At 41.8% G+C, this 72,089-nt stretch overlaps 3 protein-coding genes across 3 annotated transcripts; all 3 read right to left on the bottom strand.

Moving 5' to 3' along the window:
- Positions 1 to 10,262: 10,262 nt before the first annotated feature.
- LOC141762352 (scavenger receptor cysteine-rich type 1 protein M160-like) lies at positions 10,263 to 20,882 on the bottom strand. The gene is made up of 7 exons (XM_074626434.1): positions 20,855 to 20,882; positions 20,446 to 20,760; positions 20,071 to 20,352; positions 13,818 to 14,147; positions 12,829 to 12,911; positions 11,688 to 12,705; positions 10,263 to 11,035 (listed from the first exon to the last, which is right to left on the bottom strand). Exons 1-6 carry the CDS (start codon positions 20,880 to 20,882, stop codon positions 12,601 to 12,603), a joined length of 1,143 nt encoding a protein of 380 aa, XP_074482535.1. The 3' UTR covers positions 10,263 to 11,035; positions 11,688 to 12,600.
- Positions 20,883 to 22,654: 1,772 nt separating this feature from the next.
- LOC141762351 (antigen WC1.1-like) lies at positions 22,655 to 28,169 on the bottom strand. The gene is made up of 4 exons (XM_074626433.1): positions 28,124 to 28,169; positions 27,835 to 27,945; positions 25,567 to 25,884; positions 22,655 to 23,034 (listed from the first exon to the last, which is right to left on the bottom strand). Exons 1-4 carry the CDS (start codon positions 28,167 to 28,169, stop codon positions 22,673 to 22,675), a joined length of 837 nt encoding a protein of 278 aa, XP_074482534.1. The 3' UTR covers positions 22,655 to 22,672.
- A 29,929-nt stretch (positions 28,170 to 58,098) lies between these two features.
- Positions 58,099 to 59,052, bottom strand: LOC141762333 (CD5 antigen-like). Its single transcript, XM_074626419.1, has 3 exons — positions 59,025 to 59,052; positions 58,616 to 58,930; positions 58,099 to 58,522 (listed from the first exon to the last, which is right to left on the bottom strand). The coding sequence occupies exons 1-3, from the start codon at positions 59,050 to 59,052 to the stop codon at positions 58,158 to 58,160; spliced, it is 708 nt and encodes a 235-aa protein (XP_074482520.1). The 3' UTR covers positions 58,099 to 58,157.
- Between the last annotated feature and the right edge of the window lie 13,037 nt (positions 59,053 to 72,089).

Below are 72,089 nucleotides of genomic sequence, written 5' to 3'. Positions count from 1 at the left end.
TAAAAGGAAACGACGTCTCATGTCTCTAAAAGCATATTTCCTCGTTTCCTCTCTCCTCGAGTCTTTTCCTCGCCTCCTCTGCTCGCATCTCCCGTGGGCGGGACTAAGACGCGAGGAGAGGAGTCGAGGAGAGGAGTCAAGCCGTATAAAAGAACAAATGGGAAAGACCCAGAGACTTCTCATCATCAGCCTCCTACACTGAACCTGCAGGGACAAGATAACGGCTCCTCCTGCTGGAGGAACGCAGACATTATATAAAGCTGTTCTGCTGTGTGGATAGTTCAGGACAGTCAATCTTGCTTTTGCAATATTCACATGGACACTAAACCACTTACATTTTTCAATTTCATGACTAAATGATTTAAACAATCTTGGATGGAGATGTTTGATTTTTCACAACCCTTACAACACCACCACTACACAGCCTCAGACAGACAAACACACTGAACAATACAGTAGAGTGAAGCCCTCTCTGCAGGGCCTTCTGCAGAGAGCTACTGCTTGAACTGCATTAGTTTGCCCTTTATCCTTTACTGTAAGAACACATTAAATCATTATAGGGGGTCACGAACCAAAAGGGTTGTGAGGAATAAACTCACAGTCCTGTGAGCTGTGGGTAGTTTAGTTTCACCTTCCTGTAATGTAGGAGAAGACCCACATTAATACAGGAGAACAAGCAAACTACACACTGAAAGTTAACCACTGCTGTAGGGAGTTTTATTGAGCAGTATTTTTTTTCAGACCTGGAAATATTTTTAGCATGTAAACATAGCTAAAAGCCAAATAAAAATAAAATAAAATAAATATATATATGTATATATATATATGTATGTTGTATCTTGCTAGAATTTCAATTATTTTATTCTTATTTTATTCTAACCTTTTAATTATTCTATTGTTATTTTTTACCACCTATTTGCACAGACGGACCAAAGCATATTCCGAGAAAAATAACCTGATACACCTGGCAATAAACAATATTCTGATAAAATAAAATAAAATAAATAAAATAGGCTAAATTTCTTAATTACCTAAATAAATAATAATAATAATAATAATAATAAAAATGTGATGATAATAATAATAATAATATTAATAATAATAATGATAACGTGATTATAATAATAATAATAATGTGATAATAATAATAATAATAATAATAATAATGTGATTATAATAATAATAATAATAATAATAATAGTAATAATAATAATAATGTGATTATAATAATAATAATAATAATAATAATAGTAATAATAATAATAATGTGATAATAATAATAATAATAATAATAATAATAATGTGATTATAATAATAATAATAATAATAATAATAATAATGTGATTATAATAATAATAATAATAATAATAATAGTAATAATAATAATAATGTGATTATAATAATAATAATAATAATGTGATGATGATAATAATAATAATAATAATAATAATAATAATAATAATAATAATAATAATAATAATAATAAAAATACAAAATACAAAATCTTCTGTATTTTAAGAAAAACAAACTTTAAGTTAATTTAACTTTATTCTAAAGTGTCAGAGTGTTATCCTGTGTGACCTCTCCCTACCTGAACTCCCGGACCCCCTGGTCCTGGTCCTGGTCCTCCGGCTGGAGGCTGCTCGGTCCCGGAGGAAGGTGAGCTGACAGCAGGTAGAGGAAGACGCTGGCGGCCGCCACCAGAGCAGCCAGGCCGGCTAAGGAGCGCATGTCGCTCCGCGGCTGAAACCTCCTCTGGAAGTCAACGTGTTGCTGCAGGTCAGCTGGAAGACACCGAGAGAGGAGGGGTGTTACCGGGCAGCAGGAGGGCTGAGGATGACGGAGGACAATCTGCAGACGGATCACATGGCAGCAGAGACAGAGACACCAACAAGTGTCTTCATGTCCAGAGAGAAGACAAGAGACTCTGTTGACTTAAAGTGTAACCAGAACACCCTGCAGGTTTCTCTTTTTATCTTCTGTCACTTCTCACATCATGTCTTCAACAGTCATACAGATATTAAACTATTTACCAGATAATTAAACTGAACTTTGAGAGGACAGCTGCAGGACTCTGAATGTGCACCAACAAGAAGGAGCCACTAGAGGGAGACATTGTGTTCACTTATATTTATAGATCAGGATCCTTATTATGCACCACTAAGATACTGGCACATGTTCAAATAAAACAAATGTAAATAAAATCCCTGCACGTTTTTGAAAAAATTTAATTCCTCTTGACTCTCAATAGTTTAATTTTTTTTTTTTAAATATTTCTGTTTTTAGTTTTTATTATACATTTCTTTCTTTTTTAAATTTTCATCACAAACAAAAAAAGTAACATCTACAGACAGACTCACAGACATACCAACCCCCACATACAGAAAACAAGCATAAGATAAAATAAAATAAAAAATAATAAAATAAAATAAATAATAATAATAATAATAATAATAATAATAATAATAATAATAATATAAAGCTGTTATTATATTTTTATATATTTATTATACATTTCTATATATTTCATGTATTAATAAGTTTACTGTGGAGGGGCAATGAAGTGAAACAAAGTGAAATTAATCTCCAAAAACAGTAGTAACTCGACCACCCTGCAGGTTTCTCTTTTTATCTTCTGTCACTTCTCACATCATGTCTTCAACAGTTTACTCCATCATACAGATATTAAACTATTTACTAGATAATTAAACTGAACTTTGAGAGGACAGCTGCAGGACTCTGAATGTGCACCAACAAGAAGGAGCCACTGAACCTGCAGGGACAAGATAACGGCTCCTCCTGCTGGAGGAACGCAGACATTATATAAAGCTGTTCTGCTGTGTGGATAGTTCAGGACAGTCAATCTTGCTTTTGCGATATTCACATGGACACTAAACCACTTACATTTTTCAATTTCATGACTAAATGATTAAAACAGTCTTGGATGGGGATGTTTGATTTTTCACAACCCTTACAACACCACCACTACACAGCCTCAGACAGACAAACACACTGAACAATACAGTAGAGTGAAGCCCTCTCTGCAGGGCCTTCTGCAGAGAGCTACTGCTTGAACTGCATTAGTTTGCCCTTTATCAATCGCCCTTTATGAATCGCCTTTTTGAGGACCTCAACATGCTCAAAACGTTGTTTCACTTGGCACACTTATCGGTGAAACATGTAGTATTTTAAGGGTCTCGGGTGCTCGCTAGCGCCCCCTAGAAAGTTGGAAAAATTGAGCTCCCCGCTCCAAATTCACCTACATGTATGAAATTTGGCAGACAGATGTAACATGTGGAGACACACGAATATGCCATTGTGCCGAAGTCAGACATTTTTAATTTAATGTGCGATTTTCGCCCATTTTTAGCGTTTTATAGGCCGTGTTTATAGGTGTGAGGGCCCGTTCATTGCTGCTCGCAGCTTTAATTATGATTATTATTATGATTATTATTATCCACACAGTAATATTACAGATCATTAGACGTTGTATTTGGAAGGGAATAACTAAATATTTTTTATTTTTTTTGTTATTGAAGATAATTCATTTACAAACATTAAGGCATTATAATCTAAACTCAATACTTCTAACATACAAGGCACAATTGGATAGGAAAGATAACTTAAATCATACAAAAATAATATAATAACAAAAATAAAAGATGGTAGAAAATAATTAAAGGAACAAAAAAAAAAGCATAAATAAATAAATAATAAGACTGCACTCTTCCATAGTAGCTCTAGGGGTCAGCATCATATAGTTCAGTTCTTCATCAGCTCTGATGAGACACTTTGCATGTTTTCCAACAAAACTAGAGACCTAGAGCATTCAGAGGATGGATGGCTTTAGATAGGTAGATTGACAATAAGCCAATAGGAACGCTCTCTCTCTCTGAAGTGGCCTGTGATTTCACAAAATCTTCCGTCACGGGGCTAGAAGAACACTTGAATTACAATATGCTGAAAGGTTATTATGGAATTTGTGCACAATGATGACAAAAAAATTGTTGCCTTCTGAAGCTTTAATTATCGGGGACTTCAGATTACTGCATACCATTTCAGTTTTTTAATGAATATTTTTTTATATTTACACATTTTTAATTAATAAAAATAAAATATTTTTCAGTTCCATGATCTGTCATCTATTATTCCATTACTTTTTGTTAGATTTTTGCCGTGGTATCCTTTCAGTATTTGGTATGGAGATATTTCGGCAGGGTATTTTGGTATCGTGACAACACTAATAGGAACAACTGTAAATATGATTTTGTACATTTTATAATAAAAGTGCTTTTGGAGCCAGAAGAGATGCTGTGATGACCTCCAGTCAGCTGACCTCTCATTGTTCATGTTTAGGTGTAACTCTGTGGATCACCTTGTTTTCTTTGTTTGACCTTTGTTTGCATGAACTTCAGCACATTCTTACATCAGTCTAGGCGGTAAAGAGATGTTATTAAATATAAGGCAATGAATAAATAAAGCCTTTGTACACATACCCTGCTACATCCAGATGTGTGGATTCTTCTAACACGTTAGCGAGCTGAAATAACCCCCTAATAGTCATAATTAAATACCATGTTGTCTGGTTCACTGTGGTCTGATTAGTCTAACTTCTTTAACACATTAACACAACTTGTGATTTTGAGGTTGTAGCGAGCTCAGCTTTAAAGCTCGAGTGAAGATACTGGTATCATATGAAACTAGAACACCTAATGAATCCATTGGTAATATACTACTTTGTCTGTTCTGTAGATTTATCCTCAATTCACCTCTGAAGGTTTCCACCGAGGGGTTTGCTCATGTATCATTCACAGCCTGATTTACATATTTTATTCCTAAAAACATGGTGAAAATGAATCTTTTTATGACTGTTGACAGTATTTTCTGATTTATGGAATGGAGATGGAGATAAAAAGAGATTCCCTCTGTAAAAACCTTTGACTCTAATATGTCAATGTTCAACAAATTAGCACATAAATGATAAGATAATGCATCATATACATAATTAAACAAAGGATTTCAGAAAACTTGTAATATAAAAACATGATTAATCAACTGAGGAAGTTTGATGGTGGTATTTATTTGTTAAAAATGTCCTCCGTTCAGCTCGGGTGTCTCCCCGTAACTGAACATTAAAGGAGCATTCTTGATCTTTTTGCAAAAACAAACATTTATAGTTGTTTAGAAAAGCAAGGGTACAAGATATTTTAGCTTCTTTAGCCACGCCATGGATGCAGCTCGATGGGTGGAGCTCAGTGGATGCAGCTCGATGGATGCAGCTCGGTGGATGCAGCTCGATGGATGCAGCTCGGTGGATGCAGCTCGGTGGATGGAGCTCGGTGGATGCAGCTCGATGGATGCAGCTCGATGGATGTCGGTGTCGGCCTCAGTTGGTCGAGTACTTTAGTTCAGACTGAAATATCTCAGCAGCTGTTGGATGGATCTGCTGCCCAGAGGATGAATCCTGCAGACTTTGGTGCCCTGTATCTCTCTCTCGAGGGCCACCAGCGGGTCAAACCTTTTAGTTTTTCAGTGCAACTTTTCAACATCTATTTGATCAATTGGAGTGAGAGTGACTTTATAACAATAAATTCATAGTATTGGAGCAAACTGGGAGCTCCAGAAGGTTGATTGGTTCTGTAACAAATGAAATTAAATGAGTGTTGTAAACACGTTATCTGAACAGCCCTAACCCTAACGAATCTACTCACTGTTCTGGGTTGTCACTAGAACTTTAAGGCTGATGCAAGTCGTTTTAATGAGATAAAATACTGTTGCAAAACAACACACTTTTAATTGTTTAATTTTATCAGCAGAACTTCAGTCTGAGTTGAGAAATGAGCAGAATGAGCAGAATAAATAATTATTTTTATTTATTTATTATTCATGAATACATGTTAATATATATACATTTTTTATTTTGTATTTTATTTAATGAGTTATTAGATGTTTCTTATGCACTGAATGTGAGAGAACTGGATCACCCAGTTCAAACCAGTGCGTACCACAACAATAGACAACACTGACTACTGAGGTGGACATAGACATATATACATATACAGTATATGTATATATGTCTATGTCCACCTACATCCATTATGTCCACAACCACATCCGGAAATGCTTCTTCTTCTTTGGTGAGATAAAATACTGTAACAAAACAACACACTTTTAATTGTTTAATTTGTATTTATTAATAAATAAAATGTATATATTAATACATATTAATATGCAGATTTTTTTATTATTTTTTTATTTAATTAGATGTTTCTTATGCACTGAATGTGGGAGAACTGGACCACCCAGATCCCTCGCAGTCATTTAGAAGGAAAAAGTAAATTTTTTCTTCAAGATGAATGACACATTCAACGGATTTTTTTATCTATAATAAATCAGATTGTTCATTATATGTGGGATAAACCGTAACCCCCGGAGAAAACCCATAAAGCACATCTATACCACAATAATAGACGACACTGACTACTGAGGTGGCGCTGAGAGCTCAAGAATTCACATTCATTTAGAAGGAAAAAGTCAATTTTTCCTTCTAAATGAATGACAAATTCAAGAGATTTTTTTTATCTATAATGAATCAGATTATTCACTATATGTGGGATAAACCGGAGCTCCCGGAGAAAACCCAATAAAGCACCTTAACGCCTCGTGACGGCGTTGAACATAGAGGTGAAGAACCTGCACATGCAGCAACACTCTCTCTGCGGTGTCTTAAGGTGACCTTTGACAGCGCGGGCAATATAGTCTCCAAGTCCTGGATCATCCGTTTTCAAGGACATCATTACACATGATATATTGCACCACTTCTTACAAAGGTCCCGGCAAATGGTCTTTTCGAGGTTTTCGAACGTTGTCAGGTCGCAATCAAAATCGATACCCTCGAGTTCGGCCCACGTTCTCTCAAGAAGACCCTCGATGAGGTCCTTGACGTTTGAAAGGGACCAGCTGACTTTGGCCTTCTTGAAGATCCTCGACACGAGCCTCTCCATGAGGACCTCGACGCACAATTTGTTTTGTTTGTCCCGCGCTTGCCGTGCGAAGTCTTCACGACTTATCGTCATGGTTACTTGGCGAGGCGGTGCAGCGATGGCGACAGGTTTGTTGGCCCTGAACTCAGCGGCCATTATGGCGTCTTTCACCTTGTCGGCGAGGTCGCCCGCCTGAAAGATCTGCCACCATCTGGCCAGAGACAGGAAGTTGAGCACCTTCCGCCTCAAGTCAGCGAGAATGTTTGCACGTATCACCGGCTCGGGGATGATCTCTGGCCCGTCTGCGATGTGCGTGTAGAGGAGTTCACTCAAGAGGTTTGTGAAAACCAATACTCGATCGGCGGGAATGTTTAAGCCCGGAGAAGCAAGTCCCAGAAGTTTGCATGTCTCTTGCTTTTTAAGCAGAGAGTTAAACTTCTTTATGAGAGCATTCACCGACTCCTGGCTGGGAACTTTCTTGCCGCGGTGGAAACTCTTCGTTATTTGTGCAACGATTCGATGGAACCACGCTTTGGCAAAACACTTTCCCAAAAGCTTCTTGATTTTGCTCCAGATGCTTTTCTTAGAGCGTTTGCTCCTCTGTTCCGACGGAGTCGGGTCTGCAGCATCTTCAGCGATGGTCCGAGTGATGTCCTCTGCAACGTCTTCAATCTCCCGAGAGTTTTGAGACTGCAGCAGCGTGTACTCAGAGTCTGGTACGTCAACCAAGAGACGTTGTGTGATATCATTCAACTCATGTCTGATGATATCTTCGATCGAATTAGTTTTTTTCAACTCAGTCACAACGTCTGATGAAATGTCTTCTTCGTACGACTCGATATCTTCCGGGACCAGTTCTTTGACAGCGGACAGACTTGCCCTGTGCTTGCGTGGTCGAGCTGAAAACACAGTGGGCATCTTGCTGATGAGTGCCTGGAAGACTTTGCAAGCATTCAGGATCATGCTATTGAGTTTGCTGGGAGGAGTGAAGCGCTGGATGACGCCCTCGGGACTGGAGAGGGCACTTTGGACGCTGTCTGAAACCTCTTGAGAGATCAAGCTCGTCAAGCTTCGTGAGCTGGGACACGACACCGAGGCGTCCACGCCCAGAGCTTCGGCAAAACATTCCCCGATTGTGTCGCCCAGATGGGTTTTCACGTCTTCCTCAGACACCGCGGTTGTACTCCCGAGAGACTTCATGAAGTTCTTTAGCACCGTTGCTACGATGTCTAACATCAACTCTCCCATCATGGTCATGGCGGTATCATCGGGTCGGCAGGTTTTCAGTGATACCCACTGTTCTTCTGTCATCCCTTCAAAAAAGGAGCGGAGCAGCTGGGTAATGGCAGGACGTACATTGAAGTCAGACATTTTGATGATTCAATGATACTGATTTATCCTCAGTTATATTCGCTGCCTCGTGGAGTTGGAGATGACTTCCCTGCTTCTCTCTGTGGATGTCTTCCTGTCTGGTTTGGTCCTAAAGGTTCAAATCAGCTTCTATTCACAAGCTCTCATTTCACACATCAAAGCCATTTTTATGACGTCACCTATGATGTCATAAAGCCATTAAAGCCATTCGAATTGCGTCATCACTTCACAGCGTTCCATGAGGGCCCCGCCCATTCCAGCAGCTACCGCAGCGCAGCAACCGTTGCTAGGCAACAGCTGCACCCTGCAAACATCCTCAGAGGGAGTTTTTCAAACAACCTTTTTAATTATAATAATTATGATTATTATTATGATTATTATTATCCACACAGTAATATTACAGAACATTAGACGTTGTATTTGGAAGGGAATAACTACATTTTTTAATTTTTTTTTTGTATTGAAGATAATTCATTTACAAACATTAAGGCATTATAATCTAAACTCAATACTTCTAACATACAAGGCACAATTGGATAGGAAAGATAACTTAAATTATGAAAAAAATTATATAATAACAAAAATAAAAGAGGTCAGAAAATAATTAAAGGAACAAAAAAAAGAAATGCATAAATGCATAAATAGATAAATAATAAGACTATAATATATATAATAATTAGGGCCCAAGCACGAAAGTGCCAGGACCCAACGGCGTCCTGGCACTTTCGTGCAGGAATAAATGTAGCCATTAATCAATTGATAAAATGCGACATAAATTGATATTTCTGTCATATTTATTTATATTTGTATTTATTCCCTTATTTATTTACTCCTTTTATTTATTCATTAATCTATTTTCATTAATTTTTACATTTATTTATTTATTTTGCAATATTATTTATTTATTTATTCCTGCACGATTTTCCTTTTGCATTTCACTCCTTATTTATTTCCCCAAACTTACTTACTGTAATGACTGTATGAGCCGTTCACCTATTTATTTCTGTATTTTCTTTATACATATACTTCAAACTAAAATACTTATGTAATAAGAAAATACCTTAATTACAAAATTAAGTAAGATTCTTAAAAAATAAGTAAATTACTTAATTATAAAAATCGTCAAATCCTTTATTACAGCATTAAGTAAAATTCTTATGAAATGAGCAAAATCCTTCATTAGAAATAAAGTAGTAAAAGTAAAATCCTCAATTATAAATTTGTGTAAATTTGTTAAGTACAACATCAAGACAATTCCTAGAGTACAAAATTCAATAAATTCCTTAAATGCAAAAGTAAAATTCATAGAAATTAAGCACATTCTTTAAGTGCGAAATTAAGTAAACTCCTTATGTACAAAAATTAGCCAAATTCTACTGAAATAAAATAAAGTAAAATTCTTATATAATAAAAAAAAATCCTTAATTAAAGAAATTAAGTAAAATTCTTAAAAAATAAGTAAATTACTTAATTATAAAAAGATCAAATCCTATATTACAGCATTAAGTGAAATTCTTATGAAATTATCAAAATCCTTCATTAGAAAAAAGTAGTAACAGTAAAATCCTCAATTATAAATTTGTGTAAATTTGTTTCAACATCAAGAAAATTCCCAAAGTAAAAAAATTAAATAAATTCCTTGAATGCAAAAGTAAGTAAAATTCATAGAAATTAAGCACATTCTCTAAGTGCAAAATTAAGTAAACTCCTTATGTACAAAAATTTGCCAAATTCTACTGAAATAAAATTAAGTAAAATTCGTATGTAATAAGAAAATCCCTTAATTAAAACAATTAAGTAAAATTCTTAAAAAAATAAGTAAATTACTTAATAATAAAAATCATCAAATCCTTTATTACAGCATTAAGTAAAATTCTTAAAAAATAAGTACTTAATCATGAAAATTTGCAAAATCCTTTATTACAGCATTAAGTGAAATTCTTATGAAATGAGCAAAATCCTTCATTAGAAATAAAGTAGTAAAAGTAAAATCGTCAATTATAAATTTGTGTAAATTTGTTAAGTACAACATCAAGACAATTCCTAGAGTACAAAATTCAATAAATTCCTTCAATGCAAAAGTAAAATTCATAGAAATTAAGCACATTCTTTAAGTGCGAAATTAAGTAAACTCCTTATGTACAAAAATTAGCCAAATTCTACTGAAATAAAATAAAGTAAAATTCTTATATAATAAAAAAAATCCTTAATTAAAGAAATTAAGTAAAATTCTTAAAAAATAAGTAAATTACTTAATTATAAAAAAGATCAAATCCTGTATTACAGCATTAAGTGAAATTCTTATGAAATAAGCAAAATTCTTCATTAGAAAAAAAGTAATAAAAGTAAAATCCTCAATTATAAATTTGTGTAAATTTGTTAAGTACAACATCAACAAAATTCCCAAAGTAAAAAATTTGGTAAATTCCTTAAATACAAAAGTAAAATTCATAGAAATTAAGCACATTCTTTAAGTGCAAAATTAAGTAAACACCTTATTTACAGAAATTAGCCAAATTCTACTGAAATAAAATTTAGTAAAATACTTATGTAATAAGAAAATTCCTTAATTAAAACAATTAAGTAAAATTCTTAAAAAAATAAGTAAATTACTTAATAATAAAAATCATCAAATCCTTTATTACAGCATTAAGTGAAATTCTTATGAAATGAGCAAAATCCTTCATTAGAAATAAAGTAGTAAAAGTAAAATCCTCAATTATAAATTTGTGTAAATTTGTTAAGTACAACATCAAGACAATTCCTAGAGTACAAAATTCAATAAATTCCTTAAATGCAAAAGTAAAATTCATAGAAATTAAGCACATTCTTTAAGTGCGAAATTAAGTAAACTCCTTATGTACAAAAATTAGCCAAATTCTACTGAAATAAAATAAAGTAAAATCTTTATATAATAAAAAAATCCTTAATTAAAGAAATTAAGTCAAATTCTTAAAAAATAAGTAAATTACTTAATTATAAAAAAGATCAAATCCTATATTACAGCATTAAGTGAAATTCTTATGAAATGAGCAAAATCCTTCATTAGAAAAAAAGTAATAAAAGTAAAATCCTCAATTATAAATTTGTGTAAATTTGTTAAGTACAACATCAACAAAATTCCCAAAGTACAAAATTTGGTAAATTCCTTAAATACAAAAGTAAAATTCATAGAAATTAAGCACATTCTTTAAGTGCAAAATTAAGTAAACACCTTATTTACAGAATTTAGCCAAATTCTACTGAAATAAAATTAAGTAAAATACTTATGTAATAAGAAAATTCCTTAATTAAAACAATTAAGTAAAATTCTTAAAAAAATAAGTAAATTACTTAATAATAAAAATCATCAAATCCTTTATTACAACATTAAGTGAAATTCTTATGAAATAAGCAAAAAGTAAAATCTTCAATTACAAATGTTCCTTATGTACAAAATTAAGCTAAATTCTAATGAAATACTAAAATTCCTTCATCACACTATAAGCTGTTAATACTCTTATATTTTTGCTCCCAATGGTATTATTATGGTTATTTTATAAGCTAAATGTGGTCCTGCTCACAACAATAAATGAGCCATGTGAACCACAAGGGAGCGCTAAAGTGAGCTCATAAAGTTCATGTGTCACTAACCAGATGAAACTGGTGTGAAAACAGCCTCTGGTTTTTAATCCTCTACTTTGTTTGCTGGCTACATGACTTTGATTCATTCATTCATTATAGATATTTTTGAATCACAAACACCAACAGATTGTCAACGTGGCAGCAGATGTGCTTCACCAACCCTGGATGTGCTCCAGATCTACAGATCCAACAGTCGGTGGCTCTGTGACATGTTTTTACTCTGATCTCAGGATTTCATTCTTCAATTGTCTTCAGATTTGACAGGTAATACAGACTTTAGAGGATATATATCAATGTTCTACATTTATCTTAATTTAATATAAAGCATTGTTCCCGATCGGCCTGGGTCGGACTCCGGTATTCCTGCTTTCAAGTCTAGTTTTCAATGACACTTTATGTTTGTGAGGTGTTTTTAGAGATTTACATCTTCAGGAGGAACCAATGGGCTACAAGAGACTAACACATTGTTGGTTTTCATGTTGAGAGTGAAACAAATGATAGTATATGATGTAATAGAATAGAAGCAGCCTTCTTGTTTAAAGGGAACATGCGTCTAAAATGAGCTGCTGCTGGGTTGTGTGTTATAAATCCATCTGGATGTGAGATGAGCTCCTTGGAGGTGCTACTCTGCTCCCTGAGCTCCTTCCTCTTCAGCTGCAGGAACACCCAGGTTATAATAATCCGGCTCAGCCTTCTCCCGTCTGCTCGGCCTCTGCCCCCTCTTGCCCTGGAGACACATGACAGCACACAGATGTGACTTCCTGCATCACTCCTCTCTCTTCACTTCAATAAACACAGACTGAGTGCTTCATGTCAGTCAGCGGTCTGAACAACAGACGTGTGTCAGTACCTTATAGTAGAAGTAAAGGCCAATGTTCGCCAACAGCAGAATCAGCGGCAGGACGATCGCTCTGATGATGAAAGGCCTTAGATCTGATCAAACACATGGACAGTCATCACATCACATCACATGACATCATGAGTCCAACAGCTCCCATTAAACACAAACTGTAGTGACCTGAAATCTAAAAGCACTTCTTCAATCCTCTTTATGTGAATCCAGGCTCTGAGGACGGAGACTGTTCTTTGTTGGACAGATTAGAAAGTCCTCTGAGATTAATCTGTAGAAATACAACTGACGTGACTTTAGTGAGACTTTTATATGTTTACAACCAAACATGCTCCGTCCTCCAGCAGACTGTTTGCTGTTGACATTCATCCACTTTGTACAAGTGTGGTTACTATATGACATGTGGAACACAATGACAGTAGTCACAGTGTCATTCCACAAACAACAACATGCACAGACTTATTATGACTGAACATGTCATAACCCTTAAAGTACTTTGATGAAGTACTACTAGTACTACTTAAATGAACTACTAGTACTACATCTCTCTCTGTAATCGGTTGTGAGCAGACGTCCTAAAGTGACGTCATCTCCACGTAGAATAAACCTCTAACTTTTATTCATGTTTTAATCCCTATGATCTCTGAAGGCTCCGACAAAATTCATCAAACTTCTTAAATACAAAGATAGGAAAATTATAATGAAATAAAAAAAATTCCTTCATTACAAATTAAGTAAAATCCTTAATTATAAAAAATAAGCAAAATTCATAATGACAAAATTATGTAAATTCCTTAATTACAAAATTAAGTTAAATTCTTATGAAAAAAGAAAATATTAAAATACAAAATTAAGTAAACTTCTTATGAAATAATCAAAGTCCTTAATTATTAAAATAAGCCCAATCCTTGATTACAGAATGAAAGCTTCTCTGTTGTCAGCTGATCATTTCCACATTTTCCAAACCTGCATGTAAACAGTCAGCTTACCTGCGACGGTGAGAGAGATCAGACGGCTCTCAGAGAAGAAGTCGTGAGAAAAAACATAGACGTGATAAACACATCTGTAGCTTCCTTGGTGGGCGGGCTCTGCAGCAGGAAACAGGAAGTGGGCGGAGTGATTGACAGCTGGCTGGGTGTAGTTGAGTGCTGAGGTGGAGGAGGTGAAGGTGAGATGGAAGGAACCTCCTGGGTACTGTGGCTGGACGGAGCAGCTGATGGTGAAGGTGGAGTCCCTGAGCACGTGAAACCCCTGCTGCTGGGCCTCGGAGACCCGGTCCACGGAGGAGGACCCAGAGATGTTGGGCTGAAGCAGCAGGTCTGTAAACACAAAGAGATGATTGGCTGAGAGCCGGAGCACGTTCAGTCTGAAAACAGCGTGCACTGGTTTGCTACGGTTTCTGGGTTGAACGGCGTGTTTCCTGGAAATGGTGCACAACAGGCTTTGAGGTGCGTTTCCTCTCATTTGGTGGGTGTGTCAGAGGTGTTACCCAATCAGCCGCGACGTGCACGAACCCCGCCGTATTATAAAGGCAGTGCATTCGCGTAGCACAACAGAGTGTTCAATGCACCGCCGTTTCCCTTTAAACGTTTATCTGTAACTGTTATTTAGGATAGTCAGAACTGAATTACAGATATCTCTAACTATCATTTGAACTCATTTGGAGGTTATAGATTACTGGAATAAGAACTGACTAGTCAGAATGTAGTTATAGACATCTGCAACGCTGTTTAGACTAGTCATAACTCTAATTCTATACATCTGTAATTACATTTAGACTAGTCATAACTCTAATTCTATACATCTGTAATTACATTTAGACTAGTACGATCAAAACTACTTTTACCATTCATGTGTATGGGGTTTCTCATTACAGATATCCACAACTGAATTATGACTAGTCGTAACTCCAGTTTCAGATATCTACAATTTAATTCTGACTGGTCATAATGAGGTTTGAGATATCTGTAACTGTTATTTAGGATAGTCAGAACTGAATTACAGATATCTCTAAATGTAGTTTTGACTAGTCACAATGAGGTTATAGATATCTGGAATAAGAACTCTGACTAGTCACAATGTGATTACGACTAGTCAGAATGTAGTTGTAGATATCTCTAATGTTAATTCTTGATAGTCAAGCTGAGCTATTAAATGTTAAAACAGCTCTCCATACACTTCTCTACACTTTAGGATGTCATTGTCCTGGATAACTTTACAGTTCAGTCCAATGGAAACCACCGACTGTCACTGTGACGGAGGAAGGAACATACTGGAAACATTACTGTCATAGATGATGTCATAGATGATGTCACTGATGGGCTTACCTGAGCAGGTGAGATTCAGGATGGACTTAGAGGAACCTGATGTTGCACACTCCCTCAGAGCAGATCCAGACTGAACACAGTCAGACCTGATCCACCACACAGATCTGTCTGAGGACTCCTTTCTCTCTTCTACAGAAACAGCAGAGCCACAGTCCAAGTCTCTGCAGACAGCTGCTGCTTCCTTCAGGGTCCAGCCAGAGTAATAGCCACTCACTGGTCTCCAGTCTCCCTGTTTCAGCTCCAGTGTTCCTGCACAGCGACTGTCTCCTCCCACCAACCTGACATCATCAGGCTCTGAACAGAAACAAGAGAGTCGTCAGTAAAAGAATAAAGTGAGTTTCATTAGAACAGAAATGAACCAGATCAGAGCTGCAGCTCCTCTTCTACCTGAGCAGGTGAGTCCAACAGCTTTGCCAGGTGAGCAGGTGTTTCTCTCTGAGCCTGAGCTTCTACAGTCCAGGAGAGCAGACTCAGTTCCTCCACACTGGAACTCTTTGGTCCACATTGAAGCCTCCACGTCTCCATAGAGCGCCCCCTGGAGGACTGAAGGAGCCCCACAGCCAAGCTCCCTACAGACCACCTCTGCATCCTGCTGGTCAAAGTCAGCTTCACACACTGAGGACCACCACTGGTTAGAGGGGTTAGTCTTCACCTCCAGTCTGCCTGAGCACAGTCTAGTCCCATTCACCAGCCTGACAGAGTCTGGAGAGATGATAGAAGATGAAATAGAGAGAGATAAAAGACACCAGACACTCAATAAAAAGATGTCATGAAACAACAATTCAGTGATTCCAACTGGAGGAGTTCAGAGCGGTCCCTGCCATCGATTATCTAGCAGCACACAGCCTCTTCTCAAGCCTCAGGGCCCTATTTTAACCTTTACATGATATTTGAGCAGATAATTAATAAATAATGTTTATAATAAAGTAGTCTTAGATAGATTTTGAGGTAAATATTGGGGTAATTTGGCAGTAATTCCAAAGAAATATCAAATAGGTTACTTGCTTATTATCACCTAATCACCATGAAAGTTGAGGAGCTGTAAAATGAAGTGTTAGCCAACGTAGTGCTATGATGTTGGATGTTACAGGGACTGTGATAAATGTTAATTGCATTAAAAGTAACTTTTTTTACTCAGATTTTATGCATATGATGTTGTGTTCTTTATACTAAGACAGTTTTCCTAAAATTAAATTAAAAGAATTACAATATATGGTGATATACTGAATGGTAACCCCTGTATCATGATACGCATCGTATCACCAGATTCTTTCCAATACACAGCCCTGATGTAATAGAATAAATCCAGCCTTCTGGTTTAAAGGGAACATTCATATAAAATGAGCTGCTGGTGGGTGAATATAGAATTTAGTTAAAATAACACACAAATTGATGAAATAGAAATGTGAACAGAGACACCTGTGACGTATCAAAGAGGCCACATGTCATATTTAATTGATGTGGCTTTAAAATGACGGCTCTGAGGAGAGGAGGGCTCATTTTGTTAAAAGCCTGTTGCCTCAACTCCTCTCTCCTCGCGTCTCTTCCTCGCCTCCTCAGCTCACATCTCTGGTGGGCGGGACTAAGACGCGAGGAGAGGAGGCGAGGAAAGGAATGGAGGATGTAGGAACTGTGAAATGGAAAAGGCCTCCAGACAGACAGGTGTGTCCTGTCAGGTGAAGCTCAGCAGTCTGTGGAGAGTTTGAAGCTTTCAGAAACAAGCCCACTTCTATGGCAAACTGTTTCAACATTTAATAGCTGGACAAGAGATTCATCAGAGATATCTGCAACGCTGTTTAGACTAGTCATAACTCTAATTCTATATGTCTGTAATTACATTTAGACTAGTCATAACTCTAATTCTAGATATCTGTATTTACATTTAGACTAGTATGATCAAAACTACTTTTACCATTCATGTGTATGGGGTTTCTCATTACAGATATCCACAACTGAATTATGACTAGTCGTAACTCCAGTTTCAGATATCTACAATTTAATTCTGACTGGTCATAATGAGGTTTGAGATATCTGTAACTGTTATTTAGGATAGTCAGAACTGAATTACAGATATCTCTAAATGTAGTTTTGACTAGTCACAATGAGGTTATAGATATCTGGAATAAGAACTCTGACTAGTCACAATGTGATTACGACTAGTCAGAATGTAGTTGTAGATATCTCTAATGTTAATTCTTGATAGTCAAGCTGAGCTATTAAATGTTAAAACAGCTCTCCATACACTTCTCTACACTTTAGGATGTCATTGTCCTGGATAACTTTACAGTTCAGTCCAATGGAAACCACCGACTGTCACTGTGACGGAGGAAGGAACATACTGGAAACATTACTGTCATAGATGATGTCATAGATGATGTCACTGATGGGCTTACCTGAGCAGGTGAGATTCAGGATGGACTTAGAGGAACCTGATGTTGCACACTCCCTCAGAGCAGATCCAGACTGAACACAGTCAGACCTGATCCACCACACAGATCTGTCTGAGGACTCCTTTCTCTCTTCTACAGAAACAGCAGAGCCACAGTCCAAGTCTCTGCAGACAGCTGCTGCTTTCTTCAGGGTCCAGCTAGAGTAACGGCCACTCACTGGTCTCCAGTCTCCCTGTTTCAGCTCCAGTGTTCCTGCACAGCGACTGTCTCCTCCCACCAACCTGACATCATCAGGCTCTGAACAGAAACAAGAGAGTCGTCAGTAAAAGAATAAAGTGAGTTTCATTAGAACAGAAATGAACCAGATCAGAGCTGCAGCTCCTCTTCTACCTGAGCAGGTGAGTCCAACAGCTTTGCCAGGTGAGCAGGTGTTTCTCTCTGAGCCTGAGCTTCTACAGTCCAGGAGAGCAGACTCAGTTCCTCCACACTGGAACTCTTTGGTCCACATTGAAGCCTCCACGTCTCCATAGAGCGCCCCCTGGAGGACTGAAGGAGCCCCACAGCCAAGCTCCCTACAGACCACCTCTGCATCCTGCTGGTCAAAGTCAGCTTCACACACTGAGGACCACCACTGGTTAGAGGGGTTAGTCTTCACCTCCAGTCTGCCTGAGCACAGACTAGTCCCATTCACCAGCCTGACAGAGTCTGGAGAGATGATAGAAGATGAAATAGAGAGAGATAAAAGACACCAGACACTCAATAAAAAGATGTCATTAACAACAATTCAGTGATTCCAACTGGAGGAGTTCAGAGCGGTCCCTGCCATCGATTATCTAGCAGCACACAGCCTCTTCTCAAGCCTCAGGGCCCTATTTTAACCTTTACATGATATTTGAGCAGATAATTAATAAATAATGTTTATAATAAAGTAGTCTTAGATAGATTTTGAGGTAAATATTGGGGTAATTTGGCAGTAATTCCAAAGAAATATCAAATAGGTTACTTGCTTATTATCACCTAATCACCATGAAAGTTGAGGAGCTGTAAAATGAAGTGTTAGCCAACGTAGTGCTATGATGTTGGATGTTACAGGGACTGTGATAAATGTTAATTGCATTAAAAGTAACTTTTTTTACTCAGATTTTATGCATATGATGTTGTGTTCTTTATACTATGACAGTTTTCCTAAAATTAAATTAAAAGAATTACAATATATGGTGATATACTGAATGGTAACCCCTGTATCATGATACGCATCGTATCACCAGATTCTTTCCAATACACAGCCCTGATGTAATAGAATAAATCCAGCCTTCTGGTTTAAAGGGAACATTCATATAAAATGAGCTGCTGGTGGGTGAATATAGAATTTAGTTAAAATAACACACAAATTGATGAAATAGAAATGTGAACAGAGACACCTGTGACGTATCAAAGAGGCCACATGTCATATTTAATTGATGTGGCTTTAAAATGACGGCTCTGAGGAGAGGAGGGCTCATTTTGTTAAAAGCCTGTTGCCTCAACTCCTCTCTCCTCGCGTCTCTTCCTCGCCTCCTCAGCTCACATCTCTGGTGGGCGGGACTAAGACGTGAGGAGAGGAGGCGAGGAAAGGAATGGAGGATGTAGGAACTGTGAAATGGGAAAGGCCTCCAGACAGACAGGTGTGTCCTGTCAGGTGAAGCTCAGCAGTCTGTGGAGAGTTTGAAGCTTTCAGAAACAAGCCCACTTCTATGGCAAACTGTTTCAACATTTAATAGCTGGACAGGAGATTCATCAGAGATATCTGCAACGCTGTTTAGACTAGTCATAACTCTAATTCTATACATCTGTAATTACATTTAGACTAGTCATAACTCTAATTCTAGATATCTGCAACGCTGTTTAGACTAGTCATAACTCTAATTCTATACATCTGTAAATTACATTTAGACTAGTCGTAACTCTAATTATAGATATCTGTAATTACATTTAGACTAGTACGATCAAAACTACTTTTACCATTCATGTGTATGGGGTTTCTCATTACAGATATCCACAACTGAATTATGACTAGTCGTAACTCCAGTTTCAGATATCTACAATTTAATTCTGACTGGTCATAATGAGGTTTGAGATATCTGTAACTGTTATTGAGGATAGTCAGAACTGAATTACAGATATCTCTAAATGTAGTTTTGACTAGTCACAATGAGGTTATAGATATCTGGAATAAGAACTCTGACTAGTCACAATGAGGTTATAGATATCTGGAATAAGAACTCTGACTAGTCACAATGTGATTACGACTAGTCAGAATGTAGTTGTAGATATCTCTAATGTTAATTCTTGATAGTCAAGCTGAGCTATTAAATGTTAAAACAGCTCTCCATACACTTCTCTACACTTTAGGATGTCATTGTCCTGGATAACTTTACAGTTCAGTCCAATGGAAACCACCGACTGTCACTGTGACGGAGGAAGGAACATACTGGAGACATTACTGTCATAGATGATGTCATAGATGATGTCACTGATGGGCTTACCTGAGCAGGTGAGATTCAGGATGGAGTCAGAGTAATCTGATGTTGCACACTCCCTCAGAGCAGATCCAGACTGAACACAGTCAGACCTGATCCTCCACACAGATCTGACTGAGGACTCCTTTCTCTCTTCTACAGAAACAGCAGAGCCACAGTCCAAGTCTCTGCAGACAGCTGCTGCTTCCTTCAGGGTCCAGTAACGGCCACTCACTGGTCTCCAGTCTCCCTGTTTCAGCTCCAGTGTTCCTGCACAGCGACTGTCTCCTCCCACCAACCTGACAGGCTCTGAACAGAAACAAGAGAGTCATCAGTAAAAGAATAAAGTGAGTTTCATTAGAACAGAAATGAACCAGATCAGAGCTGCAGCTCCTCTTCTACCTGAGCAGGTGAGTCCAACAGCTTTGCCAGGTGAGCAGGTGTTTCTATCTGAGCCTGAGCTTCTACAGTCCAGGAGAGCAGACTCAGTTCCTCCACACTGGAACTCTTTGGTCCACATTGAAGCCTCCACGTCTCCATAGAGCGCCCCCTGGAGGACTGAAGGAGCCCCACAGCCAAGCTCCCTACAGACCACCTCTGCATCCTGCTGGTCAAAGTCAGCTTCACACACTGAGGACCACCACTGGTTAGAGGGGTTAGTCTTCACCTCCAGTCTGCCTGAGCACAGACTAGTCCCATTCACCAGCCTGACAGAGTCTGGAGAGATGATAGAAGATGAAATAGAGAGAGATAAAAGACACCAGACACTCAATAAAAAGATGTCATGAAACAACAATTCAGTGATTCCAACTGGAGGAGTTCAGAGCGGTCCCTGCCATCGATTATCTAGCAGCACACAGCCTCTTCTCAAGCCTCAGGGCCCTATTTTAACCTTTACATGATATTTGAGCAGATAATTAGTAAATAATGTTTATAATAAAGTAGTCTTAGATAGATTTTGAGGTAAATATTGGGGTAATTTGGCAGTAATTCCAAAGAAATATCAAATAGGTTACTTGCTTATTATCACCTAATCACCATGGAAGTTGCGGAGCTGTAAAATGAAGTGTTAGCCAACGTAGTGCTATGATGTTGGATGTTACAGGGACTGTGATAAATGTTAATTGCATTAAAAGTAACTTTTTTTACTCAGATTTGATGCATATGATGTTGTGTTCTTTATACTATGACAGTTTTCCTAAAATTAAATTAAAAGAATTACAATATATGGTGATATACTGAATGGTAACCCCTGTATCATGATACGCATCGTATCACCAGATTCTTTCCAATACACAGCCCTGATGTAATAGAATAAATCCAGCCTTCTGGTTTAAAGGGAACATTCATATAAAATGAGCTGCTGGTGGGTGAATATAGAATTTAGTTAAAATAACACACAAATTGATGAAATAGAAATGTGAACAGAGACACCTGTGACGTATCAAAGAGGCCACATGTCATATTTAATTGATGTGGCTTTAAAATGACGGCTCTGAGGAGAGGAGGGCTCATTTTGTTAAAAGCCTGTTGCCTCAACTCCTCTCTCCTCGCGTCTCTTCCTCGCCTCCTCAGCTCACATCTCTGGTGGGCGGGACTAAGACGTGAGGAGAGGAGTCGAGGAAAGGAATGGAGGATGTAGGAACTGTGAAATGGGAAAGGCCTCCAGACAGACAGGTGTGTCCTGTCAGGTGAAGCTCAGCAGTCTGTGGAGAGTTTGAAGCTTTCAGAAACAAGCCCACTTCTATGGCAAACTGTTTCAACATTTAATAGCTGGACAGGAGATTCATCAGAGATATCTGCAACGCTGTTTAGACTAGTCATAACTCTAATTCTATACATCTGTAATTACATTTAGACTAGTCGTAACTCTAATTCTAGATATCTGTAATTACATTTAGACTAGTCATAACTCTAATTCTATACATCTGTAATTACATTTAGACTAGTCATAACTCTAATTCTATACATCTGTAATTACATTTAGACTAGTCATAACTCTAATTCTATATATCTGTAATTACATTTAGACTAGTCATAACTCTAATTCTAGATATCTGTAATTACATTTAGACTAGTCATAACTCTAATTCTAGATATCTGTAATTACATTTAGACTAGTCATAACTCTAATTCTATACATCTGTAATTACATTTAGACTAGTCATAACTCTAATTCTAGATATCTGTAATTACATTTAGACTAGTACGATCAAAACTACTTTTACCATTCATGTGTATGGGGTTTCTCATTACAGATATCCACAACTGAATTATGACTAGTCGTAACTCCAGTTTCAGATATCTACAATTTAATTCTGACTGGTCATAATGAGGTTTGAGATATCTGTAACTGTTATTTAGGATAGTCAGAACTGAATTACAGATATCTCTAAATGTAGTTTTGACTAGTCACAATGAGGTTATAGATATCTGGAATAAGAACTCTGACTAGTCACAATGTGATTACGACTAGTCAGAATGTAGTTGTAGATATCTCTAATGTTGATTCTTGATAGTCAAGCTGATTTATTAAATGTTAAAACAGCTCTCCATACACTTCTCTACACTTTAGGATGTCATTGTCCTGGATAACTTTACAGTTCAGTCCAATGGAAACCACCGACTGTCACTGTGACGGAGGAAGGAACATACTGGAAACATTACTGTCATAGATGATGTCATAGATGATGTCACTGATGGGCTTACCTGAGCAGGTCAGATTCAGGATGGAGTTAGAGGAACCTGATGTTGCACACTCCCTCAGAGCAGATCCAGACTGAACACAGTCAGGCATGATCCACAACACAGATCTCTCTGAGGACTCCTCTCTCTGTTCTACAGAAACAGCAGAGCCACAGTCCAAGTCTCTGCAGACAGCATCTGCTTCCTTCAGGGTCCAGCCATAGTCACTCACTGGTCTCCAGTCTCCCTGTTTCAGCTCCAGTGTTCCTGCACAGCGACTGTCTCCTCCCACCAACCTGACAGGCTCTGAACAGAAACAAGAGAGTCGTCAGTAAAAGAATAAAGTGAGTTTCATTAGAACAGAAATGAACCAGATCAGAGCTGCAGCTCCTCTTCTACCTGAGCAGGTGAGTCCAACAGCTTTGCCAGGTGAGCAGGTGTTTCTATCTGAGCCTGAGCTTCTACAGTCCAGGAGAGCAGACTCAGTTCCTCCACACTGGAACTCTTTGGTCCACATTGAAGCCTCCACGTCTCCATAGAGCGCCCCCTGGAGGACTGAAGGAGCCCCACAGCCAAGCTCCCTACAGACCACCTCTGCATCCTGCTGGTCAAAGTCAGCTTCACACACTGAGGACCACCACTGGTTAGAGGGGTTAGTCTTCACCTCCAGTCTGCCTGAGCACAGACTAGTCCCATTCACCAGCCTGACAGAGTCTGGAGAGATGATAGAAGATGAAATAGAGAGAGATAAAAGACACCAGACACTCAATAAAAAGATGTCATGAAACAACAATTCAGTGATTCCAACTGGAGGAGTTCAGAGCGGTCCCTGCCATCGATTATCTAGCAGCACACAGCCTCTTCTCAAGCCTCAGGGCCCTATTTTAACCTTTACATGATATTTGAGCAGATAATTAGTAAATAATGTTTATAATAAAGTAGTCTTAGATAGATTTTGAGGTAAATATTGGGGTAATTTGGCAGTAATTCCAAAGAAATATCAAATAGGTTACTTGCTTATTATCACCTAATCACCATGAAAGTTGAGGAGCTGTAAAATGAAGTGTTAGCCAACGTAGTGCTATGATGTTGGATGTTACAGGGACTGTGATAAATGCTAATTGCATTAAAAGTAACTTTTTTTAATCAGATTTTATGCATATGATGTTGTGTTCTTTATACTAAGACAGTTTTCCTAAAATTAAATTAAAAGAATTACAATATATGGTGATATACTGAATGGTAACCCCTGTATCATGATACGCATCATATCACCAGATTCTTTCCAATACACAGCCCTGATGTAATAGAATAAATCCAGCCTTCTGGTTTAAAGGGAACATTCATATAAAATGAGCTGCTGGTGGGTGAATATAGAATTTAGTTAAAATAACACACAAATTGATGAAATAGAAATGTGAACAGAGACACCTGTGACGTATCAAAGAGGCCACATGTCATATTTAATTGATGTGGCTTTAAAATGACGGCTCTGAGGAGAGGAGGGCTCATTTTGTTAAAAGCCTGTTGCCTCAACTCCTCTCTCCTCGCGTCTCTTCCTCGCCTCCTCAGCTCACATCTCTGGTGGGCGGGACTAAGACGTGAGGAGAGGAGGCGAGGAAAGGAATGGAGGATGTAGGAACTGTGAAATGGGAAAGGCCTCCAGACAGACAGGTGTGTCCTGTCAGGTGAAGCTCAGCAGTCTGTGGAGAGTTTGAAGCTTTCAGAAACAAGCCCACTTCTATGGCAAACTGTTTCAACATTTAATAGCTGGACAGGAGATTCATCAGAGATATCTGCAACGCTGTTTAGACTAGTCATAACTCTAATTCTATACATCTGTAATTACATTTAGACTAGTCATAACTCTAATTCTAGATATCTGTAATTACATTTAGACTAGTCATAACTCTAACTCTATACATCTGTAATTACATTTAGACTAGTATGATTAAAACTACTTTTACCATTCATGTGTATGGGGTTTCTCATTACAGATATCCACAACTGAATTATGACTAGTCGTAACTCCAGTTTCAGATATCTACAATTTAATTCTGACTGGTCATAATGAGGTTTGAGATATCTGTAACTGTTATTGAGGATAGTCAGAACTGAATTACAGATATCTCTAAATGTCGTTTTGACTAGTCACAATGAGGTTATAGACATCTGGAATAAGAACTCTGACTAGTCACAATGTGATTACGACTAGTCAGAATGTAGTTGTAGATATCTCTAATGTTAATTCTTGATAGTTAAGCTGAGCTATTAAATGTTAAAACAGCTCTCCATACACTTCTCTACACTTTAGGATGTCATTGTCCTGGATAACTTTACAGTTCAGTCCAATGGAAACCACCGACTGTCACTGTGACGGAGGAAGGAACATACTGGAAACATTACTGTCATAGATGATGTCATAGATGATGTCACTGATGGGCTTACCTGAGCAGGTGAGATTCAGGATGGAGTTAGAGGAACCTGATGTTGCACACTCCTTCAGAGCAGATCCAGACTGAACACAGTAAGACCAGATCCTCCACACAGATCTCCATGAGGACTCCTCTCTCTCTTCTACAGAAACAGCAGAGCCACAGTCCAACTCTCTGCAGGCAGCATCTGCTTCCTTCAGGGTCCAGCTAGAGTAACGGCCACTCACTGGTCTCCAGTCTCCCTGATGTTTCAGCTCCAGTGTTCCTGCACAGCGACTGTCTCCTCCCACCAACCTGACATCATCAGGCTCTGAACAGAAACAAGAGAGTCGTCAGTAAAAGAATAAAGTGAGTTTCATTAGAACAGAAATGAACCAGATCAGAGCTGCAGCTCCTCTTCTACCTGAGCAGGTGAGTCCAACAGCTTTGCCAGGTGAGCAGGTGTTTCTATCTGAGCCTGAGCTTCTACAGTCCAGGAGAGCAGACTCAGTTCCTCCACACTGGAACTCTTTGGTCCACATTGAAGCCTCCACGTCTCCATAGAGCGCCCCCTGGAGGACTGAAGGAGCCCCACAGCCAAGCTCCCTACAGACCACCTCTGCATCCTGCTGGTCAAAGTCAGCTTCACACACTGAGGACCACCACTGGTTAGAGGGGTTAGTCTTCACCTCCAGTCTGCCTGAGCACAGACTAGTCCCATTCACCAGCCTGACAGAGTCTGGAGAGATGATAGAAGATGAAATAGAGAGAGATAAAAGACACCAGACACTCAATAAAAAGATGTCATGAAACAACAATTCAGTGATTCCAACTGGAGGAGTTCAGAGCGGTCCCTGCCATCGATTATCTAGCAGCACACAGCCTCTTCTCAAGCCTCAGGGCCCTATTTTAACCTTTACATGATATTTTAGCAGATAATTAGTAAATAATGTTTATAATAAAGTAGTCTTAGATAGATTTTGAGGTAAATATTGGGGTAATTTGGCAGTAATTCCAAAGAAATATCAAATAGGTTACTTGCTTATTATCACCTAATCACCATGGACGTTGAGGAGCTGTAAAATGAAGTGTTAGCCAACGTAGTGCTATGATGTTGGATGTTACAGGGACTGTGATAAATGTTAATTGCATTAAAAGTAACTTTTTTTACTCAGATTTTATGCATATGATGTTGTGTTCTTTATACTATGACAGTTTTCCTAAAATTAAATTAAAAAAGAATTACAATATATGGTGATATACTGAATGGTAACCCCTGTATCATGATACGTATCGTATCACCAGATTCTTTCCAATACACAGCCCTGATGTAATAGAATAAATCCAGCCTTCTGGTTTAAAGGGAACATTCATATAAAATGAGCTGCTGGTGGGTGAATATAGAATTTAGTTAAAATAACACACAAATTGATGAAATAGAAATGTGAACAGAGACACCTGTGACGTATCAAAGAGGCCACATGTCATATTTAATTGATGTGGCTTTAAAATGACGGCTCTGAGGAGAGGAGGGCTCATTTTGTTAAAAGCCTGTTGCCTCAACTCCTCTCTCCTCGCGTCTCTTCCTCGCCTCCTCAGCTCACATCTCTGGTGGGCGGGACTAAGACGTGAGGAGAGGAGGCGAGGAAAGGAATGGAGGATGTAGGAACTGTGAAATGGGAAAGGCCTCCAGACAGACAGGTGTGTCCTGTCAGGTGAAGCTCAGCAGTCTGTGGAGAGTTTGAAGCTTTCAGAAACAAGCCCACTTCTATGGCAAACTGTTTCAACATTTAATAGCTGGACAGGAGATTCATCAGAGATATCTGCAACGCTGTTTAGACTAGTCATAACTCTAATTCTATACATCTGTAATTACATTTAGACTAGTCATAACTCTAATTCTATATATCTGTAATTACATTTAGACTAGTCATAACTCTAATTATATACATCTGTAATTACATTTAGACTAGTCATAACTCTAATTCTAGATATCTGTATTTACATTTAGACTAGTATGATCAAAACTACTTTTACCATTCATGTGTATGGGGTTTCTCATTACAGATATCCACAACTGAATTATGACTAGTCGTAACTCCAGTTTCAGATATCTACAATTTAATTCTGACTGGTCATAATGAGGTTTGAGATATCTGTAACTGTTATTTAGGATAGTCAGAACTGAATTACAGATATCTCTAAATGTCGTTTTGACTAGTCACAATGAGGTTATAGATATCTGGAATAAGAACTCTGACTAGTCACAATGTGATTACGACTAGTCAGAATGTAGTTGTAGATATCTCTAATGTTGATTCTTGATAGTCAAGCTGATTTATTAAATGTTAAAACAGCTCTCCATACACTTCTCTACACTTTAGGATGTCATTGTCCTGGATAACTTTACAGTTCAGTCCAATGGAAACCACCGACTGTCACTGTGACGGAGGAAGGAACATACTGGAAACATTACTGTCATAGATGATGTCATAGATGATGTCACTGATGGGCTTACCTGAGCAGGTGAGATTCAGGATGGAGTTAGAGTAATCTGATGTTGCACACTCCCTCAGAGCAGATCCAGACTGAACACAGCCAGACCAGATCCTCCACACAGATCTGTCTGAGGACTCCTTTCTCGGTTCTACAGAAACAGCAGAGCCACAGTCCAAGTCTCTGCAGACAGCATCTGCTTCCTTCAGGGTCCAGTAATAGCCATCCACTGGTCTCCAGTCTCCCTGATGTTTCAGCTCCAGTGTTCCTGCACAGCGACTGTCTCCTCCCACCAACCTGAAAGACTCTGAACAGAAACAAGAGAGTCATCAGTAAAAGAGGTGAATTTAAGAAAAGATTAAACTGAGACTTGACTTTATTTCTTTATTTCTCTTTTTGTATTTACCTGTTGAGTTGTGATTTTCTTCAGCCTGGAGTCCTGTAGAAACACAAATATGTATTGTTTTAAGTATATTTGTGGAGACGTGACGGAGCCGCTGGCGCGGTGCCTTGAGACCGGCCGTCGGTCATGTGAGATAAAAGCTGTTAATATGTCACTTTATTTAGTTTTAATATGCCATGTAGCGACCCTGCAGGACTAACATAGGAGAGACACTTGGGGAGTTCATGGGGGGGAGATGTTGCCCTAGTTAAGCTGGATAGGTCAGGTTCATTAAGAGGGGAGGGGCAGCAGGAGCACGCCACGTATGTTACGGAGTTTAGCTGATTAGCTAGTTTATGCTACCAGCCTTTTGTTGTTTTGGGCACTCTTCCAACCCCGGGGTTAGCCTGTATCATAGGGTAATAAAACCCGGTTCTCCGGTTAAACTTCAGCCACCTTGTCCTCATCATTTAGCTAGCTAGCCGTGCTACGGAGCCGCGAGCGCTACAGTGGTGTCAGAAGGGGGATTCCCCGCCCCCACTCCCCGCACTACAGCTGGCTACCACCGCTAGCTACCGCCGGAGGAACGGGATGGCTGAACAGATGGAAAAGTCGGACTTCTACGCCCCGGAAACACCAATGAGAGAGCCAACAGATGATGGCCCGGTTGTAAGGAGAAAAGTGGTGAAGATAACTCACTCACCTCGCTACACTGCTGACTGACGTCCCTGCTGTGATGGAAAACAGTCCGTTCCAGTTGGCCGCAAATCCCGGACCATGCTCTGGAGGAGCAAATGTAAACAATGCAGCCGCATGCAGACCGCGCATCGGCCAATCAGAAAGCGATGACGTCACCACTCTGACGGCTCCCGAAGGTAAAAGAGGTGGCCAACCAAAGTCTATCCCAGAGTTAGAGAAAGACATTACAGCTACAATTGAGGAAGGCTTTATGCAGAGAATGAGCACTGCAATGGAGCGTGCTTTTGGACATTTCCTGAATAATTCTAGAGGCAGCCTTATGTCCAGGATGGGAGGAGAACCAAAGAGTCGTGTGACTAGTCCTCTCGAGTCAGAGAGCCATGCTAACCCGGCTAACACAAATAATGCATATGTGGGCACCAACCAAGCCCGTACCAAAACTGTCAGAGCCAAGGATGAGTATACTACTGTTGCTAACATCCGTGACGCTAATGTTCCTGTTGACGTTCCGGGTTCAAAAACTACCCAACCTCCCGGTGAGGGCGCCACTGTGGATACCCACCCTGTGGGGAGACTTGGCAAGTGTAGCTCCCTTACCTCGGCTTCAGTTACTTCGCCTGCTGCCGTCAACCAGCCAGTTGACCTGATACCTGCTCTGACTACTGCGCTTACTACGGCCTTGATGAGTGTTAAAGAAATGGCCCCGGCCCCATCCCTCAGAGACAGCCTCCTGAGCGTTGGGCGCTATGATGGACTCACTTCATGGGAGACGTACTGGGCTCAATTCTGTCTTCTAGCAACAGCCAATGGCTGGTCCCCTGAAAAGAGAGCTGTCCATTTAATCTCGGCATTAGAGGGTGAGGCTAGGAAAGTACTGCTGGATGTGACTGTGGCCGACCTGGAGAACCCACAAGCTATATCTAGGGCCCTGGAGAGACGCTTTGGGAACACCACCCCTGCAGTTGTGATGCGGCAGAGGTTCAACGAACGAGTGCGGGCACCTGGAGAAAAGCTGGGAGTGTTTGCGGCAGAGCTGCGCTACCTCGCCCAAAGAGGATTCCCTGATTTTGATGATGCAACACGCTTGGTGCTAACCAAGGAGGCATTCATTCGTGGCCTTCTACCCCTCCCATTACGGCAACAGATCCGGCTGGCTGACCCTCAGACCCTGGAAGCAGCTCTAGAGAAAGCACTGGCAGTGGAAGACATCCTCATAGAGGGTTTCGAGCCTCACCCCAGACAGGTGTCGACACGCCCCAAGACTCAAGCCTTTCAGCTTCCTGGACCAACCTCCGTGCCGATGGGCCCAGGACGCCCACCAATGTCACCAGAAGATCGACGGAGCCAAATCTGCTGGAGGTGCAACCAGGGAGGCCACTCACGGCGCTTTTGTCCAGTCCCTGATTCCGCCTTGGGTGCATCGGCGCCGGGAAACGCTCGAGGCTCGGTTTAGAGGGGAGCGACCCGAGCCACCCTTCACTCCCCACAGGTTGTGACACTCAACCGGTGATAAAAGCGCTCCACCTCCCTGTCACTCACGCCCTTTTCCCCCCTAACACATCCAACACTGATGGCTGCCGAGTACCCGCCTTGGTTAATGGTCGGTTGACTCACGCCCTGCTCGACACAGGCTCGACTGCAACTCTCCTTCACCCTGATCTCCTGCCGACTGGAACTCAGCCCCAAGCCACCAATCTTCCGCTAATTACAGTCACCGGGGGAGAAGCTCCCATGCTGGGGAGGTGTGAAGCACAGATACAATTGGGGGCCTATTCAGTCTGCCAGCCAGTCTGGGTCGCCGAAGTTAAAGAGGACTGTTTAATTGGACTAGACTTTCTGCGTAGTGCAAAGGCAGTACTGGACTTCAACAAACGGACCATTACGTTCCCGGACGGGACGTCCATCCCCTTTCTGAACGATTCCCTCATTCCTGAAATGACTGAGAAGGTAGTTGGGGACGACGGAATGGAATGGGACCCACCATGTTCTCCTGAACCTCCTCAGTGGGAGGCCCCTTTCACAGAAAGCCTTTTGCCACTGTCCGAAGACAACCTCACAACCACAGACACAGCGGTTCACACCAAGCCACATTTACCTGCAGTCGTACAGGCCGCAACTGTGGCCCCCATGTCTGAGAAAGAGTCAGTGGCCATTACGACTGTCAAAGACCTGTGGGAGAAGAATCGTGAGGGTCTGCACTCGGAGCAGCAGCATAGGCTCTGGAACCTCCTTCATGAGTATCGACACAGTTTCTCCACCAACCCAAACGATGTGGGTCGCACACACTTGGTACAGCACTCCATCAATACTGGGGATGCACAGCCAATCCGCCAGCGGCCTAGGCGACTTCCCTATGCCCGCCAAGCTGCAGCGAACCAGATGCTACAAGAGATGAAGGATGCTGGCATTATCGAGCCATCAGAAAGTCCGTGGGTGTCACCAGTCGTTATGGCCCCTAGGAAGGATGGGAAATTGAGGTTTTGTGTCGACTTCCGACCCCTGAATGACAAAACAGTGAAAGACTCCTATCCACTGCCGCGGATAGACGAGTCTCTGGACTATGTGGCTGGCTCAGCATGGTTTTCGTCGTTGGACCTCCGGAGTGGATATTGGCAGGTGGCCATGGCTCCAGAGGACAAGGCCAAGACCGCCTTTACCATGGGACGTGGCCTGTGGCAGTTCACCACCATGCCGTTCGGGCTGTGCAACGCGCCAGCAACATTCGAGAGGCTGATGGAAAAGGTCCTTGTTGGTGTGCCCCCCGAGCGCTGCCTCGTCTACCTCGATGATCTCCTTGTCCATGGGCCCAGTTTTGATGCTGCACTCGAGAGCCTAGGAGAGGTACTGGAGCGGATCAAGTGTGCGGGCCTGAAGCTTCATCCCGGGAAGTGCCGCCTTCTGCAGCGGGAGGTCTCCTTTCTGGGTCACAGAGTCAGTGGAGCTGGCATTATGACAGAGCCTGACAAGGTGGCGGCTGTCCGAGACTGGCCTACCCCCACTGATGTCCACCGGCTGAGATCCTTCTTAGGATTAGCGTCCTACTACAGGCGGTTTGTGGCTGGATTCTCTACTGTGGCTGCGCCCATGTTCAACTTACTGCGCAAGGACACACCCTACAAGTGGGGACCAGATCAGGATGCGGCCTTCCACCAGCTGAAGCAGGCCTTATGTAAAGACCCGGTGCTGGTTGCACCCGACCCAGAGCTGCCATTTATCCTTGACACAGATGCCAGCGACACGGGCCTTGGCGCTGTACTCTCGCAGCTGACCCCGGAGGGCGAGCGTGTTGTTGCTTACCATAGCCGCACCCTCGATAAGCCAGAGAAGAACTACTGTGTCACTCGCAGAGAACTGTTAGTGGTGATTGACGCAGTGAACCATTTCAAACACATCCTCTGTGGTCTTCCGTTCACCATCCGTACGGATCACGCTGCCTTGAAGTGGCTCATGTCATTCAAAGAGCCGGAAGGGCAAGTAGCCAGATGGATCGAACAACTCCAGGCCTTTCAGTTCACCATACAGCACAGAGCTGGTGAAAGCCACACAAATGCAGACAGTCTCTCCCGTCGACCGTGTGCCCCGGGCTGTCACCACTGCAACCAGGCCGAAGAACGTGAAGCGGCAAACCTACACACTGGAAAGGTGATCTGTCGGGCTCTGTTACCCGACAATGAGAGAGGGTGGAGAGAACTGCAGCTCGAGGACCCTGATCTTGAAATGGTCATAACGTGGCTGGAGAAAGACATCCGGCCACCCTGGGATGATGTGGTTGCCCAGTCTGCCACTGTCAGAGGACTCTGGTCTCAATGGCCTGGAGTGGAACTGCAGGAAGGAGTCCTGAAGAGGTGCTGGCGTGAGCCCGCCACCGGAGAGCCACGATGGCAAGTGGTTGTACCCAAAAATCTCTGCAAGGGAGTTCTTTAGATGCATCATGGATCCCCTGGAGTTGGTCACTTTGGAGTGACAAAGACATTGAGACGGCTGAGACAGACATTCTATTGGGGCCAGAGCAGGAGGGATGTTGAGGACTACTGCCGCCGCTGCGATGCCTGTACTGCCCGTAAAGGCCCCCAAGGTCAGTCTCGCGCACCCTTACAGCAGCATCGTGTAGGGGCACCAATGGACAGAGTGGCAGTCGATGTGTTGGGACCACTACCCCGTACCAGTAGAGGGAACCGGTACGTGCTCGTCGCCATTGACTACTTTACAAAGTGGCCCGAAGCCTACCCCCTTCCTGACCAAGAGGCGACGACCGTGGCTGAGGCCTTGGTGCAAGGAATGTTCAGCCGCTTTGGAACGCCCTCACTGCTCCACTCGGACCAAGGGCGGAACTTTGAATCACAGGTGTTCACTGCGATGTGTAGCCAGCTCGGCATCCAGAAGACAAGGACCACCCCGCTTCATCCACAAAGCGACGGATTAGTGGAACGGTTCATGCGGACCTTGAGTGCCCAGCTGGCCCTCACCACTGCCCCAGACCAGGGTGATTGGGACCTACAGATACCCCTCATCCTCATGGCATGCCGCAGTGCAGTCCAGGAATCCACCGGCTGTACTCCTGCATTGTTGATGTTGGGCAGGGAGCTAAGAATGCCACCCGAGCTGGCCTATGGTCGACCGCCCGATGCACCGGACGCCATGGCTGGGCCAGAATATGCCAGCCAGTTACAGGACCGATTGGAAACGGCCCACAGCTTTGCCCGGCATCAATTACAACAGGCCGGGGTCCGTCAAAAACGCGGCTATGACGCCCATGTCAAAGGTCAGGACTTCCAGGCTGGGGACCTTGCCTGGGTGTATGGACCCAAGAGAGTGAAGGGCCGCTGCCCCAAGTTGGACAGTGCATGGATTGGTCCCTGCTACGTGGTCGAGAGAGTGGGGCAGGTTGTCTATCGTGTCAAACTGGCACCCAGAGGACGCACAGTGGTACTGCACCGGGACAGGATGGCACCGTACCGGGGAGACCAGCAGCCAGCCTTCCCAGGGACACCTACCAGAGCGCAAGCCAGGCCACCTCGCCGCCGGAGAGACCCACCCATGCAGCAGCAGTATGTTCTTCAAGAAGAAGTGGTGACACCGCTTGGTGCCGTAGTGCCAAGGAATGCCTCTGCCACACCCAGAGCTCCTCTGGGGGATCATGGAGTCCGGAGGTCGCAGAGGGAACGGCGATTGCCAGGTCGCTTTCAAGACTTTGCTCTTCCTCGGGGACGAGGAATTAGAGGGGGGGGGCCATGTAGCGACCCTGCAGGACTAACATAAGAGAGACACTTGGGGAGTTCATGGGGGGGAGATGTTGCCCTAGTTAAGCTGGATAGGTCAGGTTCATTAAGAGGGGAGGGCGCAGAGAGAGCAAAGGAGTGTGGGAGAAGGAGGAGGGGCAGAAGAAGAAAGGCAGCAGGAGCACGCCACGTATGTTACGGAGTTTAGCTGATTAGCTAGTTTAGGCTACCACCCTTTTGTTGTTTTGGGCACTCTTCCAACCCCGGGGTTAGCCTGTATCATAGGGTAATAAAACCCGGTTCTCCGGTTAAACTTCAGCCACCTTGTCCTCATCATTTAGCTAGCTAGCCAGCCGTGCTACGGAGCCGCGAGCGCTACAGTACTAATGCGAGAAAGTAAACTTAGATTCCCAATATGTGTTCAGTTTATCCAAATAACGGCTGTTTGGAAATGTCTTGCAACGGTTTTGGAGGTGTGACGGAGCCGCTGACAGGGTGCCTTGAGACCGGCCCGGCCGTCAGTCATGTGACACGTTTTGCTTGAGTATACTTCAGTGTTTACAGTCTGCAAACTTAATCCTTCATTTAGTCGGCAGTACGCAGAACAATAAGTGAATCTTTCAGTATTTCACGATTGTGGATTCAGTACATAGCGGTGCTAATTTCAGGATCTACTCCAGTCCGCTGAGCACTAATAAAGGCGGTGTGGTAAATTATGTCATGAAAGCAGAATAAAGTGTGTATAAGATTATTATTTATTATTTAAAAAAGTTATATCAAAGAATGTAAACACAAAGGCAAACGGTAACATTTATTCATGCTAAACTTGCAAATAAACACATTTTACTAAAAAGTGTTTAGTATTTCTCAATTCTCAGTGACTTCAAGAATAACAAGTTGAAGTTATAAAAAAAATTAAAATGCTGCATGTTATATAAATAATTTGTTATTTATGGCCAGTTGCCTTTTTATTTCTCAGAAACTTGCCAATTTCACAAATAAATTGTGCACAAAACAACACTGCAAAACTGGTATTTTGTGTGATTCTTCAACTAATCACACAATAATGCTTGTCACAACTTTGACTTGATGTGTATTATCCATCAGTAGCAATATCTAGGTTGTTTTATAGAAAAAAAATACAAAAAATTGTCCCATTTGCATCACGTGACGGACACGGGTGTTGTAGTACCGCCGTTTGGCCACTACAAACCAACGACGGTACGTTTTTTTTTACAATTTTCGTATGCTATTTCATTATTAAATTCACTTTGATTCACCATCAATTTTCATAAAACTGCCAATATTCAGTCTTTCTAGTTCATTGCGCTGGTTAGCATTATAGCGAGGCTAATGTTAGCGTTTAGCAGACGCCTGGAACGTCTGGAAGGGTATAGCCAAACAGAGGCAGAGTAGGGGCGGGCATACTGAGTCGGCACGCCCAGCGAGTCATGAAATCTCCCATAGAAATATATACATAGATGCTGCATTGGACGCTTCAGCCCATTGCAGCGATACGTCAACGTGGGCACCATATTGGACCAGGCAAGACTGGCCTGTAACCCTGTACTAGGGAACGGGGGAGCTGCCGTTTTTCTGGATAAAAAGCACTATAACGTCTACATTCCTCAACCGATTTCAACAAGTCGGTAAGCCAATTGGACAGAGGCTATATTGTTAACATCTTTATGTTTGGGGAGCTGGACTTTGACTATGTTGGTGCCTTGGCCTCCAGGAACTAGCCCTGTAGCTTTCAGCCTCCTTGCCCAAGGCACTTTGTAGATATGGCCTCTGTCCACTCGGCATACCCGAGGCCCTGCAGTATGGTATGGGAAGTGGACAAATCAAGTCCACTTCACATACCTTACTGCAGAGCTTCAGGTATGCCGAGTGGACCTTGTCCAATGGCAATACCTCGGCCAATCGTAGCGACTTGGAATTGGATTTCTGTCTCTCGGAGTGTTTTGAGCCATTTTATCAAATTTCTCTGATTTACTTCAAACTTGGCACACGGGAAGCTCCGCCTGCAGGAAAGGAAAAAATCAATGGTTTTGGAAATATAAACACCGAAAATGTCAATATTAATGTATTGCCAGTGGACACGTTGACCTTTCTTGACCTTTAACCAATTAAGGCCATATTTTGGGCGTCGTCCGATGGCAATACCCGAGTGATTAAGGTATTGCCTTTGGACAACCCCGTCCAATGGCAATACCCAAAGAGCCTGCCATCTGGTGGACAGATGAAGGGTTGCGCTGAGAGCGCAGACAATTCGGGAAAACTTTGTAATATCATAACTCCGCGGGGGAAAGGGCCAGAGCTCCAGTTTTCGGCCCATGGAGCGAGGCTTCTGTATGTAGACATATCCAGGGGGAGTTGCTTGATTAAATGCCATGAAATCCTGCTGATTTTGCCAAGTCTCAGTTAGGCAGTTAGGCTGCCAATGATGATATCATGGATGAGGAGTGCTTTATTGTTAATTTAGCGAGCATTCTGCAGCATAAATGTTGCACTGTTGTAGTGAATGCTGGGGAATTTAGAGCCCTTTCCCTGATTTTTAGGACCCCGTCTATGTACGTATGTCTGTATACATGTCTATGTATATATGTCTCTATATATACGTGTATATATATATATATACGTATATATATATATATATATATGTCTATGTATACATGTCTTTATATATATATGTCTATATATATGTCTATTATATACATGTCTGAGTATACATGTATATATATATATATATATATACACTCACCGGCCACTTTATTAGGCACACCTGTTCAATTGCTTGTTAACACAAATAGCTAATCAGCCAATCACATGGCAGCAACTCAATGCATTACGTCATCTAGACGTGGTGAAGACGACTTGCTGAAGTTCAAACCGAGCATCAGAATGGGGAAGAAAGGGGATTTAAGTGACTTTGAACGTGGCATGGTTGTTGGTGCCAGACGGGCTGGTCTGAGTATTAAACTGCTGATCTACTGGGATTTTCACGCACAACCATCTCTAGGGTTTACAGAGAATGGTCCCAACAAGAGAACAGATCCAGTGAGCGGCAGTTGTGTGGACGAAAATGCCTTGTTGATGTCAGAGGAGAATGGGCAGAGTGGTTGGAGATGATAGAAAGGCAACAGTAACTCAAATAACCACTCGTTACAACCAAGGTATGCAGAATACCATCTCTGAACGCACAACACGTCAAACCTTGAAGCAGATGAAGACCACCCGGTACTAGCACCGGCCACTTTATTAGGTACACATTGTACCTAATAAAGTGGCCGGTGAGTGTATATATATATATATATATATGTCTATATATACATGTCAATGTATATATATCTATGTATACATGTCTAAGTATGCATGTCTATATATATGTCTTTTATATATATGTTTGAGTATACATGTCTATATATATATCTATATATATATCTATGTCTATATATACATGTCGATGTATACATGTCTATATACACAGTATATGTCTATGTACACATATCTATGTACACATGTCTATGTATATATATATATATATGTATATATACATACATATATACATATATATATATATGGTCTCTCCTGTTTTGGTCCTCAGTGATGAATACGTTGGGTTTCCTGTTGCTGCTCCACAATAAAAGTCCACTGTGTTTGTCCAGTTGAGGTGTTTTAATGTGAAGCAGCAGCAGCAGGAATTGTTGTGTTAGCATTAGCAGTAAATGAATGCAGCTCAGATACGGCTGTAGGAGAGTAAACAGGAGACAGTGAGGCTGATATCAATCAGAGCAGCTTACAAACAGCATCACTGATAACGTGCTGCATCGTTTCCTCTCAATGTGTCATGAGTCTGAATCTATGGCAGACTCAGTCACTAACCATGAAGCCCACCGCCCAGAGAGATCATTACTGAGTACACATACGGCTCCACTGACTACAGCAATAACAACTGACTAAAGGTAGAATCAAACACTTGGTTTGATTTATACATTTCTACTTCATTATGAAAATTAGTACAATATTCTGGATAATATCTGTCATTGTTTTGTGTTGATTGATTTACAATAATAAATATATACATACATTTGCATAAAGCAGCATATTTGTCCACTCCCATGTTGATAAGAGTATTAAATACCTGACAAATCTCCCTTTAAGGTTCATTTTGAACGGATATAAAAATGTGTGATTAATCATGATTAACTATTTTAATTGATTGACAGCCCTAGTATGTATGTATTCATTTTATTAACATTTAAATGTATTTATTTATCTTTGCATTTATTTTCTATTTATTTTAAATTAATAAATTAATTTATACATTATTAAATTGTATTTATTTATTTTCCCTTTGCATTTTCTTCCTTATTTATTTCCCCCAACTTATATATTTCTGTATTCTTTTCTTTATATATTTCTAATTCATTATGAAAATTAGTACAATATTCTGGATAATATCTGTCATTGTTTTGTGTTGATTGATTTGCAATAATAAATATATACATACATTTGCATAAAGCAGCATATTTGTCCACTCCCATGTTGATAAGAGTATTAAATACCTGACAAATCTCCCTTTAAGGTTCATTTAGAACAGACATAAAAATGTGTGATTAAAACTAAATAACCATGAATGTTTTTTTGGACAGAGCCATGCTAGGTGTTTCCCCCTGTTTCCACTCTTTATGCTAAGCTAAGCTAACCATGTCCTGATGCCAAATGTTGAACTCTGCCTTTAATATTCTATATCAGCACTTTTCTTATTGCATTCAACACACACACACACACACACACACACACACACACACAGACACACACACACACACACACACACACACACACACACACACACACGTTTTCCTCCCTTGTGGGGTCCACCCTTTCCAGCGGTTCTACACCTCTGTAAAAAACATCAGGCCAGATCATCTTCTCCAGTGACGTCTAATCGTTCAGCTGAGGTGACCTCTTATCAGTTGATAAAAACCCGTTGATTTAAACAAACTTCAGGCAACTTGGAAGCATCAAAATATCAGCGATCAGTTAACAGGAAATCCAGAAATCATGACGCTTAATGTCAGTAAAATGCACGCAGCGCGTTCCCGTTCTCTCTGTGACAGTTTAACCCAGACTACTGGCTTCAGGGCCAGATCCGGCCCCAGAAATAATTTTATAAGGCCGCCGTTATAATAACAATAATAATGAATTTTATTCATATAGAACACTTATAGCGCACTTTATGCTTCACATAAACGTTAAAACAATCATAATACAACCTTAAAACAATTTACACAAAAGAACCATTAAGTGTTGAAATAGGATAAATAAAATAAAGACTGAATATTTAAGAGACCCAAGTTTAAAACACAGATATATAAAAATGTGTGAGTAATCATGATTAACTATTTTAATTGATTGACAGCCGTAGTATTTATGTATTCATTTCATTAACATTTAAATTTATTTATTTATTTTCTATTTATTTTAAATTAATAAATTAATTTATAAATTATTAAATTGTATTTATTTATTTATTTTCCCTTTGCAATTTCTTCCCTATTTATTTCCCCAAACTTATTTATTTCTGTTTTCTTTTCTTTATACATTTCTACTTCATAATGAAAATAAGTACAATATTCTGGACAATATCTGTCATTGTTTTGTGTTGTTAATTGATTTACAATAATATATACACTCACCGGCCACTTTATTAGGTACACCTTGCTAGTACCGGGTGGTCTTCATCTGCTTCAAGGTTGGACGTGTTGTGCGTTCAGAGATGGTATTCTGCATACCTTGGTTGTAACGAGTGGTTATTTGAGTTACTGTTGCCTTTCTATCATCTCCAACCACTCTGCCCATTCTCCTCTGACCTCTGACATCAACAAGGCATTTCCGTCCACACAACTGCCGCTCACTGGATCTGTTCTCTTGTTGGGACCATTCTCTGTAAACCCTAGAGATGGTTGTGCGTGAAAATCCCAGTAGATCAGCAGTTTAATACTCAGACCAGCCCGTCTGGCACCAACAACCATGCCACGTTCAAAGTCACTTAAATCCCCTTTCTTCCCCATTCTGATGCTCGGTTTGAACTTCAGCAAGTCGTCTTCACCACGTCTAGATGACGTAATGCATTGAGTTGCTGCCATGTGATTGGCTGATTAGCTATTTGTGTTAACAAGCAATTGAACAGGTGTGCCTAATAAAGTGGCCGGTGAGTGTATATATATACATATATATACATATGTATATATAAATAAATGTGCACAATTTGTCCACTCCCATGTTGATAAGAGGATTAAATACTTGACAAATCTCCCTTTAAGGTTCACTTTGAACGGATATAAAAATGTTTGATTAATTTGTGATTAATCCAGATGAACTATTTTAATCGATTGACAGCCCTAATTATAACTTTAATGTGTACGGTTTTACAGCATCCATGTTCCCTTTTAGTCTTTTCTTCCTTTGAGTGTGTAGGTGATGTGATGTGATGTGATGTGATGTGATGTGATGTGATGTGATGTGATGTGATGTGATGTGATGTGATGTGATGTGATGTGATGTGATGTGATGTGATGTGATGTGTGTGGGGGTGATCAGCGTCGGCCCGCCCGATACGCTGAATATGCAGCTGCTTAGGGCCACACAAATCCTTTTTTTCCTTTAAATTAGGGCTGTCAAGCATTTAAATATTTAATCATGATTAATCACAAACTAATCACACATTTTTTATCCGTTCAAAATGAACCTTAAAGGGAGATTTGTCAAGTATTTAATACTCTTACCAACATGGGAGTGGACAAATATGCTGCTTTATGCAAATGTATGAATATATTTATTATTGGAAATCACATCTTACTAATACATACTGCTAGTATAGTATGAGGTTGTACTGCTAGTATAGTATGAGGTTGTACTGCTAGTATAGTATGAGGTTGTATTACTAGTATAGTATGAGGTTGTACTGCTAGTATAGTATGAGGTTGTATTACTAGTATAGTATGAGGTTGTACTGCTAGTATAGTATGAGGTTGTATTACTAGTATAGTATGAGGTTGTACTGCTAGTATAGTATGAGGTTGTATTACTAGTATAGTATGAGGTTGTACTGCTAGTATAGTATGAGGTTGTATTACTAGTATAGTATAATATGAGGGTGTGTGTGTGATCAGGTGGTTCACTGATTTAAAGATCAATATAAAGGTGTGAATAAGAACACATGATGTGTAAAGCAGAGTCCTACCTGAGCTCCACAGCAGCAGCAGCAGCAGCAGCACCAACAGGTGATCCATGATGTCCAGGTAGACCGTCTCTCTGCTCTGTGTGTGCTGTCCTCATTGGAAGAGCTGCAGCTTCACTCATCATTTACTCTTCTTTAGTTTTACACATGATATTTATCCTCCTCTGAGCTGCGTGTCTGAGGAACTGATGTGTTGATAAGAAGCTGTTGACAGATTACTAATTATAGCACTGTGGTTTTCTGTTACCGTGACAACCAGGGCAGGCTGAGATGCTGCGGTCAGATTAATGCTGTCAGAGAGATCTTATCATTTCCATGTAAATGAGTCGACCTCAGCAGAGAGTCGTTCAGAGCAGACTGAACTACCGCTGCAACTAACCGTTATATTAATAGTTGATGAATCTGTCCGTTCTGTTATTCATGGAATCAATCAGTGAGGAAGGGAAACATCAGGAAACAGTGAAACATGTGCAGCACAGTCTGTCAGAGTCTAAGGTGACGTCTTTAAATGTCTTGTTTAGTCCGTCCAACAGTCCAAAAGTCTCTTCAGAGCTGTCGATTCCTGTTGGAGCGTCCCTAAAACTGTTAGCTGTAAAACGATGCTGAGATACGACATGGTGCAGGAGGATATTTTAGTGTTTCAGTGGGTCTGGAGCTGTGAATAAAAACTTGATGTGTGTGTGTGTGATCAGGTCAGGACCGGCTCTGTATGCAAACCTTTTAGAAAAAAAGAAAACGTGGGTGGCCGGCCACATGAACTGAGACATTTCCTGATCTAAACTAACTATTAGCTAATATTGGAGAGAATTGTATGTAGGCCGCATCACTGAGTAAATCTCTCTCAGTTTACATGTCTATGTGTTTAGAAGGAGAAAGAGAGCATGCTAGACCCGGCAGCTCACGGTTTTGTTCCCGTAGTCCAAAGGTACTCGGTCCGAAGATACCCGAGGGCCGAGCACCAAAGCAGCAATGAAACAGACCAACGTTTCGTATGCTATTTCATTATTAAAGTCACTTTGATTCAACATCAATTTTCATAAAACTGCCAATATTCGGGCCTTTCTAGTTCATTGCTCTGGTTAGCATTATACAAACGTTAAAACAATGTTCATAGTGTGTGAGAAAAGAATCTTTTATAGATGTTAGTGTTTAGCAGACGTCTGGAAGGTGTCACAGCCCGGCTCTAGAGCTGTGACCAAAACGGGAGACACGCAGGTATACTGAATACATAAAGAGATTTATTAACCTAAAACTGTAAAAAGTCAAAAGAATGTCTGGGAGGAGTCTGTAGAGTCAGTAGTGTAGGGAGGGGATGTGTGAAATTGTGCTGCATGGATGTTGTGCTGTAAAACAAAGACAAAGAACCAAAACCATTTAACAAAGGTGAAATGTGCATGAGGAGGTCTGCCGGACCCAGACTGCTGCAGGCTCTGGCTTTAAGCAGGTAGCACACCTGGCCCAGGTGTGTCTCATGCTGCTGATTAGCCTCATCAGGTCTGCAGCCCTGATGAGAGAAAGCAAACACAGTACAAGATCCAAACACAGAGGGGCCGTCACAAAGGGTATAGCCAAACAGAGGCAGAGTAGGGGCGGGCACACTGGGTCGGCTCGCCCAGCGAGTCATGAAATCTCCCATAGAACTATATACATAGACGCCGCATTGGACGCTTCAGGCCGTTGCGGCGATACGTCAACGTGGCGCCTTTATGGACCTGGCCAGACTGGCCTGTAACCCTGTACTAGTGAACGGGGGAGCTGCCGTTTTTCTGGATAAAAAGCACTATAACGTCTACATTCCTCAACCGATTTCAACCAGTCGTTATTATATTAAAGGGTTTATGATGTACGAGGAGTAGAAAAATAAAGTTTAGTCTCCAGTTACTTAGAATCTGGATAGTTCATCTCTAATCGCTGCTAGACGCTCAGGAGACGAGTGTGTACCGTAGGCTGACATGAACTGAATTACTGACCTGATAGAACATAATTCATTTATCAGAAGGAACTGTTAAAACTCACGTTTGTCCAGTATGGCTTTGACTTATTTTCCCTCTTTAAGGTTAATACTTGTAGAGATATCCCTGTATAATATGATATAATGAAGTCTAATGTAATGTAATATAATATAATGAAATGTCATCCTCCGTTTCAGCAATCATGCTTTCAATCTATAGGCTACCCCTAACACTGCTACTTATTGTGTTTGAGTCTCTTTGTGGTTGTTTTGAGTGTCTTTGAGGTTGTTTTGAGTCTCTTTGTGGTTGTTTTGAGTGTCTTTGAGGTTGTTTTGAGTCTCTTTGTGGTTGTTTTGAGTCTCTTTGTGGTTGTTTTGAGTCTCTTTGTGGTTGTTTTGAGTCTCTTTGAGGTTGTTTTGAGTCTCTTTGTCGCAGCCTTTGCGTTTGTTAAATTCTGTCCATTAAAGATGATCTTTACAGACGGTGAACTCTAGTAGTAGTCGTTAACTCCTCTGAGCTGCATTTCTGTGGAACTGATGTGTTGATAAGAAGCTGCTGAAGAATTACTAATTATAGCACTGTGGTTTTCTGTTACCGTTACAACCAGGGCAGGCTGAGATGCTGCTGTCAGATTAATGCTGTCAGAGTGTTCTTATCGTTTCCAGGTTAAATAAGTCGACCACAGCAGAGAGTCGTTCAGAGCAGACTGAACTACAGCTGCAACTAACCGTTATACCAATAGTTGATGAACCTGTCCGTTCTGTTATTCATGGAATCAATCAGTGAGGAAGGGAAACATCAGGAAACAGTGAAACATGTGCAGCACAGTCTGTCAGAGTCTAAGGTGACGTCTTTAAATGTCTTGTTTTGTCCGTCCAACAGTCCAAAAGTCTCTTCAGAGCTGTCGATTCCTGTTGGAGCGTCCCTAAAATGTAAAGACCAGTTGAAGCGGACCCAGATGCAGACACAGGAGGCAGATGAAAAATTAACTAAAAGGCTTTATTGCCAAAAATTGTGCAGATGAAATGATCAAGGCAGAAAGGGGGCTGGGGTTAAACCAGGCAGGCAGATATTGTAGAGGGCAGGTGTAACCCAGGTCACAAAGAGTTAACACACGGAGGTTTACTGCACCCAAGGCAGGCTAGACAGCATACCCTACTCAAACGCTAAAAAGACAGACATAGAAGAAGGAAATAGTAATGTGTCAGGTTTACACTATCATTTATAATTCATGTAACATTATTTGCTTTAATTTAAAAAGTAAATTAAGTTAAGAGTCTCATTTTAACACAGTTTCATTTGTAACTCATGTACTGTGAAGGTTATTTATAATATGTTGATTGTAAAATCTACATTATATGAATATGTGTTGTAGAAGTTAAAGGAATTATTAATTCCTGATGAATCAGAAATGCAATTGATTCATGAACCATTCTGGCCATGTCAATAACTGCAGGTCAGGTTTGTTTGGAGTGATTCAAAGTTGATGGCGAGCTAACCCAGACGAGACCTCTAGATCCTGGGTTGAAGATCCCTGAGCCAAGAACTGTCAACCTTACCCCTCTTCTGCCACGGCGGTAGGGTAAACATCACAACCTGTACAAGGCTACACCACCCTTTACACTCAACTCCCAGCATCGTGCACAACCTCAAACCCCAGACTCTGACTTAACCCCTTTTTTTGACTTGACTTGGAAAACATTTACCCTCTTCATGCTCCCTGAAACACATTCCCTGTGCCGGTGAAAGGACTGAGTGTTAACCATCACACTGGTTAAAGTGAATGGACTGAATATTCATATTATGGATATGGTGTATTGTGATGCCTTGGTAACGATGTCTATTACTGGAACAGTTGATATAGAATTATTGTAAGTGTTCAACAAAAGCGTGGACTCAAATGCAGACAAGTCTTTTAAAGGTGTAACAAATATAATATATTACAATAATATTAAAGGAACTGTGAACAGGGCTGGGGTTCCTGGAGGTCCGAAACGTGGCAGTAATAGAGTCAATACTGAACTCACGGAACGGGGGGCACGGGGAGGGGGTGTCCAGGAATCCTTCCAGAGGAACAGATGAAACCACTTGAGCTCCGAGAGGTGGAATGACGTCGGAGAGTGAACAGGCATGGTAGTAACTAAGGTAAGGATCCAGGTCGAGGAGTGAGCAGGCAGGTTGGAACCAGGAAGCAGCAACAGCTGACGGCTGAACAGAGACCAAAACAGCATGAATCCAAAAATCCAAAAACGAGCATGAGCAAAGTCAAGAAGCAAAATACAAGGAGAGCCTGAATACGTCATGCACCACTGAGGGCGACAGAACGATCTGGCAATGACTGGCAGGAAGACCGGGGTAGATATACTGCAGGTGTGTGTGATGATAGGTTGATTGCTGTCAGCTGCTCCAGCAGTGCCCGCCCAGGAGAAGGAGGAGGAGGAGGAAGGCCACACCTCCCAACACACTGACAGACTAAACAAACAGGGAAAAACACACAGGAGACAAAAGGGCAGGGAAACAGAGGAAACACAAGGAAAGACAGACTGCCAAAGTGATATCATGACAGTAAGGTTGAAACAAGCTGAGAAGTGCTAATATTGAACCGGGTTATTGTTTTAATATTGTTACTCATTGAATGTTGGATCCAAATATTGAGAATTGAGATTTTGAGATATTGATATTAGGGTGCACCCAGTCAGAGAACATAGTGGGTAAAACTCAGTGGTTCAAACCCAGAGTGTGACAAAAGAAAGATTTTGTTGCTGAGTTGAAACTGAAGCATCTTTGTGCAATTGATCTCTTTACTGAACTCATGGGTATTCATTTTGTTTGTTGTACCAGTTTATAGCTTTTTGTCTATTGTGGTCTTTTGATATTGCAAATAACTTTTTCTGCCTCCTGTTCGAGTTTGGTATCTTCTGATTCTAGTCCAGTATAATTATAGTGATAGGAGCTGGGTGCTACACAGGCAGCGCACCACTTGGGTTGAATCAACGAACTGGCGACGAGGGTCTGAGATGTCCGGGTATAAGTGGTGCGTTGATCATCTGATTACTACTCTCCTGAGAGAACGGCAGAACTGAGCCCAAAACAAAGGAATCCAAGGAACCAGTATCCCTCAAGATTTTAACTGGCACTCTTGCAGGACACCCTACCAACCACAAAAACCCAGCAGACACAAACGGAAGGTAATCTGAAAGCTTACCCCGAGTACCTGCTTTCACATCTACCCGGCCGCAAGACAAAGAAGAACTCGGCACCGTACGAATAGATGCGGTCAGCGCGGTAGATCTAACATTCACATCTCTATTACGCTTGTTCTTTACCCTAAGCGCAGGACATTCAGCTTCCCAGTGCCCCTTTTCCTTACAATAATTACATACTTCAGCATCTGATTGTCCCCCTGACAACCGTTCTGGCCTAGCAGCCCAGTCATCTCACCACTTCCCTGAACGCACTTTAATATCATCATAGACATCATAGACATGGGACACAAAATCAACCTTGTGCGTCAGGACATACTCATCTGCAAGCGCAGCAGCCTCGGCAGCAGTTTTGACTTTACGTTCATTAATGTAGATAGCCACATTGCTCGGCAGAGAATTTTTAAACTGCTCCAAGACCATCAAATTGTTATCAAACGTTTTGACTTCAAGAGCCGTACACCTCCGATTAAAGTGAGTACCCAACTCCCTGGCAAACTCCATATGTGTCTGCCTATCCGACTTTTCCCACGTTCTGAACCTCTGTCTTTAAGCTTCTGGCACCAACTCGTATGCTTTTAACACAGCAGCCTTGACTGAAGAGTAATTTTGGCTTTCACCTACAGGAAGGGAACAATACGCTACTTGAGCCTTGCCGGTTAAGACACATTGCAGCAGCAGCGTACGCTCAGAATCAGGCCAATTTCTACTGTCAGCTACCCGCTCAAACAGCAACAAAAAGGTATCAGGATCACTCTCACAAAACCTGGGAAGCAGGCGCAAATTGCCAGCCACATCAAACCGTGAACACTCTGAAGACACAGGAGCAACATTGAAAACAGAGTCCGCTGTGACCCGACCATCCCGAATCAAACTTAGCTTGTACTGTTCCAACTCAATGGTTCTAAGTTCTGTCTCGTGCTTAACCTTTTCTACAGCCAATTTCTCCCTTTCAACTTGCTGCTGAAGCCTACCATGCTCTAACTGTAACAACAGCAGTTCCTTTTGCTGCTCAAAAGTTACGCCAGGACTTAGACCAGCAACACCAGGAGCAGACAACTCAGCTTGTGGCGGTACTGAGTTCCCCAGACTTTAGTTGTTCAGTCAGAAGACTGAAAAACAGTTCCCATCCACATAATAATATAAAATAACATGCCTTCTTAATAATAATAATGAACAAATGCCTCGATATTAACAAACAATTAAGGAAACTGAAATATTGGTTTGTGTTTTTCCTTTTACCCTCCTTTAAAGTTTTCCCAAATAAAATACACTAAAAGAAATGGGTATAAAGGGTTTCATTGAAAATCAACAAATGAATAGAATACAAAAATACAGCCTGCAGGCGTTAGGCTATCGTAAGGCAAGCCAGCTGTTGCACAAATAGCACCTAATCGTCCCAGTGCAGGTAACCCAATTGGTTGGCACTTAACTTGTTTCCCCAACTAGGAGTCAACACTCTCAACAAACAAAACACAAAGATCACAGAATCCCAAAAGGGCCCAAAACAGACCAGCGTTTCTGGTAAAGCTGATAACACATGTTGCATTGAGTGAAGGAGAGATCAGAATGACCCTGGGTGTGCCGTTTCCCTCCTCTTTTAAGCCCTACAGAAAGGGCGTCGTTACACCCTGATTGGCCAAGAGGGGAACCACCAAGCTGCTCTCAACTATCATTTAAGAGCCAGTCCCCACACCCTGCAACAGGTGAACTGAATAACCCTCTAATCACTCAGCAACTCAACCAGAAAAACACCAGGGAAAAGGGAAACAACAGCAAACACCAGAGAATTGGCAGCTGCCACAAGCTAAACCTGGAACAGACCTGACAGGATGCACCATGACTTTGAAAACGCCATCCTCAAACAAGTTAGCTCCGTTTGTCACCAGCGTCCACTTCAAAATGCTCCGCAATTTTCAACAGCTGCTCTCGACTACAATGCTCCAAAACCTCCTCTGATGGGGCTTTTAGAAAATCCTCAACACCCGCCATACCCAAACCAGCAGACTTACCTCAATGAGAACGAAACACACTTCTGCTGATCGGTTTGATCTGATACATCAACATTACTGGAGTTTTATACCAGAGTGAAGACAGATCACAGATTAAACGTTTTATTGTTTAGTTGTCTTCTGATTCACCATCTAGTTATAATCTGTGTTAACTGTAGGTGTGAACAGCAGACGGAGCATGTTGATGGTGAAGTGATCCAGCAGCAGGAGGACCTGCAGGATCTCTGCTTCACACACCGTCACTGAAGGAGTCTGACACTGAAAGGGGTTTATAACAGCTGACAACTAACACACCTCAAACAACTTTCTGCATTTATTAGAAAGAGTTTTCTTTTGATGATCTGTTATTTCACTCATTCACTTTTATTAAGGATCCAGTTAAAGTCAGAGAGAGAAGGAGAGTTTGTCTTTTACACCTTTTACATCATTTAAGTCATTTCCATTCAGTCACTTGAGGCTGATAATTCCTGAACGTCGGGTTTGATATGAGTTACATCATTTACATTTTCCCTGAAACATTCAGCCTGATACATAACTTCTACTGTCAGAATATCAATAACTACAGACGCTCATAATGAATACATAATATAAAGATATTGATCCAGTAGAGATGGTTCCTGGTCCTCTAAGCAGGACTCAGTCCACAGTAGAGATGGTTCCTGGTCCTCTAAGCAGGACTCAGTCCACAGTAGAGATGGTTCCTGGTCCTCTAAGCAGGACTCAATCCACAGTAGAGGTGGTTCCTGGTCCTCTAAGCAGGACTCAGTCCTCAGTAGAGATGGTTCCTGGTCCTCTAAGCAGGACTCAATCCACAGTAGAGGTGGTTCCTGGTCCTCTAAGCAGGACTCAGTCCACAGTAGAGATGGTTCCTGGTCCTCTAAGCAGGACTCAGTCCACAGTAGAGGTGGTTCCTGGTCCTCTAAGCAGGACTCAGTCCTCAGTAGAGATGGTTCCTGGTCCTCTAAGCAGGACTCAGTCCACAGTAGAGATGGTTCCTGGTCCTCTAAGCAGGACTCAGTCCTCAGTAGAGATGGTTCCTGGTCCTCTAAGCAGGACTCAGTCCACAGTAGAGATGGTTCCTGGTCCTCTAAGCAGGACTCAGTCCTCAGTAGAGATGGTTCCTGGTCCTCTAAGCAGGACTCAGTCCACAGTAGAGATGGTTCCTGGTCCTCTAAGCAGGACTCAGTCCTCAGTAGAGATGGTTCCTGGTCCTCTAAGCAGGACTCAGTCCACAGTAGAGATGGTTCCTGGTCCTCTAAGCAGGACTCAGTCCTCAGTAGAGATGGTTCCTGGTCCTCTAAGCAGGACTCAGTCCACAGTAGAGATGGTTCCTGGTCCTCTAAGCAGGACTCAGTCCACAGTAGAGATGGTTCCTGGTCCTCTAAGCAGGACTCAGTCCTCAGTAGAGATGGTTCCTGGTCCTCTAAGCAGGACTCAGTCCACAGTAGAGATGGTTCCTGATCCTCTAAGCAGGACTCAGTCCACAGTAGAGATGGTTCCTGGTCCTCTAAGCAGGACTCAGTCCACAGTAGAGATGGTTCCTGGTCCTCTAAGCAGGACTCAGTCCTCAGTAGAGATGGTTCCTGGTCCTCTAAGCAGGACTCAGTCCACAGTAGAGATGGTTCCTGGTCCTCTAAGCAGGACTCAGTCCACAGTAGAGATGGTTCCTGGTCCTCTAAGCAGGACTCAGTCCTCAGTAGAAATACAGACTGCAGCTGTTATTCATGTGCAGGTGTTTGTTAAACAGATAACAGGCTACAGAGAGAAACACTGCTGCTCTGATAACTCTGTTTCTTTATTAGTATTAGATCAGTTCAGACACAAACTCCATCTAAAGTCTCTACAGCTGTTGAAGCTGACTGACAGCTGATCCAGATGTGATCAGCTGCTGCTGTCATCAGAAACGGACGTCGCTTCAAGTGACGCTTAAAAGGAAACGACGTCTCATGTCTCTAAAAGCATATTTCCTCGTTTCCTCTCTCCTCGAGTCTTTTCCTCGCCTCCTCTGCTCGCATCTCCCGTGGGCGGGACTAAGACGCGAGGAGAGGAGTCGAGGAGAGGAGTCAAGCCGTATAAAAGAACAAATGGGAAAGACCCAGAGACTTCTCATCATCAGCCTCCTACACTGAACCTGCAGGGACAAGATAACGGCTCCTCCTGCTGGAGGAACGCAGACATTATATAAAGCTGTTCTGCTGTGTGGATAGTTCAGGACAGTCAATCTTGCTTTTGCAATATTCACATGGACACTAAACCACTTACATTTTTCAATTTCATGACTAAATGATTAAAACAGTCTTGGATGGGGATGTTTGATTTTTCACAACCCTTACAACACCACCACTACACAGCCTCAGACAGACAAACACACTGAACAATACAGTAGAGTGAAGCCCTCTCTGCAGGGCCTTCTGCAGAGAGCTACTGCTTGAACTGCATTAGTTTGCCCTTTATCAGGCCCGAGCAGCGACAACGTCGGGCTAGCGAAGGCCCGATTGAAACTGTAGGAATTATTTTTCTTTTTCTTGAAATGAATCCCCTTTTTGAGGACCTCAACATGCTCAAAACGTTGTTTCACTTGGCACACTTATCGGTGAAACATGTAGTATTTTAAGGGTCTCGGGTGCTCGCTAGCGCCCCCTAGAAAGTTGGAAAAATTGAGCTCCCCGCTCCGAATCCACCTACATGTATGAAATTTGGCAGACAGATGTAACATGTGGAGACACACGAATATGCCATTGTGCCGAAGTCATTTTTAATTTAATGTGCGATTTTCGCCCATTTTTAGCGTTTTATAGGCCGTGTACTTTAACGAACTCCTCCTAAAGATTTAATCAGATCGACTTGAAATTTGGTCAGGACCATCTTAAGGCCTTGAGGATGAAAAGTTATTCAAATGGAGAGTTCTCACTAAACGACCTGACCGTGGCGTGGCGGCCTTTTTGAGCCATTCGCCATAAAACAGGAAGTTGTTGTAACTCAACTGTACATAGTCCGATCTGCCCCAGATTTCTCAGGCATGATAAGGGTCCAGTCCTGAGGACATTTACATGTCAATATTGACTCATAGCCCCGCCCCAAGACGTTAGCCTCGCCCCCTTTCATAACTCATGAACCGTTTGTTGTAGAGTCTGATTAAACCGGCACTCATCAGAGTTCCGGTTTCATTGTTCCTGGCCGCGTCAATCTCCGTCCCGCCAGTACCCCCGACGTGCGGGAAGGTGTGAGGGCCCGTTCATCGCTGCTATTATTATGATTATTATTATCCACACAGTAATATTACAGAACATTAGACGTTGTATTTGGAAGGGAATAACTAAATTTTTTTTTAAATTTTTGTTATTGAAGATAATTCATTTACAAACATTAAGGCATTATAATCTAAACTCAATACTTCTAACATACAAGGCACAATTGGATAGGAAAGATAACTTAAATTATACAAAAATAATATAATAACAAAAATAAAAGAGGTCAGAAAATAATTAAAGGAACAAAAAAAAGAAATGCATAAATGCATAAGTAGATAAATAATAAGACTATAATATATATAATAATTAGGGCCCGAGCACGAAAGTGCCAGGACCCAACGGTGTCCTGGCACGAAAGTACAAGGAAACCTATTGTTTTTCTAAGTATTATTATTCTTTTTCTGCTGGAATATCGCGTTTTTGGGACCTTTTCCATCCCCAAAAACTCACCAAAAGTGGAATATGCGTCAGAAGTGGCGCGAAGTTCAAAGTTCTGTAGTGATTCGGCTCGGGTGTCGCCAGCGGGCGAGATAGCGCCCCCTAATGTAGGCAGTTTTTCAGGGAAAGTTTCTTCGATCTTCACGAAATTCAAGTATGTCATTGCATACGTCTTGAAGTTCGTGTTAAATATTTTTGAGATTTTTTGGGCCAACAGGAAGTCAGCCAACTTGGATTTCCTGCGTGATTTTGCCGAATTTACGAACACATGTTTGAAGACTTTAGGATGCACAAAAACTCATCAAACTTTACACGCACATCCAAACTCATAATTACTTTGATTTAGTGGTGAAAATTTGCTTGGGCGCGGCATGTTGGCTCTCTAGCGCCCCCTTATGTCTTTTAGATTTTGAACATACCTTGAGGTACTCGAAAACTCATGAAACTTGGCAAAATGATGGACACCTGTGAACTTTATGTAAATGTACAGTTATTGGGTTCAGCATGTTTAGCCAGCTCTATAGCGCCCCCTAATGCGTGGAAGGCCATAGTTTGGTCAAAGTTGATCCTATATTCATGAAATTTGGTAGGTACATCCTGCTCATTATTTCAGACATATTCCTCATCGGGTTTCATTAGCTACGCCCAACGGGAAGTCGGCCATCTTGGAATATGTGCGTTTTTCATGTATTTTATGCATACGAATTTTGATGTTTCGCCATGACACAGGATGCTGTTGTAACTTGACTTTACATAGTCCGATTCTGGAGGATCAAACCTGGCAAAATAAAAAATAAATAAATGACTCGATTAATAAATAAATATGCCACTAAATATAGCAAAAATAATATCAAGAATAAATGTAGCTATTAATCAATTGATAAAATGTGACATAAATTGATATTTCTGTCATATTTATTTATATTTGTATTTATTCCCTTATTTATTTACTCCTTTTATTTATTCATTAATCTATTTTCATTAATTTTTACATTTATTTATTTATTTTGCATTATTTATTTATTTATTCCTGCACGATTTTCCTTTTGCATTTCACTCCTTATTTATTTCCCCAAACTTACTTACTGTAATGACTGTATGAGCCGTTCACCTATTTATTTCTGTATTTTCTTTATACATATACTTCAAACTAAAATACTTATGTAATAAGAAAATCCCTTAATTACAAAATTAAGTAAGATTCTTAAAAAATAAGTAAATTACTTAATTATAAAAATCGTCAAATCCTTTATTACAGCATTAAGTAAAATTCTTAAAAAAATAAGTACTTAATCATGAAAATTTGCAAAATCCTTTATTACAACATTAAGTGAAATTCTTATGAAATGAGCAAAATCCTTCATTAGAAATAAAGTAGTAAAAGTAAAATCCTCAATTATATTTGTGTAAATTTGTTAAGTACAACATCAAGACAATTCCTAGAGTACAAAATTCAATAAATTCCTTAAATGCAAAAGTAAAATTCATAGAAATTAAGCACATTCTTTAAGTGCGAAATTAAGTAAACTCCTTATGTACAAAAATTAGCCAAATTCTACTGAAATAAAATTAAGTAAAATTCTTATATAATAAAAAAAATCCTTAATTAAAGAAATTAAGTAAAATTCTTAAAAAATAAGTAAATTACTTAATTATAAAAAAGATCAAATCCTGTATTACAGCATTAAGTGAAATTCTTATGAAATAAGCAAAATTCTTCATTAGAAAAAAAGTAATAAAAGTAAAATCCTCAATTATAAATTTGTGTAAATTTGTTAAGTACAACATCAACAAAATTCCCAAAGTAAAAAATTTGGTAAATTCCTTAAATACAAAAGTAAAATTCATAGAAATTAAGCACATTCTTTAAGTGCAAAATTAAGTAAACACCTTATTTACAGAAATTAGCCAAATTCTACTGAAATAAAATTTAGTAAAATACTTATGTAATAAGAAAATTCCTTAATTAAAACAATTAAGTAAAATTCTTAAAAAAATAAGTAAATTACTTAATAATAAAAATCATCAAATCCTTTATTACAGCATTAAGTGAAATTCTTATGAAATGAGCAAAATCCTTCATTAGAAATAAAGTAGTAAAAGTAAAATCCTCAATTATAAATTTGTGTAAATTTGTTAAGTACAACATCAAGACAATTCCTAGAGTACAAAATTCAATAAATTCCTTAAATGCAAAAGTAAAATTCATAGAAATTAAGCACATTCTTTAAGTGCGAAATTAAGTAAACTCCTTATGTACAAAAATTAGCCAAATTCTACTGAAATAAAATAAAGTAAAATTCTTATATAATAAAAAAATCCTTAATTAAAGAAATTAAGTCAAATTCTTAAAAAATAAGTAAATTACTTAATTATAAAAAAGATCAAATCCTATATTACAGCATTAAGTGAAATTCTTATGAAATGAGCAAAATCCTTCATTAGAAAAAAAGTAATAAAAGTAAAATCCTCAATTATAAATTTGTGTAAATTTGTTAAGTACAACATCAACAAAATTCCCAAAGTACAAAATTTGGTAAATTCCTTAAATACAAAAGTAAAATTCATAGAAATTAAGCACATTCTTTAAGTGCAAAATTAAGTAAACACCTTATTTACAGAATTTAGCCAAATTCTACTGAAATAAAATTAAGTAAAATACTTATGTAATAAGAAAATTCCTTAATTAAAACAATTAAGTAAAATTCTTAAAAAAATAAGTAAATTACTTAATAATAAAAATCATCAAATCCTTTATTACAACATTAAGTGAAATTCTTATGAAATAAGCAAAAAGTAAAATCTTCAATTACAAATGTTCCTTATGTACAAAATTAAGCTAAATTCTAATGAAATACTAAAATTCCTTCATCACACTATAAGCTGTTAATACTCTTATATTTTTGCTCCCAATGGTATTATTATGGTTATTTTATAAGCTAAATGTGGTCCTGCTCACAACAATAAATGAGCCATGTGAACCACAAGGGAGCGCTAAAGTGAGCTCATAAAGTTCATGTGTCACTAACCAGATGAAACTGGTGTGAAAACAGCCTCTGGTTTTTAATCCTCTACTTTGTTTGCTGGCTACATGACTTTGATTCATTCATTCATTATAGATATTGTTGAATCACAAACACCAACAGATTGTCAACGTGGCAGCAGATGTGCTTCACCAACCCTGGATGTGCTCCAGATCTACAGATCCAACAGTCGGTGGCTCTGTGACATGTTTTTACTCTGATCTCAGGATTTCATGCTTCAATTGTCTTCAGATTTGACAGGTAATACAGACTTTAGAGGATATATATCAATGTTCTACATTTATCTTAATTTAATATAAAGCACTGTTCCCGATCGGCCTGGGTCGGACTCCGGTATTCCTGCTTTCAAGTCTAGTTTTCAATGACACTTTATGTTTGTGAGGTGTTTTTAGAGATTTACATCTTCAGCAGGAACCAATGGGCTACAAGAGACTAACACATTGTTGGTTTTCATGTTGAGAGTGAAACAGATATAGTATATGATGTAATAGAATAGAAGCAGCCTTCTTGTTTAAAGGGAACATGCGTCTAAAATGAGCTGCTGCTGGGTTGTGTGTTATAAATCCATCTGGATGTGAGATGAGCTCCTTGGAGGTGCTACTCTGCTCCCTGAGCTCCTTCCTCTTCAGCTGCAGGAACACCCAGGTTATAATAATCCGGCTCAGCCTTCTCCCGTCTGCTCGGCCTCTGCCCCCTCTTGCCCTGGAGACACATGACAGCACACAGATGTGACTTCCTGCATCACTCCTCTCTCTTCACTTCAATAAGCACAGACTGAGTGCTTCATGTCAGTCAGCGGTCTGAACAACAGACGTGTGTCAGTACCTTATAGTAGAAGTAAAGGCCAATGTTCGCCAACAGCAGAATCAGCGGCAGGACGATCGCTCTGATGATGAAAGGCCTTAGATCTGATCAAACACATGGACAGTCATCACATCACATCACATGACATCATGAGTCCAACAGCTCCCATTAAACACAAACTGTAGTGACCTGAAATCTAAAAGCACTTCTTCAATCCTCTTTATGTGAATCCAGGCTCTGAGGACGGAGACTGTTCTTTGTTGGACAGATTAGAAAGTCCTCTGAGATTAATCTGTAGAAATACAACTGACGTGACTTTAGTGAGACTTTGATATGTTTACAACCAAACATGCTCCGTCCTCCAGCAGACTGTTTGCTGTTGACATTCATCCACTTTGTACAAGTGTGGTTACTATATGACATGTGGAACACAATGACAGCAGTCACAGTGTCATTCCACAAACAACAACATGCACAGACTTATTATGACTGAACATGTCATAACCCTTAAAGTACTTTGATGAAGTACTACTAGTACTACTTAAATGAAGTACTAGTACTACATCTCTCTCTGTAATCGGTTGTGAGCAGACGTCCTAAAGTGACGTCATCTCCACGTAGAATAAACCTCTAACTTTTATTCATGTTTTAATCCCTATGATCTCTGAAGGCTCCGACAAAATTCATCAAACTTCTTAAATACAAAGATAAGGAAAATTATTATGAAATAAAAAAAATTCCTTCATTACAAATTAAGTAAAATCCTTAATTATAAAAAATAAGCAAAATTCATAATGACAAAATTATGTAAATTCCTTAATTACAAAATTAAGTTAAATTCTTATGAAAAAAGAAAATGTTAAAATACAAAATTAAGTAAACTTCTTATGAAATAAGAAAAGTCCTTAATTATTAAAATAAGCCCAATCCTTGATTACAGAATGAAAGCTTCTCTGTTGTCAGCTGATCATTTCCACATTTTCCAAACCTGCATGTAAACAGTCAGCTTACCTGCGACGGTGAGAGAGATCAGACGGCTCTCAGAGAAGAAGTCGTGAGAAAAAACATAGACGTGATAAACACATCTGTAGCTTCCTTGGTGGGCGGGCTCTGCAGCAGGAAACAGGAAGTGGGCGGAGTGATTGACAGCTGGCAGGTAGTAGTTGAGTGCTGAGGTGGAGGAGGTGAAGGTGAGATGGAAGGAACCTCCTGGGTACTGTGGCTGGACGGAGCAGCTGATGGTGAAGGTGGAGCCCCTGAGCACGTGAAACCCCTGCTGCTGGGCCTCGGAGACCCGGTCCACGGAGGAGGACCCAGAGATGTTGGGCTGAAGCAGCAGGTCTGTAAACACAAAGAGATGATTGGCTGAGAGCCGGAGCACGTTCAGTCTGAAAACAGCGTGCACTGGTTTGCTACGGTTTCTGGGTTGAACGGCGTGTTTCCTGGAAATGGTGCACAACAGGCTTTGAGGTGCGTTTCCTCTCATTTGGTGGGTGTGTCAGAGGTGTTACCCAATCAGCCGCGACGTGCACGAACCCCGCCGTATTATAAAGGCAGTGCATTCGCGTAGCACAACAGAGTGTTCAATGCACCGCCGTTTACGTTTAAACGTTTATCTGTAACTGTTATTTAGGATAGTCAGAACTGAATTACAGATATCTCTAACTATCATTTGAACTCATTTGGAGGTTATAGATAACTGGAATAAGAACTGACTAGTCAGAATGTAGTTATAGACATCTGCAACGCTGTTTAGACTAGTCATAACTCTAATTCTATACATCTGTAATTACATTTAGACTAGTCATAACTCTAATTCTAGATATCTGTAATTACATTTAGACTAGTACGATCAAAACTACTTTTACCATTCATGTGTATGGGGTTTCTCATTACAGATATCCACAACTGAATTATGACTAGTCGTAACTCCAGTTTCAGATATCTACAATTTAATTCTGACTGGTCATAATGAGGTTTGAGATATCTGTAACTGTTATTTAGGATAGTCAGAACTGAATTACAGATATCTCTAAATGTAGTTTTGACTAGTCACAATGAGGTTATAGATATCTGGAATAAGAACTCTGACTAGTCACAATGTGATTACGACTAGTCAGAATGTAGTTGTAGATATCTCTAATGTTAATTCTTGATAGTTAAGCTGAGCTATTAAATGTTAAAACAGCTCTCCATACACTTCTCTACACTTTAGGATGTCATTGTCCTGGATAACTTTACAGTTCAGTCCAATGGAAACCACCGACTGTCACTGTGACGGAGGAAGGAACATACTGGAGACATTACTGTCATAGATGATGTCATAGATGATGTCACTGATGGGCTTACCTGAGCAGGTGAGATTCATGATGGAGTTAGAGGAACCTGATGTTGCACACTCCCTCAGAGCAGATCCAGACTGAACACAGTCAGACCTGATCCTCCACACAGATCTCTCTGAGGACTCCTCTCTCTCTTCTACAGAAACAGCAGAGCCACAGTCCAAGTCTCTGCAGGCAGCTGCTGCTTCCTTCAGGGTCCAGACATAGCCCCTCACTGGTCTCCAGTCTCCCTGATGTTTCACCTCCAGTGTTCCTGCACAGCGACTGTCTCCTCCCACCAACCTGACAGGCTCTGAACAGAAACAAGAGAGTCGTCAGTAAAAGAATAAAGTGAGTTTCATTAGAACAGAAATGAACCAGATCAGAGCTGCAGCTCCTCTTCTACCTGAGCAGGTGAGTCCAACAGCTTTGCCAGGTGAGCAGGTGTTTCTATCTGAGCCTGAGCTTCTACAGTCCAGGAGAGCAGACTCAGTTCCTCCACACTGGAACTCTTTGGTCCACATTGAAGCCTCCACGTCTCCATAGAGCGCCCCCTGGAGGACTGAAGGAGCCCCACAGCCAAGCTCCCTACAGACCACCTCTGCATCCTGCTGGTCAAAGTCAGCTTCACACACTGAGGACCACCACTGGTTAGAGGGGTTAGTCTTCACCTCCAGTCTGCCTGAGCACAGACTAGTCCCATTCACCAGCCTGACAGAGTCTGGAGAGATGATAGAAGATGAAATAGAGAGAGAAAAAAGACACCAGACACTCAATAAAAAGATGTCATGAAACAACAATTCAGTGATTCCAACTGGAGGAGTTCAGAGCGGTCCCTGCCATCGATTATCTAGCAGCACACAGCCTCTTCTCAAGCCTCAGGGCCCTATTTTAACCTTTACATGATATTTGAGCAGATAATTAGTAAATAATGTTTATAATAAAGTAGTTTTAGATAGATTTTGAGGTAAATATTGGGGTAATTTAGCAGTAATTCCAAAGAAATATCAAATAGGTTATTTGCTAATTATCACCTAATCACCATGGAAGTTGCGGAGCTGTAAAATGAAGTGTTAGCCAACGTAGTGCTATGATGTTGGATGTTACAGGGACTGTGATAAATGTTAATTGCATAAAAAAATAACTTTTTTTACTCAGATTTTATGCATATGATGTTGTGTTCTTTATACTATGACAGTTTTCCTAAAATTAAATTAAAAGAAATTACAATATATGGTGATATACTGAATGGTAACCCCTGTATCATGATACGCATCGTATCACCAGATTCTTTCCAATACACAGCCCTGATGTAATAGAATAAATCCAGCCTTCTGGTTTAAAGGGAACATTCATATAAAATGAGCTGCTGGTGGGTGAATATAGAATTTAGTTAAAATAACACACAAATTGATGAAATAGAAATGTGAACAGAGACACCTGTGACGTATCAAAGAGGCCACATGTCATATTTAATTGATGTGGCTTTAAAATGACGGCTCTGAGGAGAGGAGGTCTCATTTTGTTAAAAGCCTGTTGCCTCAACTCCTCTCTCCTCGCGTCTCTTCCTCGCCTCCTCAGCTCACATCTCTGGTGGGCGGGACTAAGACGTGAGGAGAGGAGGCGAGGAAAGGAATGGAGGATGTAGGAACTGTGAAATGGGAAAGGCCTCCAGACAGACAGGTGTGTCCTGTCAGGTGAAGCTCAGCAGTCTGTGGAGAGTTTGAAGCTTTCAGAAACAAGCCCACTTCTATGGCAAACTGTTTCAACATTTAATAGCTGGACAGAAGATTCATCAGAGATATCTGCAACGCTGTTTAGACTAGTCATAACTCTAATTCTATACATCTGTAAATTACATTTAGACTAGTCATAACTCTAATTCTAGATATCTGTAATTACATTTAGACTAGTACGATCAAAACTACTTTTACCATTCATGTGTATGGGGTTTCTCATTACAGATATCTACAATTTAATTCTGACTGGTCATAATGAGGTTTGAGATATCTGTAACTGTTATTGAGGATAGTCAGAACTGAATTACAGATATCTCTAAATGTAGTTTGGACTAGTCACAATGAGGTTATAGACATCTGGAATAAGAACTCTGACTAGTCACAATGTGATTACGACTAGTCAGAATGTAGTTGTAGATATCTCTAATGTTAATTCTTGATAGTCAAGCTGAGCTATTAAATGTTAAAACAGCTCTCCATACACTTCTCTACACTTTAGGATGTCATTGTCCTGGATAACTTTACAGTTCAGTCCAATGGAAACCACCGACTGTCACTGTGACGGAGGAAGGAACATACTGGAAACATTACTGTCATAGATGATGTCATAGATGATGTCACTGATGGGCTTACCTGAGCAGGTGAGATTAATGATGGAGTTAGAGGAACCTGATGTTGCACACTCCCTCAGAGCAGATCCAGACTGAACACAGTCAGACCTGATCCTCCACACAGATCTGACTGAGGACTCCTTTCTCTCTTCTACAGAAACAGCAGAGCCACAGTCCAAGTCTCTGCAGGCAGCTGCTGCTTCCTTCAGGGTCCAGTAATAGCCACTCACTGGTCTCCAGTCTCCCTGATGTTTCAGCTCCAGTGTTCCTGCACAGCGACTGTCTCCTCCCACCAACCTGACAGGCTCTGAACAGAAACAAGAGAGTCGTCAGTAAAAGAGGTGAATTTAAGAAAAGATTAAACTGAGACTTGACTTTATTTCTTTATTTCTCTTTTTGTATTTACCTGTTGAGTTGTGATTTTCTTCAGCCTGGAGTCCTGTAGAAACACAAATATGTATTGTTTTAAGTATATTTGTGGAGACGTGACGGAGCCGCTGGCGCGGTGCCTTGAGACCGGCCGTCGGTCATGTGAGATAAAAGCTGTTAATATGTCACTTTATTTAGTTTTAATATGCCATGTAGCGACCCTGCAGGACTAACATAGGAGAGACACTTGGGGAGTTCATGGGGGGGAGATGTTGCCCTAGTTAAGCTGGATAGGTCAGGTTCATTAAGAGGGGAGGGGCAGCAGGAGCACGCCACGTATGTTACGGAGTTTAGCTGATTAGCTAGTTTATGCTACCAGCCTTTTGTTGTTTTGGGCACTCTTCCAACCCCGGGGTTAGCCTGTATCATAGGGTAATAAAACCCGGTTCTCCGGTTAAACTTCAGCCACCTTGTCCTCATCATTTAGCTAGCTAGCCGTGCTACGGAGCCGCGAGCGCTACAGTGGTGTCAGAAGGGGGATTCCCCGCCCCCACTCCCCGCACTACAGCTGGCTACCACCGCTAGCTACCGCCGGAGGAACGGGATGGCTGAACAGATGGAAAAGTCGGACTTCTACGCCCCGGAAACACCAATGAGAGAGCCAACAGATGATGGCCCGGTTGTAAGGAGAAAAGTGGTGAAGATAACTCACTCACCTCGCTACACTGCTGACTGACGTCCCTGCTGTGATGGAAAACAGTCCGTTCCAGTTGGCCGCAAATCCCGGACCATGCTCTGGAGGAGCAAATGTAAACAATGCAGCCGCATGCAGACCGCGCATCGGCCAATCAGAAAGCGATGACGTCACCACTCTGACGGCTCCCGAAGGTAAAAGAGGTGGCCAACCAAAGTCTATCCCAGAGTTAGAGAAAGACATTACAGCTACAATTGAGGAAGGCTTTATGCAGAGAATGAGCACTGCAATGGAGCGTGCTTTTGGACATTTCCTGAATAATTCTAGAGGCAGCCTTATGTCCAGGATGGGAGGAGAACCAAAGAGTCGTGTGACTAGTCCTCTCGAGTCAGAGAGCCATGCTAACCCGGCTAACACAAATAATGCATATGTGGGCACCAACCAAGCCCGTACCAAAACTGTCAGAGCCAAGGATGAGTATACTACTGTTGCTAACATCCGTGACGCTAATGTTCCTGTTGACGTTCCGGGTTCAAAAACTACCCAACCTCCCGGTGAGGGCGCCACTGTGGATACCCACCCTGTGGGGAGACTTGGCAAGTGTAGCTCCCTTACCTCGGCTTCAGTTACTTCGCCTGCTGCCGTCAACCAGCCAGTTGACCTGATACCTGCTCTGACTACTGCGCTTACTACGGCCTTGATGAGTGTTAAAGAAATGGCCCCGGCCCCATCCCTCAGAGACAGCCTCCTGAGCGTTGGGCGCTATGATGGACTCACTTCATGGGAGACGTACTGGGCTCAATTCTGTCTTCTAGCAACAGCCAATGGCTGGTCCCCTGAAAAGAGAGCTGTCCATTTAATCTCGGCATTAGAGGGTGAGGCTAGGAAAGTACTGCTGGATGTGACTGTGGCCGACCTGGAGAACCCACAAGCTATATCTAGGGCCCTGGAGAGACGCTTTGGGAACACCACCCCCGCAGTTGTGATGCGGCAGAGGTTCAACGAACGAGTGCGGGCACCTGGAGAAAAGCTGGGAGTGTTTGCGGCAGAGCTGCGCTACCTCGCCCAAAGAGGATTCCCTGATTTTGATGATGCAACACGCTTGGTGCTAACCAAGGAGGCATTCATTCGTGGCCTTCTACCCCTCCCATTACGGCAACAGATCCGGCTGGCTGACCCTCAGACCCTGGAAGCAGCTCTAGAGAAAGCACTGGCAGTGGAAGACATCCTCATAGAGGGTTTCGAGCCTCACCCCAGACAGGTGTCGACACGCCCCAAGACTCAAGCCTTTCAGCTTCCTGGACCAACCTCCGTGCCGATGGGCCCAGGACGCCCACCAATGTCACCAGAAGATCGACGGAGCCAAATCTGCTGGAGGTGCAACCAGGGAGGCCACTCACGGCGCTTTTGTCCAGTCCCTGATTCCGCCTTGGGTGCATCGGCGCCGGGAAACGCTCGAGGCTCGGTTTAGAGGGGAGCGACCCGAGCCACCCTTCACTCCCCACAGGTTGTGACACTCAACCGGTGATAAAAGCGCTCCACCTCCCTGTCACTCACGCCCTTTTCCCCCCTAACACATCCAACACTGATGGCTGCCGAGTACCCGCCTTGGTTAATGGTCGGTTGACTCACGCCCTGCTCGACACAGGCTCGACTGCAACTCTCCTTCACCCTGATCTCCTGCCGACTGGAACTCAGCCCCAAGCCACCAATCTTCCGCTAATTACAGTCACCGGGGGAGAAGCTCCCATGCTGGGGAGGTGTGAAACACAGATACAATTGGGGGCCTATTCAGTCTGCCAGCCAGTCTGGGTCGCCGAAGTTAAAGAGGACTGTTTAATTGGACTAGACTTTCTGCGTAGTGCAAAGGCAGTACTGGACTTCAACAAACGGACCATTACGTTCCCGGACGGGACGTCCATCCCCTTTCTGAACGATTCCCTCATTCCTGAAATGACTGAGAAGGTAGTTGGGGACGACGGAATGGAATGGGACCCACCATGTTCTCCTGAACCTCCTCAGTGGGAGGCCCCTTTCACAGAAAGCCTTTTGCCACTGTCCGAAGACAACCTCACAACCACAGACACAGCGGTTCACACCAAGCCACATTTACCTGCAGTCGTACAGGCCGCAACTGTGGCCCCCATGTCTGAGAAAGAGTCAGTGGCCATTACGACTGTCAAAGACCTGTGGGAGAAGAATCGTGAGGGTCTGCACTCGGAGCAGCAGCATAGGCTCTGGAACCTCCTTCATGAGTATCGACACAGTTTCTCCACCAACCCAAACGATGTGGGTCGCACACACTTGGTACAGCACTCCATCAATACTGGGGATGCACAGCCAATCCGCCAGCGGCCTAGGCGACTTCCCTATGCCCGCCAAGCTGCAGCGAACCAGATGCTACAAGAGATGAAGGATGCTGGCATTATCGAGCCATCAGAAAGTCCGTGGGTGTCACCAGTCGTTATGGCCCCTAGGAAGGATGGGAAATTGAGGTTTTGTGTCGACTTCCGACCCCTGAATGACAAAACAGTGAAAGACTCCTATCCACTGCCGCGGATAGACGAGTCTCTGGACTATGTGGCTGGCTCAGCATGGTTTTCGTCGTTGGACCTCCGGAGTGGATATTGGCAGGTGGCCATGGCTCCAGAGGACAAGGCCAAGACCGCCTTTACCATGGGACGTGGCCTGTGGCAGTTCACCACCATGCCGTTCGGGCTGTGCAACGCGCCAGCAACATTCGAGAGGCTGATGGAAAAGGTCCTTGTTGGTGTGCCCCCCGAGCGCTGCCTCGTCTACCTCGATGATCTCCTTGTCCATGGGCCCAGTTTTGATGCTGCACTCGAGAGCCTAGGAGAGGTACTGGAGCGGATCAAGTGTGCGGGCCTGAAGCTTCATCCCGGGAAGTGCCGCCTTCTGCAGCGGGAGGTCTCCTTTCTGGGTCACAGAGTCAGTGGAGCTGGCATTATGACAGAGCCTGACAAGGTGGCGGCTGTCCGAGACTGGCCTACCCCCACTGATGTCCACCGGCTGAGATCCTTCTTAGGATTAGCGTCCTACTACAGGCGGTTTGTGGCTGGATTCTCTACTGTGGCTGCGCCCATGTTCAACTTACTGCGCAAGGACACACCCTACAAGTGGGGACCAGATCAGGATGCGGCCTTCCACCAGCTGAAGCAGGCCTTATGTAAAGACCCGGTGCTGGTTGCACCCGACCCAGAGCTGCCATTTATCCTTGACACAGATGCCAGCGACACGGGCCTTGGCGCTGTACTCTCGCAGCTGACCCCGGAGGGCGAGCGTGTTGTTGCTTACCATAGCCGCACCCTCGATAAGCCAGAGAAGAACTACTGTGTCACTCGCAGAGAACTGTTAGTGGTGATTGACGCAGTGAACCATTTCAAACACATCCTCTGTGGTCTTCCGTTCACCATCCGTACGGATCACGCTGCCTTGAAGTGGCTCATGTCATTCAAAGAGCCGGAAGGGCAAGTAGCCAGATGGATCGAACAACTCCAGGCCTTTCAGTTCACCATACAGCACAGAGCTGGTGAAAGCCACACAAATGCAGACAGTCTCTCCCGTCGACCGTGTGCCCCGGGCTGTCACCACTGCAACCAGGCCGAAGAACGTGAAGCGGCAAACCTACACACTGGAAAGGTGATCTGTCGGGCTCTGTTACCCGACAATGAGAGAGGGTGGAGAGAACTGCAGCTCGAGGACCCTGATCTTGAAATGGTCATAACGTGGCTGGAGAAAGACATCCGGCCACCCTGGGATGATGTGGTTGCCCAGTCTGCCACTGTCAGAGGACTCTGGTCTCAATGGCCTGGAGTGGAACTGCAGGAAGGAGTCCTGAAGAGGTGCTGGCGTGAGCCCGCCACCGGAGAGCCACGATGGCAAGTGGTTGTACCCAAAAATCTCTGCAAGGGAGTTCTTTAGATGCATCATGGATCCCCTGGAGTTGGTCACTTTGGAGTGACAAAGACATTGAGACGGCTGAGACAGACATTCTATTGGGGCCAGAGCAGGAGGGATGTTGAGGACTACTGCCGCCGCTGCGATGCCTGTACTGCCCGTAAAGGCCCCCAAGGTCAGTCTCGCGCACCCTTACAGCAGCATCGTGTAGGGGCACCAATGGACAGAGTGGCAGTCGATGTGTTGGGACCACTACCCCGTACCAGTAGAGGGAACCGGTACGTGCTCGTCGCCATTGACTACTTTACAAAGTGGCCCGAAGCCTACCCCCTTCCTGACCAAGAGGCGACGACCGTGGCTGAGGCCTTGGTGCAAGGAATGTTCAGCCGCTTTGGAACGCCCTCACTGCTCCACTCGGACCAAGGGCGGAACTTTGAATCACAGGTGTTCACTGCGATGTGTAGCCAGCTCGGCATCCAGAAGACAAGGACCACCCCGCTTCATCCACAAAGCGACGGATTAGTGGAACGGTTCATGCGGACCTTGAGTGCCCAGCTGGCCCTCACCACTGCCCCAGACCAGGGTGATTGGGACCTACAGATACCCCTCATCCTCATGGCATGCCGCAGTGCAGTCCAGGAATCCACCGGCTGTACTCCTGCATTGTTGATGTTGGGCAGGGAGCTAAGAACGCCACCCGAGCTGGCCTATGGTCGACCGCCCGATGCACCGGACGCCATGGCTGGGCCAGAATATGCCAGCCAGTTACAGGACCGATTGGAAACGGCCCACAGCTTTGCCCGGCATCAATTACAACAGGCCGGGGTCCGTCAAAAACGCGGCTATGACGCCCATGTCAAAGGTCAGGACTTCCAGGCTGGGGACCTTGCCTGGGTGTATGGACCCAAGAGAGTGAAGGGCCGCTGCCCCAAGTTGGACAGTGCATGGATTGGTCCCTGCTACGTGGTCGAGAGAGTGGGGCAGGTTGTCTATCGTGTCAAACTGGCACCCAGAGGACGCACAGTGGTACTGCACCGGGACAGGATGGCACCGTACCGGGGAGACCAGCAGCCAGCCTTCCCAGGGACACCTACCAGAGCGCAAGCCAGGCCACCTCGCCGCCGGAGAGACCCACCCATGCAGCAGCAGGATGTTCTTCAAGAAGAAGTGGTGACACCGCTTGGTGCCGTAGTGCCAAGGAATGCCTCTGCCACACCCAGAGCTCCTCTGGGGGATCATGGAGTCCGGAGGTCGCAGAGGGAACGGCGATTGCCAGGTCGCTTTCAAGACTTTGCTCTTCCTCGGGGACGAGGAATTAGAGGGGGGGGGCCATGTAGCGACCCTGCAGGACTAACATAAGAGAGACACTTGGGGAGTTCATGGGGGGTAGATGTTGCCCTAGTTAAGCTGGATAGGTCAGGTTCATTAAGAGGGGAGGGCGCAGAGAGAGCAAAGGAGTGTGGGAGAAGGAGGAGGGGCAGAAGAAGAAAGGCAGCAGGAGCACGCCACGTATGTTACGGAGTTTAGCTGATTAGCTAGTTTAGGCTACCACCCTTTTGTTGTTTTGGGCACTCTTCCAACCCCGGGGTTAGCCTGTATCATAGGGTAATAAAACCCGGTTCTCCGGTTAAACTTCAGCCACCTTGTCCTCATCATTTAGCTAGCTAGCCAGCCGTGCTACGGAGCCGCGAGCGCTACAGTACTAATGCGAGAAAGTAAACTTAGATTCCCAATATGTGTTCAGTTTATCCAAATAACGGCTGTTTGGAAATGTCTTGCAACGGTTTTGGAGGTGTGACGGAGCCGCTTACAGGGTGCCTTGAGACCGGCCCGGCCGTCAGTCATGTGACACGTTTTGCTTGAGTATACTTCAGTGTTTACAGTCTGCAAACTTAATCCTTCATTTAGTCGGCAGTACGCAGAACAATAAGTGAATCTTTCAGTATTTCACGATTGTGGATTCAGTACATAGCGGTGCTAATTTCAGGATCTACTCCAGTCCGCTGAGCACTAATAAAGGCGGTGTGGTAAATTATGTCATGAAAGCAGAATAAAGTGTGTATAAGATTATTATTTATTATTTAAAAAAGTTATATCAAAGAATGTAAACACAAAGGCAAACGGTAACATTTATTCATGCTAAACTTGCAAATAAACACATTTTACTAAAAAGTGTTTAGTATTTCTCAATTCTCAGTGACTTCAAGAATAACAAGTTGAAGTTATAAAAAAAATTAAAATGCTGCATGTTATATAAATAATTTGTTATTTATGGCCAGTTGCCTTTTTATTTCTCAGAAACTTGCCAATTTCACAAATAAATTGTGCACAAAACAACACTGCAAAACTGGTATTTTGTGTGATTCTTCAACTAATCACACAATAATGCTTGTCACAACTTTGACTTGATGTGTATTATCCATCAGTAGCAATATCTAGGTTGTTTTATAGAAAAAAAATACAAAAAATTGTCCCATTTGCATCACGTGACGGACACGGGTGTTGTAGTACCGCCGTTTGGCCACTACAAACCAACGACGGTACGTTTTTTTTTACAATTTTCGTATGCTATTTCATTATTAAATTCACTTTGATTCACCATCAATTTTCATAAAACTGCCAATATTCAGTCTTTCTAGTTCATTGCGCTGGTTAGCATTATAGCGAGGCTAATGTTAGCGTTTAGCAGACGCCTGGAACGTCTGGAAGGGTATAGCCAAACAGAGGCAGAGTAGGGGCGGGCATACTGAGTCGGCACGCCCAGCGAGTCATGAAATCTCCCATAGAAATATATACATAGATGCTGCATTGGACGCTTCAGCCCATTGCAGCGATACGTCAACGTGGGCACCATATTGGACCAGGCAAGACTGGCCTGTAACCCTGTACTAGGGAACGGGGGAGCTGCCGTTTTTCTGGATAAAAAGCACTATAACGTCTACATTCCTCAACCGATTTCAACAAGTCGGTAAGCCAATTGGACAGAGGCTATATTGTTAACATCTCTATGTTTGGGGAGCTGGACTTTGACTATGTTGGTGCCTTGGCCTCCAGGAACTAGCCCTGTAGCTTTCAGCCTCCTTCCCCAAGGCACTTTGTAGATATGGCCTCTGTCCACTCGGCATACCCGAGGCCCTGCAGTATGGTATGGGAAGTGGACAAATCAAGTCCACTTCCCATACCTTACTGCAGAGCTTCAGGTATGCCGAGTGGACCTTGTCCAATGGCAATACCTCGGCCAATCGTAGCGACTTGGAATTGGATTTCTGTCTCTCAGAGTGTTTTGAGCCATTTTATCAAATTTCTCTGATTTACTTCAAACTTGGCACACGGGAAGCTCCGCCTGCAGGAAAGGAAAAAATCAATGGTTTTGGAAATATAAACACCGAAAATGTCAATATTAATGTATTGCCAGTGGACACGTTGACCTTTCTTGACCTTTAACCAATTAAGGCCATATTTTGGGCGTCGTCCGATGGCAATACCCGAGTGATTAAGGTATTGCCTTTGGACAACCCCGTCCAATGGCAATACCTAAAGAGCCTGCCATCTGGTGGACAGATGAAGGGTTGCGCTGAGAGCGCAGACAATTCGGGAAAACTTTGTAATATCATAACTCCGCGGGGGAAAGGGCCAGAGCTCCAGTTTTCGGCCCATGGAGCGAGGCTTCTGTATGTAGACATATCCAGGGGGAGTTGCTTGATTAAATGCCATGAAATCCTGCTGATTTTGCCAAGTCTCAGTTAGGCAGAGAAAGTTGATTTTCCTGCCAATGATGATATCATGGATGAGGAGTGCTTTATTGTTAATTTAGCGAGCATTCTGCAGCATAAATGTTGCACTGTTGTTAGTGAATGCTGGGGAATTTAGAGCCCTTTCCCTGATTTTTAGGACCCCGTCTATGTACGTATGTCTGTATACATGTCTATGTATATATGTCTCTATATATACGTATATATATATATATACGTATATATATATATATATATGTCTATGTATACATGTCTTTATATATATATGTCTATATATATGTCTATTATATACATGTCTGAGTATACATGTATATATATATATATATATATACACTCACCGGCCACTTTATTAGGCACACCTGTTCAATTGCTTGTTAACACAAATAGCTAATCAGCCAATCACATGGCAGCAACTCAATGCATTACGTCATCTAGACGTGGTGAAGACGACTTGCTGAAGTTCAAACCGAGCATCAGAATGGGGAAGAAAGGGGATTTAAGTGACTTTGAACGTGGCATGGTTGTTGGTGCCAGACGGGCTGGTCTGAGTATTAAACTGCTGATCTACTGGGATTTTCACGCACAACCATCTCTAGGGTTTACAGAGAATGGTCCCAACAAGAGAACAGATCCAGTGAGCGGCAGTTGTGTGGACGAAAATGCCTTGTTGATGTCAGAGGTCAGAGGAGAATGGGCAGAGTGGTTGGAGATGATAGAAAGGCAACAGTAACTCAAATAACCACTCGTTACAACCAAGGTATGCAGAATACCATCTCTGAACGCACAACACGTCAAACCTTGAAGCAGAAGACCACCCGGTACTAGCAAGGTGTACCTAATAAAGTGGCCGGTGAGTGTATATATTATTGTAAATCAATTAACAACACAAAACAATGACAGATATTGTCCAGAATATTGTACTTATTTTCATTATGAAGTAGAAATGTATAAAGAAAAGAAAACAGAAATAAATAAGTTTGGGGAAATAAATAGGGAAGAAATTGCAAAGGGAAAATAAATAAATAAATACAATTTAATAATTTATAAATTAATTTATTAATTTAAAATAAATAGAAAATAAATAAATAAATTTAAATGTTAATGAAATGAATACATAAATACTACGGCTGTCAATCAATTAAAATAGTTAATCATGATTAATCACACATTTTTATATATCTGTGTTTTAAACTTGGGTCTCTTAAATATTCAGTCTTTATTTTATTTATCCTATTTCAACACTTTTAATGGTTCTTTTGTGTAAATTGTTTTAAGGTTGTATTATGATTGTTTTAACGTTTATGTGAAGCATATAGTGCGCTATAAGTGTTCTATATGAATAGAATTCATTATTATTGTTATTATAACGGTGGCCTTATAAAATTATTTCTGGGGCCGGATCTGGCCCTGAAGCCAGTAGTCTGGGTTAAACTGTCACAGAGAGAACGGGAACGCGCTGCGTGCATTTTACTGACATTAAGCGTCATGATTTCTGGATTTCCTGTTAACTGATCGCTGATATTTTGATGCTTCCAAGTTGCCTGAAGTTTGTTTAAATCAACGGGTTTTTATCAACTGATAAGAGGTCACCTCAGCTGAACGATTAGACGTCACTGGAGAAGATGATCTGGCCTGATGTTTTTTACAGAGGTGTAGAACCGCTGGAAAGGGTGGACCCCACAAGGGAGGAAAACAAGTGTGTGTGTGTGTGTGTGTGTGTGTGTGTGTGTGTGTGTGTGTGTGTGTGTGTGTGTGTGTGTGTGTGTGTGTGTGTGTTGAATGCAATAAGAAAAGTGCTGATATAGAATATTAAAGGCAGAGTTCAACATTGTATTAGTAGTGTAGTATGAGGTTGTATTACTAGTATAGTATGAGGTTGTATTACTAGTATAGTATAATATGAGGGTGTGTGTGTGATCAGGTGGTTCACTGATTTAAAGATCAATATAAAGGTGTGAATAAGAACACATGATGTTTAAAGCAGAGTCCTACCTGAGCTCCACAGCAGCAGCAGCAGCAGCAGCACCAACAGGTGATCCATGACGTCCAGGTAGACCGTCTCTCTGCTCTGTGTGTGCTGTCCTCATTGGAAGAGCTGCAGCTTCACTCATCATTTACTCTTCTTTAGTTTTACACATGATATTTATCCTCCTCTGACCTGCGTGTCTGAGGAACTGATGTGTTGATAAGAAGCTGTTGACAGATTACTAATTATAGCACTGTGGTTTTCTGTTACCGTGACAACCAGGGCAGGCTGAGATGCTGCGGTCTGATTAATGCTGTCAGAGTGTTCTTATCATTTCCTGTTAAATGTGTTGACCACAGCAGAGAGTCGTTCAGAGCAGACTGAACTACAGCTGCAACTAACCGTTATATTAATAGTTGATGAACCTGTCCGTTCTGTTATTCATGGAATCAATCAGTGAGGAAGGGAAACATCAGGAAACAGTGAAACATGTGCAGCACAGTCTGTCAGAGTCTAAGGTGACGTCTTTAAATGTCTTGTTTAGTCCGTCCAACAGTCCAAAAGTCTCTTCAGAGCTGTCGATTCCTGTTGGAGCGTCCCTAAAACTGTTAGCTGTAAAACGATGCTGAGATACGACATGGTGCAGGAGGATATTTTAGTGTTTCAGTGGGTCTGGAGCTGTGAATAAAAACTTGATGTGTGTGTGTGTGATCAGGTCAGGACCGGCTCTGTATGCAAACCTTTTAGAAAAAAAGAAAACGTGGGTGGCCGGCCACATGAACTGAGACATTTCCTGATCTAAACTAACTATTAGCTAATATTGGAGAGAAT

This window comes from Sebastes fasciatus, chromosome 23 (genome assembly GCF_043250625.1).
Source record: "Sebastes fasciatus isolate fSebFas1 chromosome 23, fSebFas1.pri, whole genome shotgun sequence".
NCBI lineage: Eukaryota > Metazoa > Chordata > Actinopteri > Perciformes > Sebastidae > Sebastes > Sebastes fasciatus.
The sequence above is the reverse complement of the archived record's forward strand: the minus strand, read 5'-3'. Positions and strand labels throughout refer to the sequence as shown.

Bases quoted from the DNA above. Each gene is read 5' to 3' on its own strand.
- LOC141762352 (XM_074626434.1), bottom strand. From the start codon at position 20,882: ATGGCAGGGACCGCTCTGAACTCCTCCA. The intron at 14,148-20,070 runs GTAAGCCCATCA...TTGTGTTTACAG, and splicing joins CCTGAATCTCACCTGCTCAG to ACCTGCTGCTTCAGCCCAAC. The intron at 12,706-12,828 runs GTACTGACACAC...ATGTGTCTCCAG, and splicing joins GCCTTTACTTCTACTATAAG to GGCAAGAGGGGGCAGAGGCC.
- LOC141762351 (XM_074626433.1), bottom strand. From the start codon at position 28,169: ATGACCGACGGCCGGTCTCAAGGCACCGCGCCAGCGGCTCCGTCAC. The intron at 27,946-28,123 runs GTCTCCACAAAT...GTTTCTGTTCAG, and splicing joins CGCGCCAGCGGCTCCGTCAC to AGTCTTTCAGGTTGGTGGGA. The intron at 25,885-27,834 runs ATGCTGTCTGCA...CTATCATCTCTC, and splicing joins CTGGACCCTGAAGGAAGCAG to CAGACTCTGTCAGGCTGGTG.
- LOC141762333 (XM_074626419.1), bottom strand. From the start codon at position 59,052: ATGGCAGGGACCGCTCTGAACTCCTCCA. The intron at 58,931-59,024 runs GTTGGAATCACT...TCATCTCTCCAG, and splicing joins GACCGCTCTGAACTCCTCCA to ACTCTGTCAGGCTGGTGAAT. The intron at 58,523-58,615 runs GTAGAAGAGGAG...GTTTCTGTTCAG, and splicing joins TGTTGGACTCACCTGCTCAG to AGCCTGTCAGGTTGGTGGGA.